This window comes from Nuphar pumila, chromosome 14, assembly GCF_984573655.1.
Source record: "Nuphar pumila chromosome 14, dmNupPumi1.hap1.1, whole genome shotgun sequence".
NCBI lineage: Eukaryota > Viridiplantae > Streptophyta > Magnoliopsida > Nymphaeales > Nymphaeaceae > Nuphar > Nuphar pumila.
The window spans coordinates 90,005,019-90,069,512 of NC_143262.1; the positions used below are offsets into that span (position 1 = coordinate 90,005,019).

At 38.0% G+C, this 64,494-nt stretch overlaps 2 protein-coding genes across 3 annotated transcripts; one reads left to right on the forward strand and one right to left on the reverse strand.

Moving 5' to 3' along the window:
* Positions 1–2,796: 2,796 nt before the first annotated feature.
* Positions 2,797–3,291, forward strand: LOC149817362 (uncharacterized protein At5g01610-like). Its single transcript, XM_089987067.1, has one exon. The coding sequence runs from the start codon at positions 2,797–2,799 to the stop codon at positions 3,289–3,291; it is 495 nt and encodes a 164-aa protein (XP_089843193.1).
* Positions 3,292–9,977: 6,686 nt separating this feature from the next.
* Positions 9,978–57,621, reverse strand: LOC149817363 (calcineurin B-like protein 3). 2 transcript variants are annotated; one of them, XM_089988189.1, is made up of 9 exons: positions 57,491–57,621; positions 43,116–43,270; positions 42,587–42,669; positions 42,205–42,264; positions 14,732–14,840; positions 14,331–14,383; positions 11,687–11,767; positions 11,024–11,136; positions 9,978–10,310 (listed from the first exon to the last, which is right to left on the reverse strand). In XM_089988189.1, the coding sequence occupies exons 2-9, from the start codon at positions 43,237–43,239 to the stop codon at positions 10,253–10,255; spliced, it is 681 nt and encodes a 226-aa protein (XP_089844315.1). In that variant the 5' UTR covers positions 43,240–43,270; positions 57,491–57,621; the 3' UTR covers positions 9,978–10,252. The 2 variants fall into 2 exon arrangements, with proteins under 2 accessions (XP_089844315.1, XP_089844316.1); XM_089988190.1 differs by lacking the exons at positions 9,978–10,310; positions 11,024–11,136 and adding an exon at positions 11,381–11,582.
* Between the last annotated feature and the right edge of the window lie 6,873 nt (positions 57,622–64,494).

Consider the following 64,494-nt stretch of genomic DNA (forward strand, 5'->3'; position numbering starts at 1 on the left):
TAACCTGCTTCGATAATATATCGATAAATGGGTAGGTGCTACATAAAATATGTTAAATGATAAATGGGCTTTTCTGTTCTTTCAGTATTTTTTGGTTGTTCCGACCCCATAAATGTGTTGGGCATGGTACCAGAAATCCACACCTGAATCATGTGTTTTCGCTGAAAAAAAATGATATTTGAAGATTAAAAAATTTACAAAGATTTTGGACAGTTGATTTTTTGAATCTTATAAAAACTCACCCATGTGTCTGAATGGAACACTTTAAGAGCTGATTCCTATAAAATTGAGTACATAAATCGCAACTGTGCGGTCAGAATTTGAAAAAAAAAAATCCTGAAAAACTCATTTAGCACCTATATATATATATATATATATATATATATATATATATATATATATATATATATAGAGAGAGAGAGAGAGAGAGAGAGAGAGATGCAAAACTGACATTTTGTCATTATGAAGAGGATAAAGTCGGCATTTTTTGGGAGTGAGCCCAGTTTTAGATAGGATATTAACTCAGATCTACATGGAGTCGAGACCCCATTGTGATCTGAATCCTTTTGTTCTTGGATCAGATGAATTTGAAATATGGATAAATCCATTGATTTTCATGTGAAAAATGTAACATGGATTGAGTTATGGCGGATTGCAGCCTGGGTGGTGATTTTCAATATCCACCACTCATGCTGTACGGAGGGTACGTAAGAACCACCAAAATGCTTTTTGAGGGAGCCCAAAAGGTGGTAAGAAAATGTTCTTAAAAAGACCAAAAGGACACCCCATGGTGGTGCTCAATACAATCATAATGTAAAAAATCACCATTGGTGGTGATTTTCAATATCACCTGATCTCATCCCGCCTCTAAGGGACCAAAATCTGTTGAGACCTTTTGCAAAGTTAAAATTAATAGAGTTAGATTCTAAACCTGATAAGTCAAGCTCAAACTGGCCCATTACATTGTTTTAAAGCTACAGGCAATGACTAGTAACATGAACTCTAAACTTATTGCTTGCAAGCTAAACACTTTAAAAATCTATACTCTACATGATTATATATATATATATATATATATATATATCTATATGGTAACGATACCTTGCTCCCCCAAGTACCTACTTTCACATAATAGAAGCTTTAGATTTTCAATTTTTTTAAACTTTTTTAGTTGATCAGACCCTATAGATATGATAAATTTTAGATCGTGTACATGTATGTTTTTTAAGACCTTTAAAAATCAATAGCTCACAATGTATCAAAATTTCAAGACTTAAAAAATTTTATTTTTATGTCAAAAAAACATGATCCACCTATCAAATAAACTATATTGTGTACATCCATAAGGTTTAATTGAGATGATACAACCTACAACCATGATTTCTAGTATGTGGGAATAGGTACTTCTGGAGCACCGTTGCATTTTTAGCTTGCCAAGCCTATTTTACGAGTTTGGACAACACTTTACGAGCCGAACCAAGAGCAGCTCGTCGCGTTTCTGGGCCCTAGACTCAAACCTGTCACCTAGGCCAACTACAAGTTTCATTGTTGAAGAGTCAACAGTTGTATGTGTTTCTCATGTTATTACAAGATATATAACTGCTTCTTCCAACGAATAGAGAAACTAAAAAGAGCAGCGGCAGAAATTGTTCTTTGCTTGGCCTTAGACCAAGTCAATGGGAGGATAAGTAATATAAACAGTGCAGAACCTATCAATCCATATTTCAAATGTATAGAACTCTAAAAGCTGTGTATCGATCTAAATAACTTGGCCCTAGGAAAGGACAAAGGCGTATAATTTGAATCATATTAGATACAAAATCCATCATGATAAATTGATAACCACATCTACCTTTAGGCCAAGACTAATTACTTGGAGGATGACTATATTTTTTGCATCATGTGCTTCCAAATCAATGCTAGCTCTCTTATTATAATTATTTTAACAGCTATTTACTAGGGTAAATGGAATATACAAACCTGCAAAATATGTAAACGGGTATGCACCAAGATTTTCATAATTTTCTTTTTTTTATCTTTTCACCAAATGGATGAGATCTAGATGTTTTGTTTTATAGAAACACTCTTAGGTCATCCGATTAGATGTATAAGAAAGATCTTTTAAAGCTTAAAAATCAATGGCTTAAAATTTTTGTAAATATTCAAGCATAGAAAATCACATTTATTACATTAATTCAGTAGTAGATTCCAAGCTAATGGACTACACCCAATGCATCTGCATGGTTAGACTTGCAAAAAAAACTATGAAAATGACAGTTCATACTAGTTTACAAATTTTAGTTTCCTCTATTTATTATATACAAAAATCTTGTAAAAATCAATAGGTTAAAGCTTCTTAGGCATATTGGTAACCTAATATACAATGTTCTTTGGTATATTAAAACATAAATTACATCTCCATTAAAAACATAAATTATAAAATAAAATTCAGCGTCACCTAACCGAGCAAGCAAAGACTGGTTGGCAGGCGATGTATTTATTTATGACAATGCTCTCTCTCTCAAATCTGTTACTTGGAGAAGGCTGTTTGCTACGGAAACTTTGCCTTGTTTAGGTCAAAAAACTGAAAGCCTCAGCATAAGGATAAACCACCTTCTATCCCTACTGTCTTTGGAAATTTTGAAAGAAACCATCTTCCTTTTTTCACTTCCCCATCCTCTTCCCCACACCCAATTCAGCACCAACATCCCCAAGAACCCTAGATTGAACATTTCCCTAATCACCCATCAATCTTCTAGGGTTTCTATCCCCACCATCAACTCCCCTCTCTCAGCCATGTCTCCCCCAAAATCTTTGGTGGGTATCCTCCTAATCGTTGGATTCTTATTGGGTTTCGTGAGATCCCATCAAAACCAAAACCTAACGGCGTATGAGGTGTTGGAGAGCTGCAATTTTCCCAAGGGAATCCTTCCAAAGGGTGTGAAAAGCTATGTTTTCAATGAGGATGGGACCTTTGTGGCCCATCTGGACGAGTCCTGCAAATTTGGTATCGAAGCGGGCTATACATTGGAATACAAGAGCAAGATCACGGGCGTTCTGAGACGTGGATCATTGAAGAACCTGCAGGGCGTGAGCGTGAAAGTCGTGTTCGTCTGGTTGAGCATCACAGAGGTGAGCAGGGGGGATAAACAATTGGATTTCTATGTTGGTCCTTTCTCTGCGTCTTTCCCGCTCGAGAATTTCTATGTGTGCCCGCAGTGCGGGTGCGGGCTTGATTGCGACGACGACAACGACGATGGTCATAGTAAAGCGGCGATCGCCAATTCGTAGCTTTTGTTGGTCTCTGATCTTTTTGATGTTCTTGGATGGTAATAATGGTGGATTACAGAACTTTTTTCTTTTTTCTTATTTAATTTGGTTATGGTACTTTAGTTTGTTTATTCGGATGGAATCAAGTTGGTTGTTACATGGAATTATTATGTGAAAAAATGTGTTTCAGTTGGTGTAAATAAGCAAAAAAAAATGGATTTGAAGCTCTTCTTTTAAGATAATAGCTTGTTGCAATTCATTGTTGAGCCATGTTGAGAACTTTGAGGTGCTGATAGTATGAATCACATGACACGTTCCATGATTCTTCTTTTTTTTTTCAATTTTCCTTTTTGAAGAATTCCATGGTTCAGTTTTAAGATTGATGATGATACCCATCATTAAAAAATTAGAAATGTAGGTGGGTGTTTTCTTATGTGTTTTTGGATTGCGGTTGTGGCTAGACTATTCCACACACTTAGTTTCTGATTTTTATTCTGTGGTCGTTCAATGAAGTTATCATGTTCATTTATTAATGTTTCTCTTTATAATGTGAAGATTAAGAATTTGGGTTCTTAAGTGTCTTAGCCTGCATGAAAATCAGTTTGTTGTGGTCCTCTGAAGAACCAAGATGAGAATTATGTGTCTGCTACCATTATCTTTTACATTCATAGTTTTTCTTAATCTTGCTTTTAACTATTTTTTTTCCAAGTTTATTGGTTTCTTCGGCCTACTTTTGCTGCTACAATTTAGAAGCTTGGTGGTCTCAAATTTATAGATTATCTTAAGGTACGGAATTCTGCTGCATGATTTAGAAAGTTAATGTGGTGGTCTTTCTTTTTCTGTAATGGCTTAGCAGAAATGGCACAATCAAATGAATGAGTGTGTCCTGTTTCTTTTGGAAAAGCTAGCACATTGATCCATGCAACTCTAGTAGGGTGTTCTTTGACTCGGTAATAGCAATGTTTTCTTTGATCATGGAATCAAGCTTGTACAATCCCCGGTCCTCCAAAAAAGCAAAAAGTTTTAGGTTTGTCAAGTCTTCTGTTCTTGACCAAGAGAGTAATCAACTATGATTTGTGCTCAAGGCTCCTATCCCTTACCTTTGGGTTTGCATGTCTGTTTTAAGATATTAGGATCATCTCACACTCTCTCTCTCTCTGTCAAGTTGAAGCTTGAGACCATCATCCTACTAGAGTGTAGACACAGTGGTGATGTTCCTCCATTTTCAATCATGCAGTACAAATGATGCTCCTGATTCCTCTCCCTTACATATTGTCGCCTTCTTGTATAATCCTAAGCGGTGGATGGTTTGAATCTGGATGATGTATCCATGACTTCCAACCTTGCATTGTGGTGATATTTTATTGATTTTCATAGGTTGGGGAACTTAATTTGCCCAATTATTAGGCATTCATGCTGGCTTTTTAACAAGCACAAAGAGGATTCTGATATTTGTGGAAGTGAGGTTTGAATAGTAATATAGCTTGAAATATGTTGACAACTACCATATGGACTGTATGCGTCTATTTTTTACTTGAATTTGCTGAAGACCATAGTTATCGTGGCATTATTCAGAAAATTTCTAAACACTCTTTCCATTGTTTCAAGTGTTTTTCGAGTCCGATGCACTATTTTATAGAATGAAAAATACAGAAATAAAGTCCCGGTTTTCCGGATTTCGGATCATCAAATACATGGATTAAGAAATAGATATGGATGATCAAACACCAATAAATAACTATGGAAAGGAAACTCATGAGTCATACTATGAAACTTTGGGAGAGGGTGATTGAGTCTAGGTTGAGGAAGGTTGCTATGAAACTTTGGGAGAGGGTGATTGAGTCTAGGTTGAGGAAGGTTGTCGTGATATCGAAGAATTAATTTGGTTTTATGCCTGGAAGATCAACTATGAAAGTTATACATCTTCTTAGACAACTTATTGAGAGATATAGAGAGAGGAACAAAGATTTGCATATGGTTTTTATTGATTTGGAGAAGGCATACGATAGAGTACTTAGGGACATTCTCTGGTGGACAATGATGAAGAAATGTGTTTCTCTCAAGTACATTAGTATAATTAAAAATATGTATGAAGGAGTAGTAACCAATGTCCGCACTTGTGGAGGGGTGACAACCAATTTTCCTATAACAATTGGGTTACATCAAGGATCTGCTCTAAGCCCTTTCCTATTTGCTATAGTGATGGATGAGCTTACGAGATCAATTCAAGAAAATGTGATGTGGTGTATGTTGTTTGCTGATGATATTGTTTTGATTGATGAGTCTAGAGCTGGGGTTAATGTTAAGTTAGAATTATGGAGACATACATTGGAAGCAAGAGGTTTTAAGTTGAGTAAGAGTAAGACAAAATATATGGAATGTCGGTTTAGTAAGCAACGAAGTAGTGATGGGAGTGTAGTGAAGCTTGGTGAGCAAGAAATACCGGTGGATGATTGTTTCAAATATTTGGGATCTATCATTCAAAAGTATGGAGAAATTGATGATGTAAATCATAGGATAAAGGTTGGGTGGATGAAATGGAAAAGTGCAACTGGAGTGTTGTGCGATCGTAGAATGCCATTACGGTTGAAGGGAAAGTTTTATAGGACGACTATTAGGCCCGCTTTGCTATATGATACGGAATGTTAGGCTGCCAAGAGACATCATATTCAAAAAATGAGTGTAGTTGAGATGCGTATGCTTAGATGGATGTGTGGAAATACAATAAAAGATAAGATTCAGAACGAGGAGATACGTAAGAAGGTAGGCGTTGCACCCATTGAAAATAAGATGAGAGAGAATCATTTACGGTGGTTTGGACATATTCGGCGAAGGCCTAATGATGCTCCAGTTAGAAGGATGGAGAAATGGAAAAATATATTAGTTAAAAGAGGTCGGGGTAGGCCTAGGAAGACTTGTATGGAGATGATAAGAAAGGATATGAATGCTTTGAACCTCACCGAGGACATGGCATTGGATAAAAATGATTGGAGGAGAAGGATTCACGTGGAAGACCCAGAATGATTTTCTTTTTTGGTTCATATCGCCGACCCCAATTGTTTTGGGATGAAGGCGTAGTTGTTGTATTTGTAGGTACAAATGCCTTGTGCCTTTTTTTTTCATGAACCTTAGAGATGTGATCTACATGTTTTTCTTGGCGGGAATTGGCTCTTAGATCATCCAATTATGACATGTAGGCATGTTTTTATAAAGCTTCAAAAATCAACAGCCTACAAGGTGCCGTACTTCCCCGGGTCCTGATTCAAAGGCTGATTCCTACTATTTTAAACTTGTTGAATCCGTCTATGATGTGTGATTGGATCAAAACAACCTGCGCTATAGTGATCTGGACCTACAAAAGTTTGTCGTAAACATTTTCCCCTGATAAAATGAAAGATCCATATGTAAGCTAACATATTGATCTGTGGATGGTTGATGCCCTATTGGTTTATAAGCTTGAATCAGACAAAGATTAGCCAAAACTAAGTAAAAAGGTTCTTCGTTACATCTTTTTGGTGATGATCATCAAAAGAATTCAAAGATCATCAAAGCGATGAAACCAGCTTGAGAGAGAGAGAGGTGTTGCGTTGTGTTTTCTAGGGTTTTTTATGCACCTTTTTAGACTACAATGTTGTCAACCCATCCTTGGTGCTTTTGTTAAGGATACCTTTAGAGGGGCTTGTCCTTGTTTGGAAAAGGAGGAAGAAAAGCAAAACCGCAAGGTTTTAGTTCACACAAGGCAACAGTTTCCGTGAGTTCCGGAACTTTTGAGTGGTACTTAATGACAAGGTGACTGGAGTTCCTGAACTTTGGACTAAGCCAAACATACGCTTGATCTGATTTCGCTTTCACCTTGTAAACATTCTGAGTGTGCTTCCAATCCTCTTAATGGATTCTTATGACAGCTAACAGAAGCATATTTATAATTATGTGATTTTTGCCCATTAAGGAAATTCCGACCTTTGATTTCTCTCTAACAAAACTGTCCCCTTGATTTTTCAAAGCTGTATTTTTTTTTTTTTTTTTGGCTAGGCTAAGGGGTTAACTCCCCCAGGCCTCTGATTAGTAAAACTTTTTAGGTACATTCAGCTTCGACCTTGCGGCAATGGATGCACTCCATGGTTTTTCAAACTCATGATGTCCTGTCAACTTGGTGACATCAACAAGTCAACCCCACCAGATGAATGAAGCCCCTTGTGGGCAAAGCTGAAAAAGTTGAAACTCACTAAGCAGATGATTTGTAGTAATGTGTGTTTTTTTTAATTTATTATAACCAGAAGAAAACGAAGACCTGATCGTGCTAATTCAGCCTGTCATACCTATGGTCATTGTGCCGGCAGCCTAAAACTCTGAGGCTAGGACCCCTGCCCTGGGGCCTATGTTATGCATTGGCTTGCGCAGAGGGGCGCCACCCATGATAATCAAACCTTAACTGCCCATCTAGCAGCCAAGGCCCCATCCCACTATGTCAACCCCCCTTGGGGCTGTGGTAATGTGTTTACTGCAAGCATTTTACGCTCAAGCTGTAGTCACAAGTCCCTTTTCTCAGGATCTTATCAGCGACAAGGAAAATCTTGCGAGGTTTGAAAGACAAAAATATGGTTACATGGTTCAGCAATCTTAAGCCCGACGTGGTGCATATAGCAATGGAATCATCATCTTCTTGGCACAGGCCATAATCACAAATTTTGTTTTCAGGCTTTTCTTAATAGTTAAAAAAGCTCAAAAATAGTAAATACGGAAATAAAAAATTTAAATAATGAAAGAGTAACAACTGAGATCAAGTTCAATTCTTAATATCATATTATAGCAATAAATGAACGCATTGTGATGTTATCCTGATTTTTATGTTCTGTGAAAAATTAAAAGTATCACTGATATTTGTGACTACCCGACAAGCAATAAGTTGAGCTATGCCTGTGAAACCAATTCCATTGGCAAAATACAGCCGGTAACTACTGATTTGCCAATTGACGGCATTTTTTATGCAGCGCCGCTGACAGCCACCCGTCTCAACATTTCTCGAGAAATGACAAGATGGGCGACGACGCTGCAATTCTTCATTTTATGTGAACAGTCGCCAATTTTGTCAGCCTTTTTGCAGATTAAGGTTGTACGCCTTTTGACAGATTCAAGATTTGACCATGATCTGACGGGCACTCTCATCAGGTCAGGTCTTATATATATATATATATATATATATATATATATATATATATATATATATATATATATATATATATATATATATATATATATATATATATAGGGTTAATATTGTCTACAATTGAAGGTATTTAACTAATGAGCAGAAATTACTCTTTTCTTCAAAAAAAATTCAATTTTTTTAGATCAAATGTTACGTGATCTACATGGTTTTTTTTTAGTAAAAAACTTGTTTTAAATCATGTGATTATGATAAGTAATTAGGTCTTTAAAGGGATCTAAATCAACGGCCCACAATGTGTCAAAATTTTATAACTCAAAAGATCACATTTTTACATTAGAAAAGTATGATCCAAAAGGCTTAATCTTTAGCAAACAAGTCATGCTGAACACATCTATGTGGTTAGAGTCGATACAACTTTCCCTTATGATTTCTAACTCATTAGTTCCTTCATTAGTAGCCAATATATATATGAAAAGTGCAATATGTTTATCAGCAAATCATGTTTGCGTTGAATCAACAGTGGCTGTCCATTCTACATTCTTTCCCCTTTCTCAAGGCAAACTCCCACCTCTCTCTCTCTCTCTCTCCCCTACCAGCATGACTCCCTCTTCCTCCTGTTTTTTCTGAGTTGTGCTTTCCAGGACCACCTTCAAGAACCACCGCAGTCAAGCACCACCAGTAAAAAGGAGATCAGGTGATGCAGAAAAGGAAAGAAGAAAGGCTAACAAAGGAGGGAGATTGGGTGGAGAAGGTGGTGGTGGTCCTCAGAAAAAGGGAAGAGGAACCTCACTGGTGGTAGTGGATCGGTCAACTGCTGGCAGTGTTCGGCAGTGGTTGTGATCCACAAAGAAAGGAGAGAGGGAGTCAGGCTGTGGTGGGAGGGAGAAGGGTTTGCGTTAGGCAGAAAGGGGAACAAAAGGAGTCGTCTGATCTCAGATCTGACAGCCAATATTGGTTCAAACCAGCAAACAGGTTTTGCTGGTTGACATATTTCAGTTTCCCTATATATATATATATGCTAAATAAAACATGTTAAATGGGTTTTCCGGGTCTTTCAGTGTTTTTTTGCAATTCTGATCCCATAGATATATTCGGCATAGTTAATTTACTAGAAATCGACACCCAGATTATGCTTTTTCGATGAAAAAAATGATATTTGAAACCTTAAAAATTTACAAAGATTTTGGACAGTCAATTTTTTTAACCTTAGAAAAAATATACCTATACATCAGAATCGAACACTCCAAAAACTGACCCCTAAAATCGAGCGCATAGATCACATCCACGGTCAAAATTTTAAAATAAAATGCAGAAGCCCCAAAACCCCCTTCAGTATGCTTTCATCACTCGTACATATGTATATATAACCATGGCCATTGCACCTGACAAACTTTCAGTTGAAGACCACATAGATGATGCAAGGCAAAACCTAGCCCATTCTCATCTGGAGATGATAAAAGGCAGTAGTCCAAGCCCAACTTCATAAAACATATTGCAATCATTTTGGTCAAGCATCTAATGCAAGACATCAACATCATGACAACAAATGGGATCCAACTAAACACTGGAATGAAGCATCATTTAATGCTCTGGAGCATTATAAGAACAAACAAGAAAATGTGTGCGGATCAAACAAATATCAACAAACTTACAAACAGCTATCCAGAACAATGGCAATACTAACAAACCTACAACCAACATACCAGGACGATAGCATTCCCAGAGCCTCATAAAAGCTATTAACACTCCTATATCTCCAAAGACGCAAGAAACACATCACTCCACTGATCCCCAAAAATAAAAACCAAAGCATCAGGTGTCATCCACTTGAGAGTGAAACACGAAGCTTGGAAAAGTAGTTGTAATGTCCCTGCAGGCATAAAATCATCCGCAACTCATAAGCCAGTATCCATATCATTACTGATCTTTACCTTAATTAAAGATAGATGTTTCTAGGAAAATTCACTTGAACTATCATCAAGTCACAGAAGAGTTACTTAAGTAATCCATACCCCGAGTTGAGCAACACTGACGCACACAAATAATAGCTCTTTTATTTGGAAGAAACTTTGGATCATTTAGCCGCAGTTGTCTTTTGAGAATATATATAGGGATTCGGTCGACAATCGACATAGCAAAGTGGCGGAACCCCATTTTTGTTTTTTTTCACATCTAACACCATAGATGTGATCTACATGTTTTATTTAGTGGGAGCCGACTTTTCGATTGCTAGAATCCGACCTGCATACAGGTTTTTTTGATGATCCATATCATTTTTCCCGGCTCATAAAAACATATTTTTCGTTGAAAGAACATGATCCAAGAGTCGATTACTACTAAATCGAGCATGCCAAACACATCTATAAGGTTAGATTGTGTCAAGACAACTCGATTGTAGGTACAATCGTTTGCAGCAAATATAAATCCATATATATATGAGAACTGAACACATTATATATATAGAGAGAGAAAGAGAGAGCACTTACAATTTAACAAGACAGCCATGAGCATGGACATCAATTATGTTTTACATTAATAAACTAAACAATCCACAAAAAAGTACCAGAAGTGTCAAGTACGTACTTGAGATACTGTAGAGTCATGTTCTTTAGAAGAGAGGGGTGACGCAGAACAAGGCTTCTCCACTCTTCCTTGTCAATCTTACCATCATGTTTAGTATCTGCCTCCTCAAAGGTCTGAAATGGGAAAAGGAAAAGGTCTTACATGCATTTGCAGGAAACACGACAGAGGGTTACATATGAAAAAAGAAAGGATCAAAGTCCTTTGGCAATTGCACGCGGGCGTGTGTGTGTGTGTTCCCACTCCTTGCTATTGTTAGTCAGCACTCGACTTTTATTGAAATTTCCAATGTTTCCATGTAATTTTTTTTTTGATATTTACACAGAAACCACCCACAGGATCAGAGACCTAGCCGTGCTGGCTTTGCCTGCGGTACTTACGGTCGCTGTCCTGGCAGCGTAAAACTCTGTGGGCTTACCCCTTGCCCCCAGGAAGTCGCCACGCTTCGGCTTGCACAAGAGGTCTATATTTTCCAGTTCCCATGGGTTCTTAGCATTTTCTATCTGTTATAAAAGTTCCCTTCATAAGCTCCCATCCCGTCGTGATAAACAAAAATCTGGAACTGAAGTGATTAAATTCAAGCACCCATTAGACTTTTTTTATTTTCCATTTAACTTTGTTCAAGAGCAATGCACTGATGCCATTGAGCATATCATATTTAAGTACCTTGTCAATAATGCTTTCAATTACATCGTCTGAGAGATTCATGCCAGATTCTGCAAGTGTAGCCACTACCATTTGCTTCACCTACAAAAGATCAGAATATGAGAGCATTCAGCATTTTAATAGCATATTCAGATCATAGCACGTAACCATCACATAGGCAGACATTTTGAGGTTGGGAGGAATTAAGCTTGTGAAACAACGAAAATAAGAATAAACAAGTTGCAGAATCGAAGAACACTGAAGCTGGCAAATCAAGAGACCTCATTCTATGCAAAACAGAACTTTTAAAGATTTTCTTTTACTAAGCCAAGGGAAAACTCTCTCAAAGAAAATTAATAAACTAGGCCTCTCCAAAAAAGAAAAAACTTTGCTGAAGTTGTCACCCATCCTTGTACTACTTCCATCTTTACATGCTTAAATTCTGATCTCTAGCCATATCCATCCATTTGATTATCAGGTTGCCACTTTTAAGAAGCACGGTTAAAGGCCACTTAATATGGTACAATAAAATTTGCATTGTAGAAATCTGTTTTACAAAAGAATGGGTACCTGGCTTAGAAGAACCTTATTTTTTCCTACATAATTTGGAAGTCAAATACTAAAATATCTGCATTACCTGTCCGGCTGTCAGCACAAACACTCACTCTACCAATGGGAGAACAAAAGACATACTAGCTTCAACTTCATGGGACATCCGGTCTTAAGCTATTCCATACACAAGCATAGCCATATTGGCGAAGACTAATGTTTCGAAACCAGTAAAATCCTACGACTTCTGGATGTCCTCCACCACCCTTGCCCCACAACGAGGGCAAATTAGTACCCATAAAAACTCAAAATGTTAATAGTAGGACTATTTCAAAAAAATATCTCCTGTAGCATAAAACTATGTTTCACATAATGCACAAGTTGCATATAGTGGATGGAGTGTTTCTGGCCACCAGAAGCTTCTTAAACATGAATCTCCCTGTTTGCTATAACACATTGGCACTCCTCTCTCTGATACACATAAACCATGCTTCTAGTATTCATTTCCCATTCTAGCAACTATAGAACTATTTTGTACAGTAATATATACATGTAAAATATTACTCGATTAAGTATAGTATAATATTAAATATAGTATTGTAGAGGATAGTACACAATAGTTCATTCAGGTGTGTTTGTATGAGAGAGAGAGAGAGAGTAGTACTATAACATGATATCCAGTGTCATTGACCAAATCAAGTTTTGTGTATCCAAACCTGAAGAATATAGAACCTCCCTCTCCTAGACCCTATGTCATATGGACACTTCACTTTGCATGCATATCCCGTATCGACATGACATGACACTCGGACACTACACAGACACGATACGACACTTCATTGACATAGTCAAACCAGTTTCATTGTATCATTAACTTTATCTATTTTCTTTTATGATCTTATTTACTTATTTCATATTCACTTTGAGTTATTTTTCTTTTAAAATTTGCCATCAATTACATTACATTTTAATTTCAACTTAGTTTCATTATTTGATGCTCCTAAGGCCCTATTTGGATCTGATTTTATTATTATTTACATGCATAAATTAAATCACATTTTATAAAGAAGAATGTTGTTTTTATTTTTAATCAGGTGAATGTTTAGATGTCACATGGATGCGGATGCGAGCACGGGATACAATGCATATCTGCCTGATACGATATGGAGATTTTCAAAAATTAGGATCCGAGGAAATGATCCACATAAATTATATATATTTATATAATTATATATAATAATAATATACTCATATATTATCCACTAAAATTTTAAAAATATATATTTATAAACATATTTTATACCGTGTTGGCATGTCGAACACCGTGTCGAGCATGTTGGATGCTATAATTAATGTGTCAGACCCGTGTTTGATGTATTGGACATCGTGTCATGCATGTCGGACACAATTTTGACTGTGTCGTACATGAATCGCACCACGTCTTATGTCCAAATCCGTGTTATGTCGTATTGACACACAATTCTCCCGCTACGTGGTGTGTCCCTATGACAGATGTTTGGATTACCAATTATTTAAACTAAAATGAAATGAAAAAGAGGCAAGTATGAGTATTGATGATGGTGATGGTGATGGGGTGGTGGTGATAGTGGTGATAAAGGTGATGAGGTGGTGGCAGTGATGGTGGCCATGGTGGAGGTGGTGGTAGTCGTCATGATGGCAGCAGTGGTGGTGGTCGTGATGGTGATGGTGATGGTGATGGTTGTGGGAAGTAAGTAGGTCCCTCTCCATTTTTTAAAACATCACATGATCTCTCACCAAATTTATAAAAGCTCATTAAAAAACATAAAACTAGAAAATCCAAACACTAAAACTTGCTATTTAAAATAAGTATAAATGGCATGGAGCAATTTATAAAGGGATTCAAACAGGGGCTAAATGTAGTGATTTAGAATTGTTGTTTTACACAGATACATTATACATATGTCTAAGTGTGTGTATGGTCGTGTCTCCATGTCCTATTTTTGAAAATTATTGTATCATACTAAGCGTATTCGCATTGTGTCCCACTCCCGCATCCATATCCATGCGGCATAGCGTAGACCTTAACAAAAAAAATTTGTGACATAGTATTAGCTTCTTTTGGGGAAAAAGATACCTCTTGGCGTTCAATGAAACCTTGCTGCTTGAGATCGTACAGTTGAAAGGAAACTGCAACTCAAAATCATGTAAACAAGAATTAATTTATATTAATTCTGGTCAATGCAACAAAAAATACAGGAGAAAGATGAACTACGTAGAAAGGTGAAAGAATAGCAAATAAAGTACGAAAATAAACTCTAAGCAATTAACATGAAGTCATAAAAAGAGAAAACATTGAATCATCCTTGCAAAACCCACGAGTGCATCAGCATTATATACAAGTATGCTCAATAAACTTTTGTCAAACTTGTAAAACCTAGCAGATACCATGTGCACCAACAAATCCTACTTGAGGAATGAGTCAGTCCATATAATGAATGAAAAAAAGAAAATCTGCAAAATACTTCAACAGCTTACAATCAATCTTATCATCAATTCGAGCGTTGGGATGAAAGACAGATAATGCACGTGCAAACTCCTCAAATCCTAAGATCCCGTTATGCTTTGTGTCAAACAAATCAAAGACCTAAGAATAAAGAATAACAGGATTCAGATGTCACCAAAAAAAGAACTAAAACAGATTTATTATATTATATAATTTGCCAGGATTAAAAATTTCAAAACTCTAATCAACTAAGTGAGTAAACAGTCAAATCATAGTAGTTAGACTGCACTAACAATTACAAATGAAAGGAGCAGCTTGTTAAAATATGTAATCTCATAGACAGCTCATGTAATCCCTTGTAATGTTTTTCTTTTTTTTAGTTACTTTAGCTCTAGTTTAAACCCAACTAGAACTCACTTAAAATCTATTTTTAGGACACCTTTAGGCTTCACCTTTTTGACTAGTCAAAAAGGCCTTTTTGACCAAGTCAAAAAGGTGAAGCTCCAAGGGAGCCGTTGGGCTCCCAACAGCTTTAATAGAGCCGTTGGGAGTCCAATGACTCCCTTGTGGCTCCTCTCCCCTTCTTTTATAAATATGGGGCTGTTTCCCCTTGTAAAGCATTCTTTGTTCTTTATTTTTTGTGGGAGTTCTCTCCCATGTTTATGAAATCTTGTTCTTCATTTTATGTATACCCTCTTTTGGGTATTGTGTATGAGTGTGAGCTCTTTTGTGTAAATGCCTTTGTTTCATAAATCCTCTTTGTAAGTGTTGAAGAAACAATCCTTTTTAGGGATTGCTACATTCTTTCATGGTATCAAAGCAAGGTCGATAGAAGTAATCAGTATAGAGTTCTTGTGCATTGGGAAGTGTGTCGTTCGTGTTTTTCTCAAAGGAAAGAAGCTTCTTTGAGGGGCTAGTTGCGTGGAGCCTTGAAAGACTAGATATTTTTGCTTTTTGTGGTGGTGTATTTCTTTCTTTTTCTTTCTTTTTTCTCCCCTTCTTCTTTTCCTAAACTTGTAAAATGGATGACAATGATAATGTCACCATTAAGCACATAAAACTCAATGATTCTAACTATGTAACATGGTCTTCTATCATGAAGCACCTCATTTGGGGAAAGGGGCTATGGGGATTAATGGATGAAACTGATGAGAAACCTAAACTAATGCTCACTAAATAAGCAGGAAAAGAAATACCTCTTTCGGAGGTAGAAAAAGTTAAAGTTGTTTCCACTTATGAGAAAAAGTAGAAAGAATGGAGAATGGGTCACGCCAAGATTATGTCTTGGCTCATTTCTAGTGTGGATATAAAGAAGTGTTCAAGCTTTGCGAAGTTTGAATACGCTAATGATGCTTGGGACTATCTCAAGAGAATGTATTCTCGTAAAGATGTTGCCCATATATCTAATATTCAAGAAAAGGTTCGCAATATGGTTCAAAGAGATAAAAGTATTAGAGAATATTATAATAGCTTGTCCGAGCTATGGGAAGAATTGGCTCTCCTTGAACCAAAGTGGCATTGTCCACAAAATATAAAGCTTCGCCAAAATCAAATAAATGCAGAGCATTTTTTTCAATTTATTAATGGTTTAAGACCAGAATTTCAGACAACCAAATCCGTTCTTCTTCATCGAGGGAAGGTTCCCTCTATTGAGGACACAATTGAAGAATTGAGTATGGAAGAAAACCGACTGAAAAAAAGAATCTCAAAAAATGATGATGACTCAGTTTTATCTGTTTCAAGACCAGGGAATCATGTTCGTGCATATAAACCTCCACATTTTGGAAGAACATATGATGAGAGATACGGAAGTAAGGTGGAAAGAAAAGAAGTAATTTGCTATTATTGTCGTGAACCTGGTGTAATGAAAAGAGGCGGAAGCACCAATAGAGCAAAAGTCACTCCTTAAGAGTGACTACAAGAGCCAAGAACACAAACACAAAATGTGCACACAAAAACTCACAAATATAGGAAATGACTTAAAGTCATAAGTTGGATTTATTGAAGAAAGGAAGAGAAGGGTGTAAAAACCCATACATTTAAGAGGGGAAGACCTCCTCTATTTATAGAGGAGGGAAGCACTAAAAGGAACCACAAGGGGGGCTCCCTTGTGGTCATTACAAAAAAGGAAAAATAAAGAAAAAAGAAAAAGGAAAAGGGGAAAAAGAGAAAAAATAAAAAAGAAAAAGATACATATGTGGTTTTACAAGAATACCCCTATCGGGTATTTATCTAAATGAGAAATAGTATATATATACATATATGTATATATATATACTTATATATATACGGATGTATATATATATATATATATATATATATATATATATATATATATATATATATATATATTTTAACACGCCCCCTCAAACTTTACGGGGAGAAGACCGAAAGTTTGCTAAGGAGGAACATAAATCGTGGAGTTGGAAGCGCTTTGGTGAAGAAGTCAGCCAGCTGATATTCTGAAGTAACATATGGTAATGAGATAGTCCCTCTGAGATATTCGTCTCGAACATAATGGCAATCCATCTCGATATGCTTTGTCCGTTCATGAAAAGTGTGATTGCTGGCAATGTATATCGCACTTTTGTTATCACAGCAGAGCTTGGTAGGAGTGGAAATGAGGACGCCCATGTCAGCAAGGAGACTTCTGAGCCATACGATTTCCATAGTTGTCATCGCCATAGCCCGATACTCAGCTTCAGTAGATGATAAAGAGACTTTCTGCTGCTTCTTGCATCTCCACGAGATGAGAGATTCACCTAAAAAGATACAAAGACCCGTAATTGAGATACAATCATTGGGATTGCCTCCCCAGTCAGCATCAGTAAAAGCAGTCAATTCAAGAGATGAGGAAGAGGATAAGAAGAGTCCCTTTGAGATGGTGTTTTTGATATATCGCACAATTCTCATTACGGCCGCCATATGAACCGTGGTAGGTGCGTGCTGGAACTGGCTTGCTGCATGAACCGCATGAGCTATGTCAGGACGGGTGATGGATAGATAAGTGAGGGATCCAATTAATTGACGGTAGGGAGTTGGATCTTCAAGAAGAACACCATCTTCAAGTCTAAGTTTTGCATTGATAACTTCAGGAGTCTCAACTTTCTTTTCATCAGATATTCCTGATTTGGTACAAATTTCAGCAGCTAACTTCATCTGAGATAAGATGTATCCACGTTCGGAATAAGCCACTTCAATACCTAAAAAATATCGCAAATAACCAAGGTCAGACATATCAAAGGTATCTTTTAGCATAGACTTAACATCATTTACTCCCTTTTTGTCATTCCCAGTGATGATCATATCATCAACATACAGCAGAAGCATAATAATGGAGTCACCTGTTCTTTTCACAAAAAGAGCAGTGTCAGTATAACAAGAAGAAAATCCTAAATTTATTAATACGTTACTAAACCTATCATACCAAGCTTTAGGTGCTTGCTTAAGACCATATAAAGCCTTTTTTAATTTCAAAATTTTTCCATTTAAATCCATACCTGGAGGTGGTTCCATATACACTTCTTCATTTAAATTACCATTCAAAAAGGCATTTTTAACATCAAGTTGAAAAATTGGCCATTTTTTAACTGCGGCTATAGCAATAAGAGCTCGAACACTAGTCATTCGAGCAACGGGGGCAAAGGTTTCATCATAATCTACCCCATACTCTTGGGCATATCCTTTGGCTACCAACCTAGCCTTATACCTTTCCAATGAACCATCACTCTTAGTTTTTACTTTAAAAACCCATCTACATCCGATGGGTTTCTTGCCATTGGGAGGATCAATGATTTCCCAAGTTTGTGCCTTTTTAAGAGCATTAAGTTCAAGTTGCATAGCTTCATTCCAATGAGCATATTGCTTAGCATCATTGTAATGAGATGGTTCATGAAAAGAGTGAAGAGCAAGAAGGCATGCTCGAAAGTTAGGCGAAAAAGAATCATAAGAAACAAATCTATTTGGTATTTTGGAAATCCGATTTGATCTTCTTTGAGAAGTTTCTTCGGTGAACTCATTTTGGGAAAATTTTTCAAGGGCACAAGGAGGATTCCTTTCATTCCTTCTAGAGTAGACTTGAATTTGTCTTGAACTATTTTCTTCAAAGTTTTGATCATCATTTGGATGTTCAACAAGATCTTCACTAAGAGATTCATTAGAATCAATATGATCATCTATGATGTTTTCTTTAGGCAATAAGTCAAATAAGAATGAATAATCAATATTTTCATTCGGTTGGTGCGAAAAACCACTTTCCTCTTCAAGGAATGTGACATCTTTAGAGATATAAAGCTTATTTTTAAGTATGTCAAAACATCTATACCCTTTTTGTTTTTCGCCATATCCCAAAAAAATACATTCAATAGCCCTAGGGGAAAGTTTATCATTCTTGTGAGTTAAAACAAAACATTTACATCCAAAAATTCTTAGTCTTTTGTAATCGGGAGACATATTGTAAAGTTTTTCAAATGGAGAAAGATTTTTTAAAGAAGACGAAAGAGTTCTATTGATAAGATATGTAGAGGTTAGAACCGCTTCGGCCCAAAAGGATTTTGGAATGTTTCTTGAGATTAATAACGTTCTTGTAGTCTCTATTATGTGCCTATGCTTTCTTTCCGCAAGTCCATTTTGTTGTGGAGTGTTGGGACAAGAACGTTGGTGGAAAATTCCATTTTCTTTTAAATAATTTTGAAAATCATTGGACATATATTCGCCTCCCGAATCGGATATAAGAATAGATAAATTTCCCAAAAATTGGTTTTTGACCATTGCATGAAATTCTTTAAAGAAGGAGAAAACTTCGGATTTGCGACTTAGGAAGTAAATCCACGTGAATCGAGTAAAATCATCAATAAATACCACATAATACGAAAAACCTCCTTTAGACAAAATAGGGGAAGGTCCCCACACATCGGAATGAATAAGTTCAAATGGCCGAGTGGTAAAGTAACTTCTTTGTGGAAATGGAATAGCTTTAGATTTCCCAAAAATGCAATCTTTACAAGTCATGTGATTGTCTTTACAAGTATTGTTCAAAAACGGAAAAAGAGACATTTTTACAAAATTTAGATGGCCAAGTCTCTCATGCCATATTCCAATACTTTTGTCTTTTACAAGATTGCATGATGCCTTAGATGGGAGAGTCAAAAAATCCATAAAGTAGAGGTCACCCCTTCTATGGCCTTGCCCAATCAGCTTCCCTGACTGGAGATCCTGCACGGTGCAATCCTTAGGTGAGAAAGAGACTTGGCATCCATGATCGGTGATTTGAGATACGGAAAAAAGATTTAAATTTATTTTAGGCACGATTCTAACTTTAGGAACAAAGAAGTTTTTGAAATCAAGAGATCCAATACTTTCAATTTTTAGTGATGTACCATCGGCCGTTGAAACATAAGAAGATATAGGTTCGAAAAAAATATTTGAAAGAGAATTTTTATGAGATGTCATATGAAAAGAAGCACCGGAGTCTAGTATCCACATACCTGGAGGAGATGAAGAGTAGGCAATGGCGGCCCTGGATGTTGAAGGAGAAGTCTTGAGAAGATGTTGAAGAACTTCGGAGATGTGATTTAGAGTTTCTTTGATATCTCCTTCTTTGGTACTTTCTTCCTTCTTTGGAGAAGTTTCCCCAACCACGGCAACTTTTCCTTTGAGTTTTGGACAAGCCGGTCTAATGTGACCCGGTTCATTACAATAATGGCATATTATCCCCCTTCTAGGCCCATTGATATTTTTGTTAAAGTGGGGAGGTCTATATGCTTTAACATTTGATCCGGGCCTATTAACGGCCAAAACTTCATCATTCCTAATGCTCAAGCCAAGTCGAGTTTCTTCTTGACATACCTCGGCAAGAGCATCTTCAATAGGTAGGGCTTTGCTTCTATGGAGAAGAGATGCCCTCACTTGTTCAAATTCCGGGCGAAGTCCATGAAGGAATTGAAAAAAGTGCTCCTTTTCAATTTGTTCCCTTCTTAGTTCAATGTCTTGTGGAGCAACCCATTTGGGCTCAAGAAGGGCAAGCTCATCCCAAAGAGGAGCTAGAGAGCTAAAATAGTCCCGGACACTCATGTCCATTTGTTTGGTGGAACAAATTTTTTCTTGGCAAAAGAATTGCCGAGCAAGATCCTTTTGGGTATACATACCCTTAAGAAAAAACCAAGCCTCATTGGCTCTTCTAAACCTGGCAATATTGGCACAATTTTTAAGATCTACGTTGTTCATAAACCATGTCAAGATTTTGGCATGGTTGCTTTCCCAATCCTCGATTTTGGATTGATGTTCATTAATGGCTTTGATGCGCTCATCGCCATCTAAAGCCTTTTCAACTTCATTTTCAATTTTGGTAAGAACAAGAGAGGGTTCGGGAGTAGTCCCCATAACAAAACCCCAAAGTTTCTTACCTCTTAGATGATTTTCCATAGCGGAGGCCCACATGAGATAGTTGGACCCATTTAGCTTGAAAGAGAGCTCCACTTTAGAGTCACGTTCCATCGGCACCAAATATACTTCCTTTCTTCAAAACTTTGAGAGGCACGCTTTCCAAGATGTCAAAAGAGAAGCCCAATCACCAATCGAGCTCTGATACCATGTAATGAAAAGAGGCGGAAGCACCAATAGAGCAAAAGTCACTCCTTAAGAGTGACTACAAGAGCCAAGAACACAAACACCAAATGTGCACACAAAAACTCACAAATATAGGAAATGACTTAAAGTCATAAGTTGGATTTATTGAAGAAAGGAAGAGAAGGGTGTAAAAACCCATACATTTAAGAGGGGAAGACCTCCTCTATTTATAGAGGAGGGAAGCACTAAAAGGAACCACAAGGGGGGCTCCCTTGTAGTCGTTGGGAGCCCCAATGGTCAGAAATCTGACCGTTGGAGCCCCAACGACTACAAGTGTGGGGCCCCCTTGTGGTCATTACAAAAAAGGAAAAATAAAGAAAAAAGAAAAAGGAAAAGGGGAAAAAGAGAAAAAATAAAAAAGAAAAAGATACATATGTGGTTTTACAAGAATACCCCTATCGGGTATTTATCTAAATGAGAAATAGTATATATATACATATATGTATATATATATATATACTTATATATATACGGATGTATATATATAAGTATATATATATATATATATTTTAACACCTGGGCACGGCAAGACGCAATGCCCAAAGTTAAAGAAGACTTATGAAAAGAAGGTTGACAAAAAAAATATCTATTGGAAGCATGTCGTTATCTCAGCTAGTGGAGGCACTTCAACAACTTCTTAAAGGAGCTGTAAAGAAGTATGCGGAAGAATCCAAGAATGCCAATGCATTCACTATGTCCAACACGGACAAATGAAACAAGCATAAGAGAGGAAATCCACCAAGGGATATACGAAGGGCCTTATAACAAGACTACACACATAAAAATAATATCCCTTTTATTGGAGAGGAGCTCTTTAAAAGCAATACAAGATACAAGGGGGTTCCCTCTATTTATAAGCAAAGGGAGACCAAAGGGGGCTCCCAATAGAGTCGTTGGGAGCCCCCAACGGTCACAATTGTGACCGTTGGGGGCCCCAACGACTCCATTGTGGGGCCCCTTTGGTATCCCAATAAACATTCTAGAAAATAAAAAAACAAAAAATAAAAACAAAAAAATAAAAGGAATAAAACAAGTACCCCTATTGGGTACTTGTGAAAAGACCATAATACCCCTATCGGGTATTATGGTGAATACATCTATATTTATATATATATATAGATGTATTATTACATATGTCTTAACACCCCCCCTCAAACTTTACGGGGAGATGACCAAAAGTTTGCCAAGAAGGAACAAGAAGCGCGGAGCAGGAAGTGCTTTGGTAAAGAAATCTGCAAGTTGATATTCCGAAGTGACATATGGCAGTGTAACTGTCCCACAAAGATATTCATCACGTACATAATGACAGTCCATTTCAATATGTTTAGTCCTCTCATGAAAGGTGTGGTTGCTGGCAATATAGATTGCACTTTTGTTGTCGCAACAAAGCTTCGAAGCACCGGTAATTTCGACTCCCATATTTTGAAGAAGACTTCGAAGCCACACAAGCTCCATTGTAGTAGTTGCCATAGCCCTGTATTCTGCTTCAGTAGAAGACAATGAGACTTTCTGTTGTTTCTTGCATCTCCAAGCAATTAGCGAATCTCCTAAGAAAACACAAAAGCTAGTAGTTGAGACTCGATCATTTGGGTTTCCTCCCCAATCAGCATCAGTATAAGCGAGTAAATCTAAGGAAGAGAGTGAGGATAAGAATAACCCTTTAGTCAAAATATTTTTGATGTATCGAATGATCCGAAGCATAACACTCATATGCACAGATGTAGGGGCATGATGAAATTGGCTTGCAGAGTGCACAACATAAGCAATATCAGGCCTGGTGATAGTCAGATAGGTGAGGGAGCCAATGAGTTGCTTGTAGGGCGTAGGATCATCCAGCAGAACTCCATCCTCCAGTCGTAGTTTAGCATTGATAACCTCGGGAGTCTCCACCTTTTTGTCATCTGAAATCCCAGATTTGGAACATATGTCTGCATCAAGCTTCATCTGTGACAAAATATACCCTCGAGGAGAGTATGCTACTTCTATACCAAGAAAGTACCTGAGAAAACCCAAATCAGATATATCAAAATTATGTTTTAACATATTTTTAACATTAAGAATACCACTTTCATCATTGCCAGTGATGATCATATCATCAACATAAAGCAGAAGGATGATGATACTATTACCTGCACGTTTAACAAAAAGAGCAGTGTCAGTATAACATGAACGAAATCCCAATTGTAACATGATAGCACTAAATCTTGTTAAATTATGTAATCAAACTTGTAATTTCGTATATATATTTTATATATATAAGGTAATACATATACATATATATAATATATGTATATGTATTTACCAATTATATATATAAAATATATATAGTCATAGTAAGGGTAGTTTAGGAATTTTACACATATTCTTTTTTCAAGAATATGTTTTTTTTGTATTTTCTTTTTTCTTTTTCTTTTTGTATTTTTGTTTTTTTGCATTTAATGCATTGTACATGCATTGGGAGGGGCCCAACCCACTAGTCGTTGGAGGGGCTCCAACGACTATGTGGAGCCCCTCCCAATGCCTCCTCCAAGCCCTATTTATATGGGCAGCTCCTCTTGTATTTTCTTAAGGGATTTGGGATTATAGCCCAACCTCTTTAGTGTTTATGAAACTTATGGGTGCAAGTGCACATTTGTGATTCGGTGTGTTGTGTTTGTTGTGCACAAGTGTTCTTGGGTGTGTATGTTCACACATTTATTCTTAAGGTTGTTGTGTTATCGACTAAAGTATCTTGTTGAAGATACTTTTACATGGTATCAGAGCCTCGTTGAAGAAGAAGAATTGTGACTTGCCTTCTTTTGCATTCCTCAGGAAGCGTGCCTTCAAGTTTTTTGAAATCAAAGAGGATCATCTTCTTCGAGCAATATTTTAGGAGCTCCTTTTGTCAAGAAAGACGCAAAAAGTAATTAAGGTACATACTATCTCTTGCATTCTTTCCTCTCTAATGGGCGAAAAAGACTCCCATTTCTCTCTTGGGTTTAAGCTTAATGGCTCAAATTATCATGTTTGGGCCGGTAATATGGAAGCCCATATTAAAGGAAAGGGGCTTTGGGGTTACGTTTATGGATCCATACCGGAACCGAAACCCAAAATTACCATTGTTGAAGGAGGTGATATTAAGATTCTTGAAGGGGATGAAAGACAAAAGGCCCTTGAAGAGTATTCTAAGAAACATGATGATTGGGAAATGAAGAACTTCAAGATATTATCTTGGATTTTCTCATCCGTTGAGACCAAGATAAATGCCAACATCATCAAATTTAAAAGGGCTTCCGAAGCTTGGGTATATCTTGAGAAAATGTACACCTCAAGAGATCTATCCCACAAGTACTTTCTTCAAAAGAGGGCTTTGACTCTCCAACAAAATGACATGACCATTCGGGAGTACTTTGCCGAATTATCCTCTATTTGGGACGAGCTCGCAATTCTTGAACCTAAATGGAGTGGTGAGGCTATCGAATTAAGGCACAAACAACTTGAAGAAGACCGGTTCTTCAATTTTTTAAATGGCCTTAGACCCGAATTTGAACAAGTTCGGTCCTCTCTTCTCTCCGCCTTCACATCCCCCTCACTCGAAGATGTTATCACCAAGCTAAGTGGTGAAGAAACCCGTATGGGGATTGGCAAAAATAACCCTAGCATTCTTGTTACTTCTTCTACTCAAGAAGATGGTGAAATGGCTAATGCCGTGTCAAGACCGGGAAATAACATGAGGACCTATAGACCTCCTCATTTCAAGAATCAAGGTCAAGGAGGAAATGATTGATATGGCAAAAGAGACTATAGCAAAGTAACTTGCTATCATTGTAAAGAACCCGGACATATCAAACCCTTGTGTCCTAAATGGAAGAAATTGATTGCAACGGCTATGGCATCTCAAGTTGAAGAACGACCCCCTTTATCAAGTGAGTCTCTTTCTCTTCAACAAATCGTGGAAGCCCTACAACCTCTTCTCAAGGGAGGTACTTCCGGAGCCGCTATGTCATCCTCTTCCCCCGGTAAGACATCTTGGCTTTTAGATTCCGGGGCATCCTTTCACATGACCCCTAGTTATTGCACTCTTTCAAATTTTTCTAAAAGTGCTTTTCCATCCTTTGTATCAACCGCGGACGGTACATCTCTTGAGATTAAAGGAATAGGTAATTTTGAAAAACAAGACTTCTTTGTTCCAAAAATTCGTTTTATCCCAAACCTTAACCTAAATCTTCTTTCCGTTTCCCAACTCTCGGACCATGGTTACGATATAAAATTTTCTTCTAATAAATGTTGGATACAGGATCGCCAGTCCAGGAGATTGATTGGGGAAGGCTCTAGAAGAGGAGACCTCTACTACGTAGATTTTCTTCAAGTTCCCAAGAGTCAATTTTGCAACGTCGTCCAAAACAAAGACATTCATGTATGGCATAAGAGATTGGGTCATCCCAATATTGTTAAAATCTCGTACTTGCCTTTTGTTAAACATCTTTGTAAAAGTGACTTTTTGTGTAATGAATGCATTCTTGGGAAAATGAAATGTTTGCCCTTTCCTCAAAGATCCATGTTTACGACAAAACCATTTGAAATTGTCCATTCCGATGTATGGGGACCGGCTCCGGAAATGTCTAAAGGAGGTTTTTCATATTATGTAATCTTTGTGGATGACTATACTAGGTTTTGTTGGATCTATTTCCTTAAACATAAACATGAAGTTTTTTCAACCTTTAAAAATTTTCACATGATGATTTCAAATCAATTCAATGGATCTTTAAAAATTTTTAGGTCTGACTCTGGAGGAGAATACCTCTCAAATGAATTTAAGGGTTATCTTGAAAATTTTGGAATTCTTCACAAAAAATCATGTCCAAAAACCCCTCAACAAAATGGGTTAGCCGAACGAAAACACAGGCACATCATTGAAACAACTAGGACTTTGCTCATTTCTCAAAACATTCCAAAAAATCTTTGGGCTGAGGCAGCTCTTACCTCTGTCTATCTCATAAACCGACTTCCATCGAAAAATTTAAACAAAATTTCTCCCTTTGAAAAACTGTATGATAAGGAACCTGATTATAGCAGGTTAAGGGTCTTTGGGTGTAAGTGTTTTGTTCTTACTGATAAGAATGACAAACTTTCTCCAAAGGCCATTCCTTGTGCCTTTCTTGGCTATTCTGAAACCCAAAAGGGGTTTCGTTGTTATGATATCAAAAGTGATAAGTTGTATGTTTCCAGGAACGTGAGTTTTTTGGAAAATGTTAGTGGATTTGAAAGTTGTGACCCCCATAATGAAAATATGGATTACTCCTTTTTATTTGATTTACTGAATAAGGATGATGATACTAGTGATAATGAGTCAGATCAAGGTAACCCAAATGAACTTGAAACCGAGGAAAACATCTCCTTGTCTCCTTCGTCACATCAACCTATTGAATTACCTAGAGACCCTATCACCTACTCTCATAGAGATCAAAACAACTTTAGGAGTGCTCTTGACAGATATAATGATGCCAGTTCCAGTGCCTCTCAGAATGAAGTGATCCCTCGTAGAACTGAGAGAAGTAGAAGGCCTCCCTCTAGGTTCATTTCCTATGACTCTTTCTCACCAAGATATAGAGCCTGCCTTAGTGCCATCCACTCTTATATAGAACCTAGAAATTTTGAAGAAGCACGTAAATGCCCTGAATGGATTAATGCCATGGACAATGAACTTGAGGCTCTGAGAAGAGCCAAAACCTGGGAATTCCAAAATCTTCCTAAAGGCAAGAAAACAATAGGGTGCAGATGGGTTTTCAAAGTAAAAACTAAAAGTGATGGATCCCTTGAAAGGTATAAAGCTCGCTTGGTTGCAAAAGGATATAGTCAAGAATATGGTATTGACTATGAAGAAACTTTTGCTCCTGTAGCTCGTATGGTCACTGTTCGATGTCTTATAACTGTTGCCTCTATCAACAAATGGAACATCTATCAAATGGATGTGAAAAATGCCTTTTTAAATGGCGATTTAAGCGAAGAAGTCTACATGGATGCTCCTCCTGGAATGGAGACTCCTAAGGGAAAGGTGCTTCGTCTTCAGAAAGCACTCTATGGCCTAAAACAAGCTCCCAAGGCTTGGTATGATAGATTTAACTCTGTTATGATTGAGAATGGTTTTTCCTCTTGTTTTACTGACACTGCTCTATTTGTTAGAAAATCCAATGCAGGGATTGTTATTTTACTTCTGTATGTTGATGACATGCTCATCACTGGGAGTGATTCTAACGGGGTTAAAAGTATAAAATCTATCTTAAAAGATAAATTTGAAATGTCTGACTTGGGTTTTTTAACTTATTTTTTGGGAATTGAAGTGGCATACTCTCTTCGAGGATATTTCTTATCTCAAACTAAGCTTGCTTCTGAGATCATTGACAGGTCAGGTATTACAGATGAGAAGCTGTGTGAAACTCCTGCGGTAGTAGGAGCAAAGATGAAAATTGATGATGGAGTTCCCCTATTGGATCCTACACCTTACAGACAGCTTGTAGGGTCCCTGATGTATCTGAGTATTACCAGACCAGATATATCCCATGCAGTCCATACTGCAAGTCAATTTCAGCATGCGCCTACATCCGTTCACATGAGTGTCATCTTACGGGTCGTAAGATACATAAAGGGTACTCTAAATAAGGGAGTTTTTCTGTCCTCTTCCTCTGATTTAAAATTGATTGCTTATACTGACTCAGATTGGGGAGGTGACCCAAATAACCGTCACTCCACCACTGGTTTTTGTGTGTTCTTAGGAGACTCACTAATTTCGTGGAGATGCAAGAAGCAACAAAAGGTGTCGCTCTCCTCAACTGAAGCTGAATATCGTGCCATGGCCACTACTACCATGGAGATTGTTTGGATTCACCAACTGCTAGAAGACATGGGGATCAAAATTGAAGGACCCACCAAGCTATGCTGCGACAACAAAAGTGCAATCTACATTGCAAAGAACCACACCTTTCATGAGCGGACAAAACACATCGAAATGGACTGTCACTATGTTCGTGAAGCATATCTCCGAGGAGTTATCGACCTTCCTTATGTCACGTCCGAATATCAGTTGGCCGATTTCTTTACTAAAGCCCTGTGCGCTCCGCGGTTCAACTTCCTTCTTGGCAAACTATCGGTCATCTTGCCCTAAGTTTGAGGGGGGGTGTTAAATTATGTAATCAAACTTGTAATTTCGTATATATATTTTATATATATAAGGTAATACATATACATATATATAATATATGTATATGTATTTACCAATTATATATATAAAATATATATAGTCATAGTAAGGGTAGTTTAGGAATTTTACACATATTCTTTTTTCAAGAATATGTTTTTTTTGTATTTTCTTTTTTCTTTTTCTTTTTGTATTTTTGTTTTTTTGCATTTAATGCATTGTACATGCATTGGGAAGGGCCCAACCCACTAGTCGTTGGACCCCTCCAACGGTCACAAATGTGACCGTTGGAGGGGCTCCAACGACTATGTGGAGCCCCTCCCAAGGCCTCCTCCAAGCCCTATTTATATGGGCAGCTCCTCTTGTATTTTCTTAAGGGATTTGGGATTATAGCCCAACCTCTTTAGTGTTTATGAAACTTATGGGTGCAAGTGCACATTTGTGATTCGGTGTGTTGTGTTTGTTGTGCACAAGTGTTCTTGGGTGTGTATGTTCACACATTTATTCTTAAGGTTGTTGTGTTATCGACTAAAGTATCTTGTTGAAGATACTTTTACAAATCTATCATACCAAGCCTTAGGGGCTTGTTTAAGGCCATATAAAGCTTTTAATAATCGAAGAGTTTGACCTTGGTTAACACTAATTCCCGGCGGAGGGTCCATATATACTTCATTCAACTGACCATTAAGAAAGACATTTTTAACATCTAATTGAAATATAGGCCATTTCTTAGATGATGCTACATCAATTAGAGTTCTAACGCTTGCCATGCGAGTCATGGGGGCAAAAGCCTCCTCATAATCGATGCCATATTCTTGTGAATATCCCTTAGCAACTAATCTAGCTTTATAACGTTCTAAGGAACCATCACTTTTTGTTTTGACTTTGTAGACCCACCGACATCCTATAGCTTTTTTTATTTGGAGAAAGTTGAACTATTTCCCAAGTTTTAGCCTTATTTAAAGCATCTAGTTCAACTTTCATTGCTTCAACCCAATGAGAAATATTTTTTGCTTGATTATAATGGGAAGGTTCATAGCAAGAATGCAAGGCTATTAGACAAGCTCTATAGTTAGGTGAGAGAGTTTCATATGAGACAAACCTATTAGGTGAAATTGATTCTCTAGAAGATCGCCTAAGGGAGGTTTCTACTAGGGGTTCATTAAGCCGCAAGAATTTTTCTAAAGCACTAATAGGTTGTGCTTCCTCACGCCGAGTGTATACTTGGAGATTGTCACCATTAGTTGGTGATACATCATTATCATGAGAATCATTATTATGAGTATTTTCTAAAAATTCTGGATGACTCAAAGAGTCATCATTTGAATCCTCTAAAAGATCATTGATAAACATATAATCAATTTTATTTGGTTTTTCCAATATTTCAAATCCATTTTCATCTTCTAAAAAGGTCACATCTTTGGAGACAAATAACTTATTGTTTTTATAGTCAAAGCATCTATAGCCCTTTTGATTTTCACCATATCCTAAAAATACACATTTTATTGCTTTAGGCGACAATTTATCTCTTTTATGTAAAAGAACAAAACATTTACACCCAAAAATACGAAGACGATTGTAATCGGGTGTCATATTGAAAAGCTTTTCATAAGGAGAGATATTGTTCAATTTTGAAGATGGCATTCTATTGATTAAATAGGTCGAGGTTAACACGGCTTCGACCCAAAAACTTTTAAGAATATTTTTAGAAATGAGTAATGATCTAGTGGTTTCTAAAATATGTCTATGTTTTCTTTCCGCTAGGCCGTTTTGTTGAGGAGTTCTTGGACAAGATTTTTTATGACAAATGCCATGTTTTAAATATGATTGAAACTCATTTGATAAGTATTCTCCACCCGAATCGGATCTAAGAATGGATATGTGACTTTGAAATTGATTTTGAACTTTTGCATGAAATTCTTTGAAGAAGTTAAAAACTTCCGATTTAAGGTTAAGAAAATAAATCCATATATATCTAGTATAATCATCAATAAAGGTAACATAATATGAATAACCACCTTTGGATAGAACCGGAGATGGTCCGCATACATCGGAATGCACCAATTCAAAAGGTCTTGTTGTCACAAAGGTTCTAACAGAAAAATGAATAGACTTCATTTTTCCAAAAATGCAATCTTTGCAATCGATATCGTTTTCTTTACAAAACTTGTTTCCAAAAGGAAAAAGATACATTTTAGAGTAACTTAGGTGTCCAAGCCTTTTATGCCAAGTTTCAATATTTTTGTCTTGGACATAAGTACAAAATGAGGTATTTGGAAGCATTAAGTTATCCATAAAATAAAGATCTCCCTTCCTATGGCCTTGCCCAATCCGCTTCCCGAACCAGAGATCCTGCACAAAGCACCCTTGGGATGAGAAAGATAGTTCACATCCATGGTCGGCAATATGGGAAACGGAAAAGTGGTTAAGATTTAATTTAGGAACTATTCTAACTTTTGGAACAAGAAAATTTTGAACATTTTTAGAATCGAGAGTTCCAATACCATTTATTTTGAGAAAAGTTCCATCGGCTGTAGAGACACAAGATATTTTTGAATTGGTGTGCACGTTGGTTAATGCATTTTCATGAGGAGTCATGTGAAAAGAGGCTCCGAAATCTAAAATCCAAGAGTACATACCGGGAGGTGATGATGAGGCAATGGCGGCACCGGAGGTGGAAGAAGTAGCCTTTAGAATTTGTTGGAGAGTCAAGGAAATTTGACCAAGAGTATCTTTGAGATCCTCGTTCTTGCCTTCATCTTCTTTGGTGGAGGATTCCTCAACGGAAGCCACCTTTGGCTTGAATGTCCCATTTAGCTTTGGGCAAACGGGTTTAATATGTCCCGGCTCATAACAATGATGACATATAATCATTTTTCTTCCACCACTCCCTTGCTTACCAAAATGAGGTGACTTGTATGTTTTAACATGATTGCCGGGTTTAGATACGGCAAGAACTTCATCTATGCTTTTACCCATGCTATGCCTAGTCTCTTCTTGAGTAATTTCGGCAATAGCCTCTTCTAAAGGAGGAAACGTAGATCTATGGAGAAGTGAGGATCTAACTTGTTCAAATTCGGGACGAAGCCCAAATAAAAATTGAAACAATCTATCTTGTTCCATTTGTTTTTTTCTTAGTTTCACATCCTCCGTAGCCACCCATTTAGGCTCTAAAAGAGCCAATTCATCCCACAAAGGATTTAGAGCACTATAATAGTCTTGTATGCTCATGTCGCCTTTTTTGTGGTTCTCACTTTTTCTTGCAAAAAATAAGCGCTTGCAAGATCCTTTTGGGTATACATACCCTTCATAAAAAACCAAGCTTCATATGCCCGGCGGAATTTTGCAATATTTGCACATACCTTAAGTTCGACATTATTCATAAACCATGCTTGGATTTTTGCATGGTTGCTCTCCCAATCTTCCATTTGGTGATGATAATCTTCAATGGCTTTGAGACGAGCATCACCTTCAAGTGCTTTCTCTTGATCTTCTTCCATCTTTGTGAGCTTAAGTTGGGGTTCCGGAACGGTTCCCATTACATAACCCCAAAGCTTCTTGCCTTTGAGATTATTCTCCATTACAGATGCCCACATCATGTAATTTTTCCCATTGAGCTTGAATGATAGATCGATCTTGACTTTCATTGCTACAAAATGAAGATGTGAAAAAGAAAGGAAGTAGAGAGAGACACGATTTTACCATAGAAGATCGTATGGCTCTGATACCATGTAAAAAAGTATGCGGAAGAATCCAAGAATGCCAATGCATTCACTATGTCCAACACGGACAAACGAAACAAGCATAAGAGAGGAAATCCACCAAGGGATATACTAACGGCCTTATAACAAGGCTACACACATAAAAATAATATCCCTTTTATTGGAGAGGAGCTCTCTAAAAGCAATACAAGATACAAGGGGGTTCCCCCTATTTATAAGCAAAGGGAGACCAAAGGGGGCTCCCAATAGAGTCGTTGGGAGCCCCCAACGGTCACAATTGTGACCGTTGGGGGCCCCAACGATTCCATTGTGGGGCCCCTTTGGTATCCCAATAAACATTCTAGAAAACAAAAAAACAAAAAATAAAAACAGAAAAATAAAAGGAATAAAACAAGTACCCCTATTGGGTACTTGTGAAAAGACCATAATACCCCTATCGGGTATTATGGTGAATACATCTATATTTATATATATAGATGTATTATTACATGTCTTAACAGGAGCTTCCCCATCTGCTGGAGCTGCGGTCTCTTCAATAAGCATCTCCGATCCAGGTAAACCTCTTTGGCTTCTTGATTCTGGTGCATCTTTTCATATGAATTATTGTCTCAATATCATAACTCAAGTGGTTCAAACGTTTGGACTGCCGACAGCACTCCTCTTGAGATTAAGGGAATATGATGTTTTGAAAATTCTTCTCAAAACTCAAACAAATTTTGTATTCCAAAATTAGATATATTTCCAAACTTAATTTAAACCTTTTATCCGTATCTCAGTTAACTGATCATGGGTGTAATGTTTCATTCTCCTCTCATGATTGTCGAGTACAGGATCACCAGTCAAGAAGCTAATTGGAGAAGGCCATAGAGAAGGAGGCTTATATTACATGGATTTTTTGGATTTTCCCAAGAGTACACTGTGTTGCAATATTCAAAAATTGAATTTTGATCTTTTGCACAAAAGATTTGGACATCCTTGTATATCCAAGATTCAACACTTTCCGAACATGAAAAAATTTTGTAATTTTGAAACTTTTACATGTGAAAATTGTATTTTTGGAAAAATGAAAAGATTACCTTTTCCGGAAAGAACTTTTGTTTCTACAAGACCACTTGAGTTGATTCATTCTGATGTCTGGGGTCTTGCACCAATTATATCAAAAGGTGGGTTTGTTTATTATGTTATCTTTATAGATGACTTTACACGACACACTTGGATTTATTTTCTTAAACATAAACCCGAAGTCTTCTCGCATTTTAAAATCTTTCATAATATAGTCAAAAATCAGTTTAAAGAGGATATTTCAATATTTCGTACCGATTCAGGAGGAAAATTCTTATCAAAAGAATTCAAAGATTATTTAAATCAACATGGAGTTATACATCAAAGGTCATGTCCCTACACTCCTCAACAAAATGGCCTAGCTGAAAGAAAGCATAGGCACATTATTGACACAACAAGAACCCTCCTCATATCACATCAAATACCAAAAATTTTCTGGGTTGAAGCAACCTTAACTGTTGTTTATTTCATCAATAGGATGCCCTCTTCGTCGTTAAATAATATTTCTCCAATCGAAAAGCTTCTTAAACAAATTCCTGATTACTCCAGGTTAAGGGTATTCGGGTGCAAATGTTTTGTATTCTCAGATAAAAATGATAAGCTTTCCTCTCGAGCTATTCCTTGTGTCTTCTTAGGATATGCAAGTCATCAAAAGGGTTATAGATGTTTTGACTTTAGAAATAACAAATTATATGTCTCAAGAAACGTATCCTTCTTAGAAAATAAAAGTCCATTTGAAACCAAAGCATCTGCAGAAACAGATGAGTATTCCTTTCTATTTGATTTAGTCTCAAAGAATGAAGAATGTAACGTTGAGCAAGATGATCAAAGTGATATTTCTCCTCTTGAACCAATTAGTGATAACCAAGAGTTCATTCAATATTCTAGACGAGGAAATTCAGAAAGACCATGTGCCCTTGAGAGGTACTCTGTAGAACCAGAACCCGAGGTGTCAACAAGAAAATCTACTAGGATCTCAAAAATTCCTGACAAATTTGTGTCATATAAATCTTTTTCGCTAAAATTTCAAGCCTTTCTAGCCTTAATTCACTCCTATGAAGAACCTCCCAGTTATGCTATAGCCAAAACCCAACCGGAATGGGTAAAAGCCATGCAAGTGGAATTAGAAGCCTTAGAAAAGGCAAACACTTGGACTATACAAGAACTTCCGCCTAACAAGAAACCTATTGGTTGTCGATAGGTTTACAAAGTAAAGACTAAAAGCGATGGCAGTTTTGAGCGGTTTAAGGCTAGCATAGTTGTCAAAGGCTACGCTCAAGAATATGAAATAAATTATGAGGAAACCTTTGCTCCAGTAGCCAGAATGACCACAGTTAGAATTCTAATTGCCCTTGCCTCTATAAAGCAATGGTCCATATATCAAATGGATGTTAAGAATGTTAAAATACATGTAATTCATATATATATATATATATATATATTTATATATATATATATATATGTCTAAAATACCCGATAGGGGTATTTTAGTCATTTCACAAGTACCCGATAGGGGTACTTGTTTTTCTTCTTTTATTTTCCTTTTTGTTTTTGTAATTTATATTTTTTTATTTTATGTTTTTTTGCTCACACAAAGGGGCCCCACCATGGAGTCGATGGGGCCCCCAACGGTCACATTTGTGACCGTTGGGGGCTCCCAACGACTACATGGGGAGCCCCTAGGTGGCTCTCCTTTTAAGGCCTTTTGGCCATCCCCCCTCTCCTTCTTTTGTGTATAAATAGGAGTGAACCCCTCTTGTATTTTTCACTTAAGAGAGCTCTCTCTCTTTTCAATAAGAGACATTTATATTTTTATGTTGTGTTGTCTCTTGTGGGTTTGGGTGTTAGGCCTTTTGTTTTTTCATTAGTGAATGTTGTAAGTGCTTAATGCACTCTTTGCTTTTCCGCATATTTCATTACATGGTATCAGAGCCTTGTTTATGCTCTTCTTCTTAATATAGCTAGTCGTGTAGCTATATTTTTTTCTTGTTGTATCTCTCTCCATTTATCCTCTTGTGAGTGATTGAAATGGAAGGAGAACAAAAGATTGATCTCTCCTTCAAGCTCAATGGCTCCAACTACATGATGTGGGCCGCCGCCGTGGAGAACAACCTCAAAGGTAAAAAACTTTGGGGATACGTTATGGGCATCATTCCGAAACCACAACTCCATCTAACTAAGATGGATGGTGATCAAGAAAAATCTCTTGAAGGAATTGCCCGCATGAAGGCCATTGAAGATCACCAATCTAAAGTGGAAGATTGGGAAAGAAAGCATGCCAAGATTCTTGCTTGGTTCATGAACAATGTGGAGCTCAAGATTTGCGCCAACATTGCCAAGTTTCGGATGGCGAATGAAGCATGATTCTTTATGAAAGGTATGTTTACTCAAAAAGACCTTGCTCGTCAATTCTTTCTTCAAGAAAAAATCTGGACTATCAAGCAAGGAGAAATGAGTGTAAGGGATTACTTTAGCACTCTTGGTCCCTTATGGGATGGACTATCTTTACTAGAACCAAAATGGGTTTCTAGTGTGGATGTGGAATTAAGGAAAGAACAAATGGAAAAAGAGCACTTTTTCCAATTTTTACATGGGCTTAGGCCCGAATATGAACAAGTTAGATCTTCTCTCCTACATAGATCTAAGCCGCTTCCCTTGGAAGATGCCATTGCCGAAATATGTCAAGAAGAAACTTGTCTTGGCATGATTAAAGGAGGAGATGATGTCTTGGCCGTATCAAAACCCGGCAACCATATGAAAGCTTACAAACCTCCACATTTTGGAAGGCAAAATAATTATAATGGCAACTATAGAAAAGCCATGTGCCATCATTGTCAAGAGCCGGGTCATATAAGACCTAATTGCCCTAAGTTGAATGAAGCACCTAAAAATAAGGTTGCTTCCGTTGAAGAAGCTACTCAAAAGAAAGAGGAAACCACCAAAGGGAAGGAATCTTTTTCTCTTGCTCAACTATCGGAAGCACTACAAACTCTACTCAAGATACCATCAACCTCGGGTGCCGCCATAGCTTCTTCCTCTCCTCCAGGTATGTCTTCTTGGATCCTTGACTCTGGAGCTTCCTTTCATATGACCCCACTTGAAAATGACCTTTCCGATTTATGTAATAATTATAAAAACTCCTATGTTTCAACTGCCGATGGTACATCTTTACAAGTAAAAAGTTTTGGAACTTTAAACTTTTCAAAAGATTTCTTTGTGCCAAACGTGAGAGTTGTACCTCAACTTAATTTAAATCTTCTCTCTGTTGCTCAAATATGTGATCATGGATGTGAAATCTCCTTCTCAACTAAGGATTGCTCTATACAGGATCTCCAGTCCGGGAAGCAGATTGGGCAAGGCCATAGGAGGGGAGATCTCTATTACATGAGCAACTTGAAACTCCCCACTAACTATTTTTGTAACCATGTCCAAGATAAAAATATTGAAATTTGGCATCAAAGACTTGGACATCCAAGTTTCTAAAAAATGTACTCCTTTCCATTTGGAAAGAAATTTTGTAATGAGAAACATTTTGTTTGCAAGAATTGTATTATTGGCAAAATGAAATCTACTCCTTTTCCAAACCGAACTTTTGTGTCCAAAAGACCTTTTGAGTTAGTCCATTCGGACGTTTGCGGTCCTTCCCCGGTCATGTCTAAAGGAGGGAACTCCTATTACATTACTTTCATTGATGACTACACTAGGTATGTATGGATCTACTTTCTCAATTTAAAATCCGAAGTCTTTGACTTCTTCAAAAAAATTTACATGATAGTTAAAAATCAATTTTCAAGTAATATCTCTACTCTTAGATCCGATTCGAGTGGAGAATATTTATCAAATGAATTTCAAACTATTTAGAAGTAAATGGAATTTGTCATCAAAGATCGTGTCCTAGGACTCCCCAACAAAACGGCTTGGCCGAAAGAAAGCATAGACACATCATGGAAATCACTAGGACACTCCTTATTTCCAAAGAAATTCCAAAGAGTTTTTGGGCCGAAGCGACTTTAACCTCAACTTACTTAATAAATAGAATGATATCTTCATCTTTACAAAATACATCTCCATATGAAAAACTATTTGAAAGAACACCCGATTTCAATAGATTAAGAATTTTTGGATGTAAATGTTTTGTCCTTACACATAAACGAGACAAATTATCTCCTAAAGCTATTGAATGTGTTTTCTTGGGATATAGAGAAAATCAAAAGGGTTTTAGATGTTTTGACTTGAAAAATAACAAACTCTATGTATCGAAAGATGTAACCTTTTTGGAAAATGAAAATGGTTTTGTGAAAACTAAAGATATTGACGAAAGTGAATATGCTTTTTTATTTGATCTTCTATCTCAAGAAGATGAGACTCCTCAAGAAGAGGAAATCTCTAATGAGTCTTTGAATGACCTAGAGGATATTCCTCTTGACAATGTTATAGATGAAAGCGATAGACCAATCCAAACCTATGTTAGGCGTGGTCAACAAACTCAAATGAGCGCCTTAGAAAAATACTCTCAAGGATCCAACATAGAAGAAACCTCTTTAAGGAGATCCAGTCGGATTTCCAATCCTCCTAATAGGTTTGTTTCCTATGAGTCCCTAACTCCAAGATATAGAACGTGTCTAATTGCATTGCACTCATTTCATGAACCTTCACACTATAATGAGGCCAAAAACATTCCCCAATGGGTTGAAGCCATGAACTTAGAGCTTAGTGCCCTTGAAAAGGCAAAAACTTGGGAAATAACTTCGTTACCCACTGGAAAGAAATCAATTGGATGTAGATGGGTCTTCAAAATTAAAACTAAGAGTGATGGTTCATTAGAACGTTATAAAGCACGGTTAGTAGCTAAAGGATATGCTCAAGAATATTGTATAGATTATGAAGAAACCTTCACACCTGTTGCTAGAATGACTAGTGTTAGGACTCTTATCGCCGTAGCATCTGTTAAAAAATGACATATCTATCAACTAGATGTTAAGAATGCTTTCTTAAATGGTGAATTAACTGAAGAAGTTTATATGGATCCTTCACCAGGAGTGTGTATTGGTAAAGATAAAATTCTCAAACTTAAGAAGACATTATATGGTTTAAAACAAGCCCCAAAGGCTTGGCATGATAGATTTAGTAATGTAATGATAAGTTTGAATTTTCGTTCATGTTATACTGACACTGCTTTGTTTGTGAAAAGTGCAGGGTCTTCAGTAGTTATTTTACTACTTTATGTTGATGATATGATCATCACAGGAAGTGATCAGCAAGGCATTAATGATATTAAGAAAGTTTTGAAAGAAAATTTTGACATGTCTGACCTTGGTTTCTTAAGATATTTTTTAGGGATTGAAGTGACGTACTCTCCTCGAGGGTATATTCTCTCTCAGATGAAACTTGCTGCCGATATCTGTTCCAAATCTGGTATCTCCGATGATAAGAAGACAGAAACCCCAGAAGTCATCAATGCAAAATTAAGGTTGGAAGATGGAACACCTCTCAAGGATCCTACTCCCTACCGGCAACTTGTTGGGTCTCTAACCTACTTATCCATCACTCGGCCAGACATAGCTCATGTCGTCCACTCTGTCAGTCAGTTTCAACATGCACCTACAACCGTGCACATGAGTGTAGTCTTAAGGATCGTCAGATATATCAAAAACACCATAACTAAGGGAGTTTTTCTTTCCTCTGCCTCGTCACTTGATTTAATTGCTTATACTGATGCAGATTGGGGAGGAAATCCCAATGACCGAGTCTCAACTACGAGATTTTGTGTTTTCTTAGGTGACTCTATGATTTCTTGGAGATGCAAGAAGCAACACAAAGTATCCTTGTCCTCAACGGAAGCGGAATATCGTGCTATGGCTTCTACAACCATGAAACTTGTGTGGCTAAGAAGTCTCCTCAGTGATATGGGCATTGTCATCTCTACTCCTTCGAAGATGTGTTGTGACAACAAAAGCGCAATCTATATTGCAAGCAATCACACCTTCCATGAGCGTACTAAGCATATTGAGATGGACTGCTATTACGTACGTGATGAATACCTAAGAGAAACCATAACACTACCTTACGTCACATCTGAGTACCAGTTGGCGGACTTCTTCACTAAGGCCCGTGCTGCTCCTCGTTTTTTGTTTCTCCTTAACAAGTTTTCGGTTATATCCCCGTAAAGCTTGAGGGAGGGTGTTAAAATACATGTAATTCATATATATATATGTATATATATATATGTCTAAAATACCCGATAGGGGTATTTTAGTCATTTCACAAGTACCCGATAGGGGTACTTGTTTTTCTTCTTTTATTTTCCTTTTTGTTTTTGTAATTTATATTTTTTTATTTTATGTTTTTTTGCTCACACAAAGGGGCCCCACCATGGAGTCGATGGGACCCCCAACGGTCACATTTGTGACCGTTGGGGGCTCCCAACGACTACATGGGGAGCCCCTAGGTGGCTCTCCTTTTAAGGCGTTTTGGCCATCCCCCCTCTCCTTCTTTTGTGTATAAATAGGGGTGAACCCCTCTTGTATTTTTCACTTAAGAGAGCTCTCTCTCTTTTCAATAAGAGACATTTATATTTTTATGTTGTGTTGTCTCTTGTGGGTTTGGGTGTTAGCCCTTTTGTTTGTTCATTAGTGAATGTTGTAAGTGCTTAATGCACTCTTTGCTTTTCTGCATATTTCATTACAAAGAATGCGTTCCTAAATGATAGTTTAACTGAAGAAGTATACATGGATCCACCACCAGGAATTGATGTTCCTAAAGGAAAAACTCTTCTTCTAAATAAAGCCTTGTATGAACTTAAACAAGCTCTGAAGGCTTGGTATGATAAATTTAGCAGGGTGATGCTTGATTTTGGTTTTCAATCTTGTCTTACTGACACTGCTTTGTTTGTTAAGAATTCTAATACAGGTATCATTATCCTCCTTCTCTACGTTGACGATATGATCATCACTGGCAGTGACAAACAAGGAATGTGCAATATTAAAAAATTTCTCAAAACTCACTTTGAAATGAGTGATTTGGGTTTCTTAAAGTACTTTCTTGGTATATAAGTTGCTTATTCTTCTAGAGGATATTTGCTAATACAATCTAAGTTTGCTTTGGATATTGTTGTCAGGTCAGGTATTTCAGATGAAAGACATGTGAACACTCCAGAAGTTGTAAATGTCAAGATGAAGAGTGATGATGGAGAACCTCTTGAAAACCCAACTCCGTATAGACAACTCGTCGGGGTTTTGTCATACCTTTCCATTACAAGACCTGACATTGCACATGTTGTTCATACAGTCAGTCAATTTCAACATGCTCCAACCTCTGTCCATATGGGAGCAGTTTTGCGAATTATTAGATACATTACAAATTCTATATCTTGAGGTATATTTTTGTCTGCTTCTTCTAATCTCAAGCTTCTTGCTTATACTGATGCAGATTGAGGAGGTGATCCGAATAATCGTCATTCAACGACAAGTTTTTGTGACTTCTTGAGGAAATCGTTGATCTCATGGAGATGTAAGAAGCAACAAAAAGTATCTCTTTCATCAACAGAGGCTGAATACAGAGCAATGACTACTACAACTATGGAAGTAGTCTGGCTTCGACTACTGCTTTCCGACATGGGGTAACTAAAAAAAAAGAAAAACATTACAAGGGATTACATGAGTTGCCTATGAGATTACATATTTTAACACCCCCCCTCAAACTTACGGTTGGATAACCGAAAGTTTGCCTAAGAGAAAGTGAAATCTAGGAGCAGCAAGAGGCTTGGTGAAGAAATCGGTTAGCTCATAGCTGGTATTCAGAAGCAACATAGGGAAAATTGATGGTGCCTCTCAAGAATTCCTCCCGAACATAATGACAATTCATTTCTATATGCTTGGTACGTTCGTGGAACGTCCGATTGCTTGCAATGTAGATAGAGCTCTTGTTGTCACAACATATGTCGGATGCTTCTGAACTTTCAACCATAAAACATTCTTTGTTCTTTATTTTTTGTGGTAGTTCTCTCCCAAGTTTATGAAATCTTGTTCTTCATTTTATGTATACCCTCTTTTGGGTATTGTGTATGAGTGTGAGCTCTTTTGTGTAAATGCCTTTGTTTCATAAATCCTTTTTGTGAGTGATGAAGAAACAATCCTTGTTAGGGATTGCTACATTCTTTCACAGCTTACACAAGGAATGAGCTATATATGGGCAACCTAAGACCCCATATTACAACCTAGGTATGAAGTCATTTTATCAATCTTCAGTAAGATTGTCAAGAACGCCTGGCTGTCTATTCATAAACTCTTTGAGACTACTAATCTAAAATATCCTCAAACTTTTCTTGTTCTTCTTTTTTGGGTGCATGCAAGAATGTGTGTGCGTGCTTGTCTGTAGGGATGTAGACAGGTCAGATTTAGCCATTACCTAGTCCGACCTAATCAGATTTGGATTCAGATTTGGAGTTGGATAGGATCAGACAAAACCAAACCCGGATCTGACTAGCTTAAAATCTGATATCATCCAATTCAGATTTTGTCGGATTCAGACCTTAGTGGGTTTTGGATCCAGACCTGGATACAAAACTCAATACCAAATTGGGATCCTATTAATCAGATCCGAATTTGACTATTGAATCCGACTAATCGTATTCGGGTTGGATTTCGGATTACATCTGATCCGTTGACATCACTAGTGTGCATGTGTGGGTGTGTTCTCCTACAAGTCCCACAAGTGCTAGGTTACCATCGCACAATCACATTTGGAAGAACAGTGACCAACATACTGCAGGATCTGATTTATGAGATGCTATTGCAATTCAAATACAAAGTAAGTTGTAGCACCTAAGGGGAAAAAAATACAATTGGCAAGCAAAAAGAATGTAAAATTTAATACAAAATAAAGGAAATGTCAAAAGAAAAACAAATGAAATAGAATATACCCGATCTGCAAACAAACTCTCTTTTTTGTTAGTTTTGAACAATGCCAACTGGAATTCTTCCTGAAATACAGAAGATAAGGAAATTGCTTCATCAATTAATCACAGAAAGAAACAGCACCCATGAAAAGGAAACCCATGAGAATTCATCACTTACAACATCTTATTAGAAAGATATTGCCACCAAATCCGTGCAAATGTGCAAATAACAGATATACAAGTATAGCCATAAATGGCGCATCTCTAACTGGAAGACAATTAGGCTTCAAGTTCAGAGTTCAAGGTTTCGGATATCAGAACAGCCATAAGGAAAAATATGGTAGAAATCAATTATAAATAGAACTTCAAATGATGTTCATGTTCTGTTAATTTTTTCCATCCATACCTTATTTATTAATCCATCATCAATCACTGCACTGCTGATCTTCTTGAATAACTCATAAAGTGCTTCTATTTCACTTACACTAACTGCAGAGAGCAGGAGAGAAAGTATTCAGTCTGGATTGCCATTTGATTTAAACAAGAAATCAGAAAGCAGTCACTTTTGATATTTTCCTGTTGCTTGAGATCATACCACCTGGGCTAATATTACAATATTTACAAGATACACTGTATATATGCAGCATGACCTTTAGTCAGGGAAAAGGCTAGACATGCATTTTAAGATTCCATGTGTAACCATGCTTCTGAAAATGCATTTATGCTTGATCAATTCCCTCTATAGGGTATCTATTGTGCTAGTAAAGAAGAACTAGAAATGGACAAAGACAAGGCAAATTTATGGATATACCAATAACAGTAGCATATTTTCTGCAAATCATGTCTGTATGTTACATCAAAATTATACCTATTAAATCACACATCCTACTTATTTATTCCAGACGGAAATTTCAGAGATTGTCAAAGAAACATACACACTGTCTCCCTCGCAAGAACTTCAGGATCCTCAAGGCCCTTCGATGGCTTGTAGAAATCTAGGTCACAACACTTAATAATAGAAGCAAATAGCTGCTTAATTCCCTCTAGGCACTGCAACATGTTATTATCAGCTCATCAAAACACTCCATACCTGCACTCAGGAAAGAAAACAAGTCTCTTGGTCTCACTAATTCCGAAGAAAATTGTGCATAGAGGATATCTGATCATGTATAAACAAGAAGTAACTTATTTGATTCCCTGTTGCCTCAGCTGACCCATGGCCATATGCATAGTACCAGATAAACCAAATAGCAAAGTAATTTTTTCCATAGATAAAAGGCAAGTGTCCAAATCCAGCAATGTGCTGACCTAGTTTAAGTTGTAACATAAGGATGTTTGTGTCGATACAAAATACACATGATTTGACCTATGCAGACAGGGATTATAGATTTGATAGTAGCAATAAGGAAAAGGGTCTTCTTTTTTGTTTTCTTTTGAAAGAAAAGCTGGATTTTTATTATGTCAAGAGAAGCAATCAGAAGGAAAGACTTTTGATGGACTCTGACTCATAAACAAAAATTTCCATCAATTATTTAAAACCAAAAAGAAAAGAAGCCACTTCTCTTTAGCTTGTTCTTAAGCACATACTAAATCTCACAAATGTCCATCTCAGTCAGCTGTATCTCGGCAAGGCAATTTACCACGATAACATTGGTTAGGTTGATAAATCTCGGGCCTTAAAAAATTTAAGAAAATATAAAAACAAAAAAAAACAAGAAAATAACATGTTTGGACAATAAAATACACATATAATACAAAGAAATAAGTAGAAAATGTAACAAAAAGAAACAAAACATATTTAATAAGTAGAAAATAAATAAAAAAATAAATGATAATATCATGATATTATCATGAGAATATGCAATATATTTAAATTTTTATATTTTCAAAATACTACAATATTTTATCTTTAATATCATTTGCAGATTTTACAGCCATATTATAGAGATATTTTGAAAATATTGCTGATATCTGTGACTATGCCTGTAAGGAATGGTTATTAGATGTGAATCTCAACAGTTGAGACATTATGCAATAGTTGAGACATCATACAGCAGTTTAGATATTTACCCAAACGATACTGGATTCGAAGTATAGATGGACATTTTAATGAATCTCACGTAATATTGTAGTATGATCAAACTTGTGACTGCAAAAGATGTATGTCCAATATTATTTAGCTACTTTGATATACAATTGAAATAAGCTTTCACTTCTGATCTTCGACTAACCAAACATGCTACAAGGAATTTCAAAATTCAAAATCTAATCCAACCTCCAATTAAAGAAAAAGGACGCACCAATCTGCCAAAGAAATTCAAAATCAAATCCAGACTACTCTTAAGTTAGATTGGTAAAAACTCTTGCTTCAGAAATACTTCCATTAATGATATCACTGTGAGGATTTCTATCTGGTCGAACTCCGGCAAAAACCGCACGATTAAACGATATTGATCAAATGCATTGCACGACACACAAAGCAAAAGACTTTTAAATGCCTACGTCAATGGTGATATACTCTCTCTCTCTCTCTCTCTCTCTCTCTCTCTCTCTCTCTCTCTCTCTCTCTCTCTCTCTCTCTCTCTCTCCCTTTGATGAGGACTCCCAACCAACTTCAACTTCCTATGTCGGTTGGGACTCTCTTGATTACAAGAGTTTTGGATACATAAGAATTTCTCATTACATGGGAGTTTCACAACTTTGGACTGCACGTTGGAAGGCTCTTGGAAGCTTCTCCACAATTACCAACCTTGTTGAACTTAAGGTCTTCATGTTTTGAACATGAGGAGGACTCTGTTAACGTGGAGTAGAGTCTCATTGCTTCAACACGCTCCCTCAAGCCAATCTCCTTGAGATTGAGCTTGTCTCTTAACTGACAAAAATGAAGTCGGCTAAGGGCTTGGTTAATATATCTGTCAAATGTTGTTGAAAAGAAACAAACTTGACTTCAATTTCTTGTCTAGCCACATTTTCATGCACGAAGTGGAAGTCAATTTCTACATATTTTGTTCTGGCATAGAACTTTGGATTTGTAGTGCTCCAAAGTTATCACACCACAATGTAGGTGGGTCGTAAGACTCGACCCCTAGTTCTTTGACAAGTTGTTTGAGCCATAATGGTTCAAAGGTGCCTTATGCCAAAGCCTTGTATTCAGCTTCTGTGCTAGACTGATGCAGCGCGGAAGGCGAAAATCCTTCACTTAAAGGATGCCGACATGATGATCGTAGTTGCACCGAGGGAATGGACGTTATTCTGCTGTTGGGCTAACATTGGGGCTGCTCTCCCAGTGCACAATCGTGCAGCAACATTAACTCAATGGGAGATGTGGAAGACAAGGAATCAGATCAACTGGTCTGATCAATGGTTTATGAGAAAATAGGAAAACTACAATGAATAAAGACAAGGTAAATGGCAAGGTGAAACTAGCGGCTGGAATGAAAGAAAATAAAGGCAAAAAATGAAAGTGTTGTAATTACTGGCAAACAGACAAATAACATAAATACAGCTAGCCAAAAAGTTGTTGTAGGCTGAACGTGACAGGAAAATAACAAGTAAAGAAATCTAAAGACAAAGGGGAAACATGCAATAGGAAAAAAAAGAAAAGCTGCTGAAGAAAAAGATGGCTGCTCCAAGTTTAATATCCTCTCATGCAACCCTAGAATAGGGTATTTAAAAGGTTGCCAACGGATCTGGATCTCGGGTCCAATCCGTGAACCCGAGACAAACCCGATGCTGCTGACGTGTTGAAACACTGTCGAGCTGGAACATTGTTGACGTGCGTGTGCATGCTTCAGACCTTTTCTGACGAGTCTCCATTGTCCCATTGGTATCGATCGGGTCATTCTGTAGAGATCGGACCCGGTTCTGCTCTGCATCATTTTCCCCGGGTTGGGAAGAAGTCGGCTCCGACGACTGATCTTCTCCACAGTAAGCATATAGATCAGACACACCGAAGATAAGCGCTTCCATTTAAAATTGTGATCTGCTCCTGACTCTGCAAACTTACCAATGATCACATCTCCAGCTTGCAAGTTGGCACCAATAAATGAGAATCCATCATCATCAAGGCCGGCCACCCTACCATACCCACGGAGCGTTTTTCCAAAAACTACCGCCCCTTTCATTTTGCAACGCTTCCCTGTCTCCTTCACAACGTCAACTTCAGATTTATAACTTTTGATATGCTCAGCCCTAAACATGCCATGTTGTAATGAAGCTTGATTCAATACCAAAGAGATTTCTTGAATGCCGCCAAGACGAACATTAACAACCACAATTGCATCCAGACCCGTCCACCCGGGTCCCCCTGCTCCCACTCATGGGTTTGCCGCCTCATGGCTCCCACGAACGATTTCAAGGGGAAAGGTTACTGTCTTCCCGGGTCGGACAGAGGTACCCGAGTCCCCAGCAAGGCCCAGTGGGACGTCGGGGCCTTGTAGGTCCGACCCACACTGTGGCGCGATCCCCATGGTGCGAGGCCGCGAACCCAGGCCTAGGACAGGACCCAGCGTAACGTTGTGGTCCTGCAACTCAGGCCTGACCTGCGACGCAGTCGCCGAGACCCGCTGCGCCCCTTGGCGGTTTGGTTGGAGGGTACCCGGACATGGGCGACCCGGGGTCGCTGTCGATTCGAGATGGAGGGAAGGTAACGGATGGGGAGAACTGCCACAACCTGCATCCCTATGCAAGGCTTCCTCAACGCCTTCTCGTCGCGCCGTGTGATGGAGCGTCATCGGGGCTGGATCGACGACGATAGTATCAACAGGGTTAATCGCACGCGCCTAACTGATTCAATTACACTGCGTGGGCATCCGCCTTGGATTCAAGCACATCCATTTGTGCTTCGACCCCATCCATGCGCTTCGACAGACCGGCTACCTCCTTTTCTAGGCATAGCATATCTTCCTGCATCTCCGTCACCATGTCGAGTATCCGCTTCATGATCTCCTCTCACGCCTTTCCGTTCGTAGGACCGTTCCTCGCTTCTTGCATCATGTCGTTGACCAAGGAGGAGGAGCTTCTCTCTAATACCATTTTGATGCAGCGCGGAAGGCGAAAACCCTTCACTTAAAGGATGTTGACGTGATTATCGTAGTTGCATCGAGGGAATGAACGTTGTTCCGCTGTTGGGCTAACATTGGGGCTGCTCTCCCAATGTACAATAGTGCAACAACAGTAACTCAATGGGAGATGTGGAAGACAAGGAATTAGATCACCTGGTCTGATCAATGGTTTATGAGAAAATGGGAAAACTACAATGAATAAAGACAAGGTAAATAACAAGGTGAAACTAGCGACTGGAATGAAAGAAAATAAAGGCAAAAAATGAAAGTGTTGTAATTATTGGCAAACAGACAAATAACATTAATACAACTAGCCAAAAGGCTGTTGTAGGCTGAACGGGACAGGAAAATAACAAGTAAAGAAACCTAAAGACAAAGGGGAAACATGCAATAGGAAAAAAAAGAAAAGCTGCTAAAGAAAAAGACGACTGCTCCAAGTTTAATATCCTCTCACGCAACCCTAGAATAGGGTATTTAAAAGGTTGCCAACGGATCTGGATCTCGGGTCCAATCCCTGGACCCGAGACAAACCCGATGTTGCTGACGTGCTGAAACGCTGTCGAGCTGGAACATTGTTGACGTGTGTGTGCATGCTTCAGACCTTTTCTGACGAGTCTCCACCGTCCCATTGGTGTCGACCGGGTCATTCTATAGAGACCGAACCCGGTTTTGCTCTGCATCATAGACTTTGCTACAGAATATTGTTTAGTAGACCTCTAGGATAATAAATTAGGTCCCATGAACATAAGATAACCATTGGCAGATCTCCTGTCATCTGAACACCCAGACCACTCAACATAAGTGTATGCTTCAAGTTTGAAAGACGTAGAGCATGTACTATACAGACCCATGTTTATGGTACCTTTTAGATATATGAGAATTCGTTTAATATGTGCCCAATGTGCGTTAGTAGGTTAATGCATAAACTGACATGCTTTATTTAATGAATATGATATGTCTGGCCTGAAAAACGTTGCATATTGTAATGCCCTTACAACACTGCGATACTTTGTTGGATCTTCCAAAAAGTTGCCCTTCAAATTTTGATAATTGAACACTTGTCACAGGAGTAACGAGAGGTTTTGCATTCTCCATTTCAGTTTTGACAAGGAGGTAGTAAATATATTTTTGTTGGGACAAAATAACCCCATTGTCACTATATATAACCCCTATTCCCAGAAAATAATGCAGCCTTCCAAGATCTTTTATAGAAAATTCTTGGACAAAAACTTGAATCAGTTGTTGAACTGCACTATTGGAGTTATATGTAACAATGATATCATCTACATAGACCAGAACATATAAAGTTATTCTTTGAGTAATTTTGATGGACAAAAACGTATCAACATTTGAACCCACAAAACCCAACTAGATCAAATGTTATCTTAACCTATCAAACTAAGCTCGTGAAGCCTGTTTAAGATCATAAAGAACATGATTGAGTTTGCAAATATATTGGGGAAAACTCGTCTTCAAATCCAACTGGTTGACTCGTATACACTTCCTCCTTAAGATAACCATATAAGAAAGCATTATTGACATCTAGTTGGTGCATCGCCCATCCTTGACTGACAGCTATGGACATTACAGTTCAAATAGTTGTGGGTTTTATGACAAGAATGAATGTCTCAAAGTAGTCAATACTCTTTTGTTGGCTATAAGCCTTGGCTATCAATCGAGCTTTGTACATTACTATTGACCCATCAACATGCCATTTTACGACGATATATCCATTTGCAACCAACGATGTTATGAGCACTATCAGGAGGGACAAGAGTCCATGTGTTGTTTTTTATAAAGGCATCACACTCACATTTCATTGCCACTTTGTATGACTTGCAGCCTGCTCAAATGTACTGGGCCCATTTTCCTGAACAAAATCACTTAAGAGACCAACTCCAAAAGCATATCTTAAGGCCATAAAGGTTCTCAGTTTTAGGGTATCATCTTGGGATCTAGTTATCATGTGATGAGACCGATTAGGCTGCATGGGGCGTTCTACTGACTCAAGTACTTCAGTTCCAACCGATTAGATTGACCCTTCAGGTTATTATAACTCGGTTTGGAGGGATTCAATGTTAACAGCTTGGATGGACTCATTTTGGTCTACTACTGGAAACGTGGTGACACACGGCTAATAGGTGGGACACAGTTGGGGAGTGAGGTTATTCATAAATTCAACTGGTAGTAGGTTACCAGAAGGTTGAAAACTGGGTTGACGGTTTGACTGATTTTGAAAACAACTTTGAGTTGAACAACCACTGGGTTTCTTTAGCCAGTTTGACATTTCATCACTAGTAATTGGGTCTCTCATACCAGCATATAAAAAATCTTTTTCATTAAATACATGTCTGAAAATATGAACTCTTTTAGCAACATGATCATAACACAGATAACCTTTATAACTAAAGTCATATCCAATAAACACACATGCTTTGGACTTGGGAGACAATTCAATACCTGAACAAGGAGTCAAAAAAAGGTAACAAGTGCATCTAAAAACTTTCATGTGAACATACATGAGACTTTTTCAAGAATGAGCTCACAAGGAGTTTTTCCACTCAATTTTGTGCTTGGCAAATGATTTATCAGATATGCAGCATGTCTAAAAGCATCAACCCAGAATATTAAATTCAATGAAGCATATATAAGCATTCTGAGCCCGCATTCAGTAATATGCTTGTGTTTACTTTCCACAATACCATTATGCTGAGGAGTATGTGCACAAGTAAGCCATCTTCGGATCCCATGCTGATCCAAAAATACATTAAAAGCATTATTAACAAACTCTCCTCCTCCATCACTGTGGAATATTTTAATATTATGGCCTATCTATTTTTTCACAATAGACTTGAAGTTTTGAAAACATGCCAGTGTATCAGATTTTTTTTTCAAAGGAAATAACCAAGAAAACCTTGAAAAATCATCAATAATAAGCATATAATATGTTAAAATATGTATATATATACATATACTTATATATATACATACTTATATATATAAGTATATATATACATATATGTATATATATATACATTTTTCCATTTCTTAAAATACCCAATAGGGGTATTCTTGTAAAACCACATGTACCCTTTTTCTCTTTTTCTTTTTTGTTTTTTTCCTTTTTTCCTTTTTTTCTTTTCTCTTTTTTCTTTTTTATTTTCTCCTTTTTGTAAGACCACAAGGGCCCCACACATGTCGTTGGAGCCCCAACGGTCAGATTTCTGACCATTGGGGCTCCCAACGACTACATGGGAGCCCCTTGTGGTCCCTTCCTTTGCACTCCCTCCTCTATAAATAGAGGAGGTCTCTCCTCTTGTAAAGCATGGGTTTTTCACCCCTCTCTTTCTTTCTTCAATAATATTCAACTTATGACTTTAAGTTATTTTCTACTTTTGTGAGTTTTGTGTGTACACCTCTAGTGTTTGTGTTCTTGGCTCTTGGTGACACTCTTAAAGAGTGCTTTTGCTATATTGGTGCTTCCGCCTCTTTTCATTACATGGTATCAGAGCTCGGTTGGTGATTGGGCTTCTCTTTGTTATCTTGGACGTGTGTCTCTCAAGCTTTTGAAGAAAGGAAGAATATTTGGTGCCGATGGAACGTGATTCTAAAGTTGAGCTTTCTTTTAAGCTCAATGGGTCCAACTATCTTATGTGGGCCTCCGTTATGGAAAATCATCTAAGAGGTAAGAAACTTTGGGGTTTTGTTATGGGAACTACTCCCAAACCCTCTCTTGTTCTCACCAAAATCGAAAATGATGTTGGAAAAGCTTTAGATGGCGATGAGCGCATCAAAGCTATCAATGACCATCAATCCAAAGTTGAGGATTGGGAGAGTAACCATGCCAAAATTTTGGCATGGTTTATGAACAATGTTGACCTTAAAAATTGTGCTAATATTGCCAAATTTAGAAGGGCAAATGAGGCTTGGTTTTTTCTTAAGGGTATGTACACCCAAAAGGATCATGCTCGACAATTTTTTTGTCAAGAAAAAATCCGTTCCACCAAACAAACGGATATGAGTGTCCGGGATTACTTTAGCTCTCTAACCCCTCTTTGGGATGAACTTGCTCTTCTTGAGCCCAAATGGGTGGCCCCGGAAGATATTGAGTTAAGAAGGGAACAAATAGAAAAGGAGCACTTTTTTCAATTTCTTCATGGTCTTCGACCGGAATTTTAACAAGTTAGGGCATCCATTCTCCATAGAAGCAAAGCCTTACCCATAGAAGACGCCCTTGCCAAAATATGCCAAGAAGAAACTCGACTTGGCCTAAGCATTAAGAGTGATGAAGTTTTGGTCGTTACTAGGCCCGGATCAAATGTAAAAGCATATAGACCTCCTCACTTTAACAAAAACAATGGGCCTAGAAAAGGAATGATATGTCATTATTGTAACCCAATTATAAAAGACTAAGAATTTTTTGATGTAAATGCTTTGTTCTAACTCACAAAAATGATAAACTTTCTCCTAGAGCTATTGAATGCATTTTCTTAGGATATGACGAAAAACAAAAAGGGTATCGATGTTTTGACATACTAAAAAACAAACTTTATATCTCAAAGGATGTCACGTTCCTAGAAGAAGAAAATGGTTTTTCGCACCAACCAAATGAAAACATTGATTATTCCTTCTTATTTGACTTGTTGCCTCAAGAAAACATCATAGATGATCATATTGATCCTAGTGAACCTCTCATTGAAGATCATTTTGAACATCCAAATGATGATCAAAATTTAGAAGAAAATATGTCAAGACAAATACAAGTCTACTCTAGAAGAAATGAAAGAAATCCACCTTGTGCCCTTGAAAAATTCTCTCAAAGTGAGTCAATCGAAGAAACCTCTCAAAGAAGATCAAATCGTATTTCAAAAATACCAAATAGATTTGTTTCTTATGATTCTTTTTCTCCCAACTATCGAGCATGTCTACTTGCTCTTCACTCCTTTCATGAACCATCTCACTACAATGATGCTAAACAATATGCTCATTGGAATGAAGCTATGAAACTAGAACTTTATGCTCTTAAAAAGGCACAAACTTGGGAAATCATTGATCCTCCCAATGGCAAGAAACCCATTGGATGTAGATGGGTTTTTAAAGTAAAAACTAAGTGTGATGGTTCATTGGAAAGATATAAGGCTAGGTTAGTGGCCAAGGGATATGCCCAAGAGTATGGGATAGATTATGATGAAACCTTTGCCCCTGTTGCTCGAATGACTAGTGTTTGATCTCTTATTGCAATAGTCTCTGCTAAAAAATGGCCTATTTTTCAATTAGATGTCAAAAATGCCTTTTTAAATGGGAATTTAAATGAAGAAGTTTACATGGAACCACCTCCGGGTATGAATTTAAATGGTAAAATTTTGAAATTGAAAAAGGCCCTATATGGTCTTAAGCAAGCTCCTAAAGCTTGGTATGATAAGTTTAGTAGTGTTTTAATCAATTTAAGATTTACTTCTTGCTATACTGACACTGCTCTTTTTGTTAAGAAAACAGGTAATCTCATCGTTATTCTTCTATTATATGTTGATGATATGATCATCTCTGGGAATGACAAAAAAGGGGTAAATGATGTAAAGTCTATGTTAAAAGAAACCTTTGATATGTCTGACCTTGGATTCTTAAGATATTTCTTAGGAATTGAAGTGACATACTCCCCACGAGGATACATTTTATCTCAGATGAAATTGGCAGCAGACATTTGTACCAAGTCTGGAATATCTGATGAAAAGAAGGTTGAGACTCCCGAAGTTATCAATCCAAAACTGAGACTTGAGGATGGTGTTCTTCTTGAGGATCCAACTCTCTATCGTCAATTAATTGGATCTCTCACTTACTTATCCATCACCCGTCCAGACATAGCTCATGCAATTCATGTTGCAAGCCAGTTTCAGCACGCACCTACTACAGTTCATATGGCAGCTGGAATGAGAATTGTGCGATACATCAAAAATACCATATCCAAGGGACTCTTCTTAACCTCTTCCTCATCTCTTGAATTAACTGTTTTTACTGATGCTGACTGGGGAGGAAATCCCAATGATCGTATCTCAACTACTGGTCTTTGCATTTTTTTAGGTGAATCTCTCATCTCGTGGAGATGTAAGAAGCATCAAAAGGTCTCACTATCATCCACTGAAGCTGAATATCGGGCTATGGCAATGACGACAATGGAAATCGTGTGGCTTAGAGGACACCTTGGTGACATGGGTGTCCTCATTTCCTCACCCACCAAGTTCTGCTGTGATAACAAAAGTGCGATCTACATTGCAAGCAATCATACGTTTCACGAACGGACCAAGCATATCGAGATGGATTGCCACTACGTTCGAGATGAGTACCTCAGAGGAACTATCACATTACCATACGTCACTTCAGAATATCAACTGGCTGACTTCTTCACCAAAGCGCTCCAAACTCCACGATTTATGTTTCTTCTTGGCAAACTTTCGATCTTCTCCCCGTAAAGTTTGAGGGGGCGTGTTAAAATATGTATATATATACATATACTTATATATATATATATATATACATATATGTATATATATACATTTTTTCATTTCTTAAAATACCCAATAGGGGTATTCTTGTAAAACCACATGTACCCTTTTTCTCTTTTTCTTTTTTGCTTTTTTCCTTTTCTCTTTTTTCTTTTTTATTTTCTCCTTTTTGTAAGACCACAAGGGCCCCACACATGTAGTCGTTGGGGCCCCAACGGTCAGATTTCTGACCGTTGGGGCTCCCAACGACTACATGGGAGCCCCTTATGGTCCCTTCCTTTGCACTCCCTCCTCTATAAATAGAGGAGGTCTCTCCTCTTGTAAAGCATGGGTTTTTCACCCCTCTTTCTTTCTTCAATAATATTCAACTTATGACTTTAAGTCATTTTCTACTTTTGTGAGTTTTGTGTGTACACTTCTAGTGTTTGTGTTCTTGGCTCTTAGTGACACTCTTAAAGAGTGCTTTTGCTATATTGGTGCTTCTGCCTCTTTTCATTACAATAATAGTTGTACCCTTCTCTAGACGCAACAGGTGATGGTCCCCAGAGATCGGCATGGATCAACTCTAATAAAGTTTTAGCAACAGATTCAGATAACGCAAATGGAAGTTTATGCATTTTGCTAACCAAGCATGTTGAACAAAATTTCAGCAACTTATCATCAACTAGATTTAAATAATTGTTTTACTGAAGTAAAGTAAAAGTCTTTTGACTAGGATGTCCTAGTCTAAGATGCCACTGATGAATCGTAGAGTCCACTTCTGCCACAAACGTCTTTACTCCAAGATCTGATTTTCCATCACCAGTCGGCCACACATAGACTCCTCATTTACTCAGTTCATTTTGGATTATATTCCTTTTCTACAGATTCTTAACATAAAAGCCATTCGGGTTAAACTCAACATAGCAATTGTTATCTCTGGTTAACTTAGCTACATAAATCAAATTTTGCTTGAATTGAGGAACATGCAAAACATTTTTAAGAGCAAATTTGTTTTCTTTTGAGTTTAGAATCACATTACCAATATTTGCAATCGGAAAACTGGCTCCATAGGCGACCATGACATTGTCTGTCCTTTGGTACTCCGATTTTTGTGTCATATTGGAGTCGTCGAAAGTCATATGATGAGACACCCCACTGTCAGGGTACCAGTTGGGGTCATTGACTAACTTAAATGCCATGGTTGCGAACGCTTTAGGAATATCATAACATTGACGGGCAGTATGATTTCTTCTACCACAAAACTGACATATAAATTGATTCTCATTTTAATTACAAGGGACTCTGTCATTCTGATATCTCTCGTTCTGACCAAACCTACATCCAGGGTTTATATTTTTGCCATGACCTCACCTCTGAAATTTTGTCCACACCCCTTTCATCTTTGAGTGAAGAAAGAAGTGTTGGAATTTTGACTCTACTGACTGGACTTTGGGGGAAAGAATTTGGAGTCACTTCTCTTTATTCAGATGCATCTCATAAATTTTGACAAACTCATGGAGTTTTCGAAAAGTAGTGATTGTAGTCACAAAACTTTTATATTCACTGGGCAGACCATTTAATGTATACTGAACTAAATCTCTGTCAGGAATTTCTTCTTCTACCGCACTTAAAGAATTAGCCAAAAAAATTACTTTATTTAAATAATCAACCATGCTTGGCTCTTCCTTCTTAACGTTTTGTAAATCCCTTTTTAACTGAAGGATCCATAGATTTGATTGTGAGGCACACGCCTCACGAGAAGTAGGGATACAAATGATCCGAGCCAACACTGAATTGGTAACTGTATCCTTTATCCAAATCAAGGCCAACTGATCAGATCTTTTCTAGATCATGAACTCAGGATTAGAAGAAGTAATGTTCCTTTAGACTACAAATTGCGGTGGTGCAGAGTGGGATCCATCAACGAATTTAACAAGACCCTGACTGTACATCACAGTGACTGCCATAGTAAATAGTTGTTACGGTCTAACTTAATACTAGACTTGCAAAGGCATTCCATTGAATGCCCGTATTTAGAGTCATTGAAGGGCCATCAGTTTAATTTGTAAAAACAAAAACTACGAACCCGATATGCACCACTCGAATATTCGACCAGCACAAGGAATCCGTCCAGCACTACCAGGACGTCCACTACAATGAAACAGGTTCCTCTGCATTAGACACCCTCGCTTTGATACCATGTGAGGATTTCTATATGGTCAAACTTCGGAAAAACACACACGATTAAACGATACTAATCAAATGCATTGCATGACACAGCACACAAGACTTTTAACGTGGTTCGGCTTTAAGTGCCTACGTCCACAGTGATAATCTCTCTCTCTCTCTCTCTCTCTCTCTCTCTCTCTCTCTCTCTCTCTCTCTCTCTCTCTCTCTCTCTCTCTCTCTCTCTCCATGCACCTTTGAAAGAGAGGAGTCTATATTTATAACTCAAATGAGGACTCCCAACCAACTTCAACTTCCTACGTTGGTTGGGACTCTCTTAATTACAAGAGTTTTGGATACATAAGAATTTCTAATTACATGGGAGCTTCACATCTTTGGACTCTACGTTTGGAAGGCTCTTGGAAGCTTCTCCGCAATTACCAACCTTGTTGAACTTAAGTCTTCACGTTTTGAACATGAGGACTCTGTTAATGTGGAGTAGAGTCCCACTGCTTCAACAATCACAAGGTTATATGTTGCCATCCCATCAAATAAGTGATGACTCATTAGCAGACGCACTTTTTGTTTTTGTATAGTCCAAGGGAAAAAAAACATTCATCGACAGCACATTGGCTGGCCTCCAATTGGTAAAACCCTTCAAGTCCACCCTGCCCACTGGAGAGTACACCCAGCTTTGACCTTGCGACCAGGGAGGCCACCCTTGGGTTTTGAACTTGTGACGTCCCAACAACTTGGTGACATTCACAAGTCTCACCTACCACATGAGTGGAGCCCTTGTGGGGGGCAACCCCGGCCTCCCTATTCGGACACCTATAATATCCTCCTCCTCTTTCAAATCCCCAAATCATGCAACAGGGAGAACCTTTAAGACATTCAAATTGTGCCAATCGTTTCGGAATGTGCAATAAAGCAATGCTCACGTACCATCAACTAAATATTTCGCAATACTGTCTAAACATACCAATACCGCAGCAACAACCCATTCAATGGTCCACAAAGAAACGATACCAAGAAAGCTCAAACACCTAGCAGCCATACACTACATACATTGGTATAGACAAAGCGATCAAAAGATCAACAAAAGAAACTGCAATTCCATACTATAACAAGGAAAACCACAAAATTTCTAGGGCAACTCCTTGAATTAAGGAAATCAAAATTAAAAGAAACAAAACATCGCAAATAAACAGAGATCGGATTATAAACCAAAAACTAACAATAAAGAGCGAGAGAGAAGGGAATTCGAATCCTGCCTTAACCAAGAACACTGATGGGCAACAAGAATTACACGATTTGCTACAAATTCGCGGAATTGAGAAGGAGAGAACCATGCCACCAGACGCGCCTCGATGAGAAGAAGGCGCAAATCACAGAGATGAAAACACTAAGGCTCCGATTCGATCAATGGAGAGTTTGGTTGAATAGCACAGAAAGGGGATCTCTTTTAGCCAAATCGTTGGTTACTTTTAAAGACTCCGATCTTCTTATGGATTCAAGAGTGATTGGAACCAAAGAAAAGAAGGATGACTCTCTATGTCGCAAGAGAGAGAGAGAGAGAGAGAGAGAGAGAGAGATTACCTCGCGTACATGGCAATCCAGAGAGAGAGAGGATTCAGGATCCTCTAGACATCCTTCACCGTCATTCTCCCGCACGCAGTGATGAGAGAGAGAGAGGTGACAATTGGGGAATTTATGGGTAAAGAGAGAAGATATACGGGTAGATTGAAAGCGGCGGGTAAATTGGAGTAAATAGATAAACAACCCCCCACGAGGGGGTTCGCCCACCTGCTAAAAAAATATACACCAACTGTCACGGGCTTCCAGAGATCACCATGGGGCACCTGGTGGTCCCGTCCAGGTCACACCCACAGCAACGAGCACAAGGTTACAATAAGATGCGCACGAGCGCCATCTCACAAGCACATCCGAGCACGATCACATAAACGTAAATACAAGAAAGCATGAACTTATAGCAAGCTTGAGAATATAAAAAGAGAGAAGAAGGAGCTCGTTACCCGAGTACATTAGGTTTGTAGGCCAAAGGTCATTTACAAGTACCGAAGAGTATCAAAGATGTATATACATCAAAAGCAAAAGGGTAAAAAAATTGTGGGCTGATGAACATTAAGCTAAGTCTCCCAATTGGCATTGCTGTCTCGCAATCCCTTTCACTTCACAAGATACTTGTTTACTTGTAATTGTTGACATAGTTTATGATAAACTCGACTTCTTTAGAGAATGAGCCAATGCTAACGCTGAAGCTTGTTGTGAAATGAGAGCTCATTGAGGTAAGCTAGTGTTGAAATCTTCTTCATCTTTATTGAAGGGCTTCAAATTGCACACAAAAAAGACTGAGTGGACTTGAAAGTTGGCAGGGAGATCTAGCTTGTATGCCAAGTTATCGATGATTTGAATAATGAAGAAGGGCTCATCATACTTTTGAATGAGCCCCTGATGGTGTCCAAGGAATATTGTTGTTCTTTTGGGGTATAGCTTGACTAACACCTTATTCCTAACTCAAAATTCAGTTGGTTGGCGGTTTTGATCTGTCCACTTCTTCATTCGCTTGGCAGCTTTATTCTGAAATGTCTTTGCCAACTCAGTTTGATCATGTCAGTTCTTGACAAAATGGTATGTGAAGGGCGCTTTGCCTCGACCTTGAGCCACTATAGAGTGTGGCGTTTGTGGTTGTTGCCATGATGCAATCTCGAAGGGGTTGTGACTCGAGGACTCACTCTTCTTAAAATTGTAGCAAAACTGAGCAATGTCCAGTAACTCTACTGAATTCTTCTGGTTCGCACTAACAAAGTGTCGTTGATACTCTTATAGCATCTCATTGATGCACTCAATTTGGTCATTCGTCTGTGGATGAAAGCTAGCAAAGAAATGCAATTCATATTCCAGTAGACGAAAGACTTCTCTCCAAAACTTACTCGTGAAGCAGGCATGATCGCTAGTAATGCTTTCTGGGATGCCCCAATACTTGACTACATACTTCACAAAGAGTTGGGCAATGTCTTTAGTGAACAATTAGTGGGAGCAGAAGCAAAGGTCGCATGTTTAGAGAACTGATCAACCATGATGAATATGATGCTATATCCCTAGGTCTTTGACAGAATTATGATAAAGTCCATTGATATACTCTTTCATGGTCGACTCAGAACAGGAACAAACTCTAGTAGTCTTGCGGCTTTCTGATTAATAGCTTTATCCTGTTGGCAGATCAAGCAAATGCACACATAACTATTTACATCATTGCGCATTTGCAACCAATAATACTCTTGTTCTATCAACGCAAAGGTTCTCTCTTGTCTTGGATATTCTGCTCATGTTGAGTTGTGACACTCCTTCAATATCTCTTATCGCAAAGATCTCCATCGAGGTACGTATACCCGACTTCCTGTTGTCATCAACAACTCATCTTGTTCCCAAAATTGTCTTGTCTTCCACTCCTTTACTAGAAAAATGAGGTGTGCCATCGGGTTTTCTCATAGATCCTTTCGAATTCCGTCAAGGATGTCACTCTGCGGTCTTACGATTGTCGTATTGTCTTCAACTAAGGTCGTCAGCTCGGCCTTCCTACTTAAAGCACCTGCCACTATATTAGTTCTGTCAAGCTTGTACTCTAGAATCATATTGAATTCGACAAAAAACTCTTGTCAATGAGCTTGTTTAGGATTGAGTTTTTTTTGTGTTTGGAATAACTCGTGGCCATATTATCCGTGTAGACGACGAATGATGAACCCAATAGGTAATGCTTTCAAGTGCATAAGCAATGGACAATAGCGGTCATTTCTCTCCTATGCATCGTATATCTCCATTCGGCATTGTTCAGCTTCTGACTTTTGGCTACCTTCTAAGATCTTCCAACTATGATAGAGTCATTCTGTATGAAGCCATGGCAGGAGGCCTTGCCACTGGCATCAATTCTATCTTATGATCGACTTCTCTACTAGAGTGGCAATCTTTTTGGCAACTTGGGTGGCATTGCCTACCAAAACTCTTTTAACATAACAACTACTGGTGGCAGAATATCCTCAAGGGGCCTCTTCTCGCATTGCTAATAGGAATGTTTGGTCCCCTTGTTGGAGGTTCCTCTTAATTTGTAAGGCAAAAACCATGCAGGCACTCAATGACAATGAAGTCGAAGTGGGGATCATGCATAAGGACTCCTCTCTCATAAAACTGACAACATCAAAGTGTGACATCGGTATAACTTTGCTCATCCATAAAAACTTCATGTCAAGGATTACCTTAAAATCGTCTAGCAAAGCAATCGAGAAATTGATTTTGTCAGTCCACTTCTCAATCCTAACTATTATGCCCTTGGATATGCCCAAGATGGGTTGCATGCCCAAATTCACTATTTTCATGTGGCTCACTTTTTTGTCCCACCGCAAGCCTAGCCTTCTTTCTACCTCCTATGCAATAAAGATGTATATGGCCCCCATATCTATCATAGCCTTGGTAGCTCTTTCGTTAATGGTCACTTTCAAGTACATCAATTTTTTCACTGGGGACACTACAAAGGTAGATCCTTCTAACACATTCATCCTCTGCAAGGCCCCCATCTTGATTTCTTCCCCTACGAGTTCCTTTTCACCCTTAATAGCATTAACAACCTTGTTCCTTGTATTTTCTTGATTCAAATTAGGGCATTGTCACGCAAAGTCATTTTCATTGTAATACCAACACCAAATGTTTTGATGGTAACTAAGATTATGATTTTGTGGGGCTGGTCTATTTCCCAGGATTCCATTTGAACGTGCTTGAGTTTGGTCCCTTTGATTTTGATGGGATGGTTGATATTGATCTTCTCCCTGTTCGCCTATTGCATTCACTCGATCGTCCCTACAAAATGGCCTTGTCTGAGGTCCACCATGACGGAGTATTTTAACAATTTGTTTTGCTATGACAAAAGCACTACTTAGGTCAATCGGCCTTAGCCGAGTTAACTCATGTTGAGCCCAGGGCTTTAGTCCCTTTTTGAAGAAGTAAACACGATCCTTCTCAGCCATCTCTTCGATATCAAGCATTGTTGATCCATGTATGTCTCAATGTCATTAGCTTGTCATGAGCCTTTTCTTCAGCATTGTGCAGGAGAAAATATTCTTGCATCTCTTTCTTAAAGTCGTCCCACGACTCAATCACCAGTCTTCCTCATTCCATGTTCTGATATTGTGATCTCCACCATACAACAACCATTATCAACCAAATATCTAGTCACAGTGCATATTGGATCAATATCTTCTTCGATCTTAGCTTGGTCAAAGAATTGCTCCACATCCCGTATCCAATTATCGAGGATCCTCGCTTCTCTTTTTCCTTTAAACTTTGTCGGCTCTATTGGCTTCAGTTTGAGTTTTTTTGCATCGAATCATCATCGCATTCCCCCCATTTTCAGTATTTTCTAAATTTTTTGTGTTACCTACGCTATCAATACCATTCCCCAATAACCTTTTCAAGACTTTATATCTCTCCCAGAGTTCGCATATTTTGGTCTCCTAAGTACTCGACTGTTTCATCAACTCTTGGACTATGGTCATCAACTTTTCGACCTCAACCCTTACGTCACCATCTAATTTTCTGAATTCATCATGTGCCCTGCCAACCGCATTGGAACATGCCCAGACATCTGCGATTAACTCAATCATTTTTTTTCTCAACTTTGGTGGCCTGCTTCTCTATAGGGTTGACCATTTTATCCAGGCGAGACATTTTCACTGCCTTTGCAGTAGGTTTTTCCTTTTCTACCTTTTTCCCTACTGGATAAAAACAATCGCCAAGGGTTTTGATAGTTACCCTTCTTTCCCTTCTCTAGTTGTCACGGGCTTATAGAGAACATTGTGCGACACCTGGTGATATCAACAAGTCAAGAAAACTAACACGAACACTCACATCAAAGAGTACAAGGTTGCAACAGAATGCACACATGTCATCTCACAAGCACGTGTGATCACAATCACATAAACAAAGAGGAAGAGAGAGAGAGAGAATGCAAGAAAGTTTGAGAATGTACAAAGAAGTGGGGGAGGGGGAGGGGGGAGGGACTCGTTACTGAAGTACAGTTCTTAGGCCAAAGGCCATTTACAAGCAGTGGAGAGTGCCATACAACAGAAGCAAAAAGGTGAAAACATGGCATTTTGGAACACCAAGATTGCTTTTTAGAAAGTACATTTCCTGCTATGGTATATCCGGGTTGGGTTGGGTTTGGTTCAGGTCTTATCTGACCCAATTTTGAATCGGGTCTAAAAGTAAGACCAAAACCAAACCTAGAGGTGGCCACTAGGCCTATGCTTGTAAATTTGGCCCTGGCTTAGCTCGGTCATAAGCGGGACAAGATAGAAAACAACTCTTTGATCAGTAAATTATTTTTTTTATGAAAAACAGTTTTTGGAGCTTCAAAAGTTTTAAAAAATTGTATACTGTTAATTTTGAAACCTTATAAAAACCTATCCACACATCATAATCAAATGATCCAAGACCTGATTCCTTTGAAAACAAGCATGTAGAACACATCTGTAAGGTTAGAATTTCAAAAAACACATTTAAAAAAAAAAAAACATCCGGTACAGGTCAAGCATGGATGGTGTCGGGTAGCTTCCCGTTTTCCAATATGAGCAATGGTAATATACCCGACCCCATCCCTTTTTCGATTGGCTATGGCTTCAACTATTCTTGGTGCCAGAAAATTAGTTAACCATGGACATATTTTAGTTAATGGTCGTCTAGTAGATATACCAAGTTATTGCTGCAAACCTCAGGATATTATCACTACAAAGGATAAACAAAGATCCATGGGCCTTGCAGATTGGATCATTCATGTAGGATAAGAAACTATGCACACACACAGCCCAGCCTGGCCTGGCTCATTTAGGCCCATGGGCCTAATGGGCAGACAGTTTTCCCAATGGGCCAGCCCGTTGCCCACCCCTAAACCGACCCAATTCAAGTTCAAGTGCAGCGAGAAAATGTGTACCCATATGAGTTAACTGGTTCAGGTACTTACCGGGTCAGGTATAACCGGGTTGGGTTTTTAATGGACTCGTTTTGATTTGGGTCGAGTTTGTGTCTCAGTATGGCTGAAAAAGTAGATTCATATGGGTTAATGGATTCAGGTATGATCGGTTGGGTCTTAACAGGGTTGCGTTTTAAAAATGTCCTAAAAAGTCAGGGATCGGAATTTTGTACATGAAGAGGATTTTGACAAATTGTTAGGCCTTTCCAAAGATCGTGCCATTTTATAAGGCCAATATGATCATTTTTTGTAAAAAAATTGACATATGTAATAGAGAATACTATTGACAGAGACAAAATTGTTGCATCCAAGGACAAATGTTTTTTGTTAATTTATATTTATACTAGTAATGATCTGGTGCACCTATACCCACAGTATAAATTATGGTGTAAGCTGCATCTACTCTATTAGACCTAATAGATGTATTTACTGTAGCTTGTCTGATAGGAATATACTTGGTTAATAATTTTTTAGTGTAAAAATAAGATTTTTCAAGTAATGAAATTTTGGTACACTGTGGACAGTTAAACTTCTTAAAAAACTTATATAAACTTTATACTCGTATGATTCAAAACCTGTTTTCCACTAAAAGAATATATGTAGATCATATCTGTAGGGTTTGATTATCAGGAAAAAAAACTCTCAAATTTTATGAAAATATATAGTTTCTACCCCCCAGTGAACAAGAATGCAAGATGATCAGGTTTACCAAGAGACTTGAATGAATTCATGGAAATACAAAAGAGAAGTAGTGGGTCTGATTAACACATGAAACCTACCTGATTACGACATTTGGCATGTTTGTTTGGTCTAGGTCCAGAACCTATTGAGTGGGAATCAGGCTGGGTTTGGCTTGATTCGAATCCATCAGTTTGGTATTAGTGAGAACCTACCCATGTTATATAAATTAGTGCCTTCCTATGTCAAGCACAAGCTTAGACATATATGGCTCTAAAGAGGTCAGATCTTGGTCCATGTCCAGATCAGAAGTCATGTCCAACCGACTGGTGTGTTTAACAACCTATACACGTAAAAGCTATCAGGTCCGGGCCTGGATCATAAGTAGGGGGTGTCAACGGGTCAGTTTGACCCGGACCAAACCCTATAGTGTCTGGGTATGGTGACAAATAAGAAGACCCTCTTAAGACCTGGGTCCGAACCCAAAGGTCCGATTAACACATGGACCCGGGTATAGTTTGTGAAATTTTATACCAGACCCGGGTCTGACCCAAGTTCCGATTAAGACCTGCAATTTTTCAATGTAAAATGATAAAAAATTTTATTTTACCAGGTCGGGTTCATGTAGTTCTTATCAGGTCCGGTATAGTTTCTCTAAAGTAGAGTAGATTAGACGCAGGTCTGGACCCAATACCATACCCAAAAATCTGATCCTAGTCTGGTTCCACCTGGGTCCAAACCCAACCCAATCCATTGACATAAGCACCTAAGTTTGACCAGGATCAAGGTTTGACACCATCTTATAAGTCAAACACATTGCAAAGAATTTAAGGGAAAAAAATTGAAAATCTCTGTTCACACTCTAGTTCTCATATTCTAGTGACCG

Bases quoted from the DNA above. Each gene is read 5' to 3' on its own strand.
- LOC149817363 (XM_089988189.1), bottom strand. From the start codon at position 43,239: ATGTTGCAGTGCCTAGAGGGAATTAAGCAGCTATTTGCTTCTATTATT. The intron at 11,768-14,330 runs GTATCTTTTTCC...GATCTTTTGTAG, and splicing joins GTTTCATTGAACGCCAAGAG to GTGAAGCAAATGGTAGTGGC. The intron at 10,311-11,023 runs GTACGTACTTGA...TTATGCCTGCAG, and splicing joins ATGACTCTACAGTATCTCAA to GGACATTACAACTACTTTTC.
- LOC149817362 (XM_089987067.1), top strand. From the start codon at position 2,797: ATGTCTCCCCCAAAATCTTTGGTGGGTATCCTCCTAATCGTTGGATTC.